This window comes from Amblyraja radiata, chromosome 2 (assembly GCF_010909765.2).
Source record: "Amblyraja radiata isolate CabotCenter1 chromosome 2, sAmbRad1.1.pri, whole genome shotgun sequence".
In the NCBI taxonomy this organism is placed as follows: Eukaryota; Metazoa; Chordata; class Chondrichthyes; order Rajiformes; family Rajidae; genus Amblyraja; species Amblyraja radiata.
In genome coordinates this window covers 64,027,900-64,091,586 of record NC_045957.1, presented here as the reverse complement: position 1 = coordinate 64,091,586, position 63,687 = coordinate 64,027,900, and the positions used below count along the sequence as shown (strand labels likewise).

The window sequence follows — 63,687 nt, the reverse complement described above, 5'->3', positions numbered from 1 at the left end:
CTCAGTGCTTGGGATGTTGGCCTGTGGGAGGATGCTTATCCTTGCATGTATTAGTAGGCTTTTGTGGAGATGAAGTTGGAAATATTTGATGCCTGCTGTAGGTAGCCCAGAGTAAGAAGCACAAAGGGTCCAAGGATCACTGCTGCCCTGTAGTCCAAATTATTTTTGCCAAGTCTGGGGGTTTTAATCTTAACAGTCCTAACCTCAATTCCAAAGGTTATTCTGGCAGACTGATGGCATTGTGAATCTCGTCATCTATGCCTGCCTTTATTAAGAGATACTTCCTGAGATACAACAAGCGCACTACATTTTTGAGGCATTTGTCATGAGTTTTTACTGTTGGAAGGCAATGTAGTGCAGTAGTGGGCAGGGACAGGTTGGCAGCGAATGGGTGGACAAATTAAGGCCCATCCTCTCATATGCTGGTTGATAAGTTGATGCTCAGACACAGCTTGCCAGCATCAGTGTGGTGGCGGAGGCAGATCCAATAGTGACACTTAAGAACTTTTTAAATTGGCACATGGTTACACAGGGAATGGAGGGGCATGCATCACATGTAGGTAGAACAGGACATTAGTTTACGTGCTGTATGACTCTATAACTACATGAACCAGGTATGCTACTGTGCAACAAACCATACCCAAACAAATAACAGGTCAGCTTTACCCACCTGCACAATTGCAATGTAAAGTAAAATCTAAAGATAAACCATGCTCGCCTTACTCAATATACAAATCCAGATTACCACAGTCGAAGCTTGTAGTTTATGTTCCTTTAGAAGAGTCACATTGCGATGATAAGCTAGTACCCGAAGCAGTAACTGGAACTAACCAAATCAAAAGTGTGGGCGCATCAATGCACAATTCAAACTCAGTCGGTCTATATTATTCCTGTACACCTAGATGTACAGAAGAGAAAAGTAAATAAATTGGGTTGAATGGCACTGCAGAATACTGGCTGCCTAAAAATAGTGAGTGTCAATAGCTTGTACATCCTTACTTCTAACATTCTAAAAGTTGCAAACTAAGGAGATGCAGGCAAACATTTAAATTGTCAGAAGAAAGAAAATGCAGAAAAAAAATTCTGATGGTTTCAGATAATTATTCTGCTTTTATTTCATTTAAATCTGATCTTTGTTACTCACCAATCCCTTCACGCAGTTTTGTCTTTAACTGTTACATTGTCACCGCTACTCTATACAAACTTTATCTTCTCACTACCCCTCCCCTCCCTTTTTACTTTGTCTCAAAACTTTTATTTCTATTACCAGTTTTGAGGAAATAGTAATCAAATAACTGCAGATATTGGAAATATAAACATAAAGACTGCAAATATTCAGCAGAATATGTTGAATGATTCCAGCATTTTCTGTTTTTATCAAATGCTAATTTTTATTCATCACATATGCTGCCTAACTTGCTGAGAGTTTCCTGCATTTACTGTTTCTATTTTTGATTTTCAGGATCTGCAGTTTGTGTTTTCCTTTGTTACCTAAACCTATGGTTTGATTTTAATTTAGCTTTAATAAAATCTGATGCATTTTGACATGTTAATCAGATAGGAACATGTGAAAGGTCATGATAGTGCCTGCTACCATTTCAGTTATGTTCTCTTTTGGCCACAAGAGGGCAATATATAATCTGAAGAAGGTCTGAAGAAGGGTCTCGACGCAAAACGTGACCCATTCCTTCTCTCCAGAGTTGCTGCCTGTCCCGCTGAGTTACTCCAGCATTTTGTGTCTTTCTGGGGCAATATATAACGTCAAAACACCAGAAATGTAATCTATACTGCTCTATGATCGTTGCTTTTGTCCGCAGATGGATGGACAAGGCTAGCGACAAAGAGGAGACAAAAGGTTGTAGGTTGATGAGAGAAGTGACACCAGCAGAAGGGACTGGGGGGGGGGGGGGGGTCATATCATTGGGTTGAAGGCTACTCAACTGGAATAAGAAACGCTGTTCTGGTCCTCCAGTTTACTTGTGGCCTCACTGGCAATTGAGGTGGCCCAGGACATAAAGTTCAGTATGGGAAGGAATGTTAAAAAGTTTAACATCCAAGAGATCCAGCAGGCGTAGGTGGACAGAGCGCAAGTGTTCAGCGAAACAGTTGCCTAGTCTATGTTTGGTCGTACAGATTAAAGGAGGCCACATGGGGAGCACCAGATGCAATAGATGAGATTAGAGAAGAGATGAGACTGTTTTACCTGGAAGAGCTGCTGGGGTCACTGGATGGATGTGAGTAAGGAGGCATAGGGACACGTATTACACCTCCTTCAGTTGTAGGGAAAGTACCTGGGGAGTGGGTAATTTGGGACGGAAGAGGTGAGTGAACCAATGTCTTGCGGTGGAAGTGGTCTCTACGGAAAACGGAAAGGGGGTGGGGTTGGGAAAATGTAACTGGTGGTGGAATCACATTGAAGCTGGCGGAAATGTTGGAGAATGACGTGTTGGATGTGAAGGTTTGTGGGGTTAAAGGCGAGGACCAGGAGAACACTCTCCTTGTGATTTTTGTATTTTGCTGAATAAGAAGATACTAATTGGCTTTAAGAGTACTAAAGTTACCATCAAGTAAACCAAGTAACAAAGAAGGGTCTCGACCCAAAGTGTCACCCATTCCTTCTCTCCAGAGATGCTGCCTGTCCCACTGAGTTACCCCAGCATTTTGTGTCTCGCTTCAACAAATAGTTAAAGACACCTTCCTTCATGGAGATCAATGAAATGTGGTCTTCTGGTTCTGTAAACACATCCAGGCCTCTACTGTCCGGGACACATCCAGGCCTCTGCTGTCCGGGACACATCCAGGCCTCTGCTGTCCGGGACACATCCAGGCCTCCGCTGTCCGAGACACATCCAGGCCTCAGCTGTCCGGGACACATCCAGGCCTCCGCTGTCCGGGACACATCCAGGCCTCTGCTGTCCGGGACACATCCAGGCCTCTGCTGTCCGGGACACATCCAGGCCTCAGCTGTCCGGGACACATCCAGGCCACTGCTGTCTGGGACACATCCAGGCCTCTGCTGTCCAGGACACATCCAGGCCTCTGCTGTCCGAGACACATCCAGGCCTCTGCTGTCCGGGACACATCCAGGCCACTGCTGACCGGGACACATCCAGGCCTCTGCTGTCCGGGACACATCCAGGCCTCTGCTGTCCGGGACACATCCAGGCCTCCGCTGTCCGGGACACATCCAGGCCTCAGCTGTCCGGGACACATCCAGGCCTCCGCTGTCCGGGACACATCCAGGCCTCCGCTGTCCGGGACACATCCAGGCCTCTGCTGTCCGGGACACATCCAGGCCTCCGCTGTGCGAGACACATCCAGGCCTCTGCTGTCCGGGACACATCCAGGCCTCTGCTGTCCGGGACACATCCAGGCCTCTGCTGTCCGGGACACATCCAGGCCTCCGCTGTCCGGGACACATCCAGGCCGTGATGTGACATTTCCCTGTGAGACATTTGCATAGCAGCACGTCTTTGGAAAATGTTTGAAGGTTGGTGCAATCTTAGTAGCAGCAAATCTTACTGCTGATGATAACTATTTGTGCTTGAACCTTGTGCTGAGTCCAAAGTGTTAGCTGCCAAATCACATTCAAAAACGTTTTTCGTTAAAGGACGTTAATGGTTTTTTTGCCGTCGGTTCCACAATAGGTAATAGGATATCAAGTTTTTCTTATTGAATAATGTTTTGCTAATGTGTTGTCATGTCATGTATTCTGATAAGAAGTAGTTATTTCTACTGTTTGACGGTTATTATAATATTTTATTGTTTTTTAATCTGAAGCTCTGTGTAGAAAGCAAAGTTCCTGGCTTGGAATTCATCCTCATAATCTTTATTGTGATACTGCTAATATTCTTGGACATTCTTTTAAATTAAGGTTGTCGAATTTTGGAAAACCACCAAGCCCTTTGCAAGTCGTGGAAATGGAAAGCTGTCTAAATGAGATTGACTTTGTCATTCTGGAGGAAGGTGTCATTGCTCAGGATGTCATTGCCCAGAAGATCAATGAGAAAAAACCCACAGTAAGTGTCAACATAACGATGTGATGCCAGCAGTAAACTCATAACAAACATAATCAAAATGTAAATATTTTAAAGATAACTGTCTTCTGATAATATTAATCGACACTATATGTGAAAATGAATCATTAAATGTTTGAAGTTATAATAATCATGAAGGAATGATGATAACATGAAGGTAAATGAACATCTAGTTGGTCAAAGTAATCCCTCATTAATTCAATATCATTAATATCATATCAAATATTTCTGTGATTTGCTTCTATTGTGATTCATTTATCAAGACATCAATATATGTGCAAAATAGAAAATATGTCTTCTTTGGTTGTTTTGACATTATGGATATGGTCATAATGGGAACATCCCTGAAATGGAAGTCAACAGTTTCATGATCTTTCACATAGAAACATAGAAAATAGGTGCAGGAGTAGGCCATTCGGCCCTACGAGCCAGCACCGCCATTCAATATGATCATGGCTGATCATCCAACTCAGTATCCTGTACCTGCCTTCTCTCCATACCCCCTGATCCCTTTAGCCACAAGGGCCACATCTAACTCCCTCTTAAATATAGCCAATGAACTGGCCTCAACTACATTCTGTGGCAGAGAATTCCACAGATTCACCACTCCCTGTGTGAAAAATGTTTTCCTCATCTCAGTCCTAAAAGATTTCCCCCTTATCCCTAAACTGTGACCCCTTGTTCTGGAACATTTTCCTGATCACAATTTCAATCTAACTGGCAAAGGCTTCCCACAGAATACAATACAATTCAATTTATTGTCATTTGGACCCCTTGAGGTCCAAACGAAATGTCGTTTCTGCAGCCATACATTACAAACAAATAGACCCAAGACACAACATAATTTACATAAACATCCATCACATTGCTGTGATGGAAGGCCATAAAAACTTATCTCTCCACTGCACTCTCCCCCCCCGATGTCAGAGTCAAAGTCAAAGCCCCCGGCGGGCGATGGCGAATTGTCCCGCGGCCATTAAAGCCACGCCGGGTGATGCAAGGCCACGCACCGGTTCTTGATGTTAGAGCCCCCGGCGCGCGCTCGCAAAGTCCCGCAGCCATTCCAAGCCGCGCGGGGCGGTGATGTAAGGCCCCGCTCCAGGAGCTCTTCAACCCCGCAACTCGGGCGGGAGAAGTCGCCGTTGCGGGAGCCCTGAAAAGCGGTCTCCCTCCAGGGACCCGCGGGCTCCCGGTGCCGCCATCCGCCAAACCCGCAGTTGCAGCCTCCGAATCTCCGGGGGTCGGGTCGCAGCAGCGTCCACCACCGCTCCACCCGCTCTGGACTCGGCCAGCTCCGTGACGGTGAGGTGAGTAGTCGGCACCACAGCTCCCGGTCTTCCTGTTGGAGGCCGCTCCTCGTTGCAGCCCCAACGACAACGGAGACCCGACAAAGAAAAGGTCGGGTCTCCCGTGCAGGGAGAGATTTAAAAGTTACCCCCTCCCCCCCACACCATCCCCACCCCCCCACACACATACCCCAACAAAAAATAACAAAAACTACATAAAAACATAGACATAAAATAATAAAAACGCAGACGGACTGCAGAGGCCGCTGCTGACGAGAGTCGCGCCGCCCACAGAAACAGTCTGGCTCTATAGTAGTCATAATCCTATGAAACGTGAAGGCGCTGATACAATTCTGATAGACAATTGCATATCAAACCTGCCCTCTACAAATTATTTATGTTTAAGAAGGAACTGCAGATGCTGGATAATCGAAGCTAGACAAAAATGCTGGAGAAACTCAGCGGGTGAGGCAGCATCTATGGAGCGATGGAAATAGGCAATGTTTCGGGTCAAAACCCTTCTTCAGACACTACAAATTAGTAGTGTGTGGGCAGTGCAGTTTTCTTTAAAAGCTTTCAAAAGTTGTACCTGCCCCACCGTCATCTTTCCAAGGGTGGGGCCTTGATGTACAGTGCTGGGGCTTGTTTGTGCATAATAAAGTTAGAAATAGGCATAATTTAAAATAAAAAATGATTGGAGTGGAGAATGGGTAGAGGGAGACAAAACAAAAAAGCCCAAAAAGTTGAGGGCTGAATGAAGAATTTAGGGTCCTCTGCCAAAGACAGATGAAGAAAAGTCATCAAGAAGAACACCTCATAATCCTAACCATTCAGGTACAAACTGCAACATTGGTTAAAAATGTAAGGACTAGTCTTTCATGGAAACAAAGTAGTCTATCAGTCTGAAGAAGGATCTCGACCCGAAAACTCACCCATTCCTTCTCTCCAGAGATACTGCCTGTCCCGCTGAGTTACTCCAGCATCTTGTGTCTATCTTTAGTACATTAATGTGTTGATCATAACATCATTTATCATGTAGGAGTAAGTCTACAATAATTAAAAAATCATTGCTCCAGTCTGTGTTCAACTGTGGATCGAGAATGGACACACCTAAAAACATTGGTCACAGTATTTTTACATGCTTCAGGGTAGTTTCTATCGCTGTTCTTGTACATGCAGTTATCCAGGAAAAAAAGATGCGAATCTTCCATTTCAGAATGACTGGCATCCTATAAATGACATTAAATGGTTAACTTTCCATCATCATTTATGTTACCTTTGCAATGTTAAACAGGCAGTCTCTATTGTCAGGGTTCATTGCCAACACAAAAATCTGCATAAGAGATTACAACAGGCTCCATTGATCTTGCTGCCCAATCTCTTTCCAGTAACAATTCAGGTTATTCATCTCAGTTGTTACAACTCTATTACAAATGTTTATGCTATCAGTTTTTCATAACGGAACCCTTGAAATTGTCAGATATTACAGTTTGTGAGGTTACCACTATGTTGACTCTAAAGTGTTTCCGAAAATACCAATAACATTATACAAATGATACTGCGTGATCATCGGTAATTTGACATATTTTGTTTTCAAACTAATACTTCCCTTTCCCTGTAAGCATTCAGCATTTATATAGGCTAGCCATTGTATCCAATGGTAAGATTTTCTTACATACAAATTTTATATATTCACATTGGCTTGTGTTTGATACATAACTCTAGTTATTAGTTTTCAAAGTAAAGACCAATAAACGTTCAGTTTAGTCTAGAGATACAGTGTTGAAACAGACCCTTTGGACCACAGAGTCCATGCTGACCCGCAATCACTCATACACTAGTTTTATCCTTAACACCAGGGACAATTTTTACAGAAGCCAATAAATCTATAAACTCGCACATCTTTGGGATGTGGTAGGAAACCGGAACACCTGGAGAAAACCACTGGTCATAGGGAGAATGTACAAACTACATACAGACAGCTGTATCTGGTGCTGTAAGGCAGCAACTCAACAACTCAATGCTCACTTTACTGGACACCGTTAGCAGTGCTATTATCTTAAGTCAATGCACTCTGCTTCCCAGCTCCCCTTGCCTGTAATTATAAAGATAAATGTCTTGGATAATCAAAAGTATTTGCATTTCGGAACCATATTGTAGTTTAAGTGTTTACCCACATTCTTTTATGGGCATTGTATTGTTCCACACTCCGTACCCTTGCTGCCATGAAATGGGAAATAAACTGGACCGACTATGCTACCATCTCCGCAGCATGTTTTATAGTACCTGTGATTAGCACTTCTTTTGGATGCCATTTCAGTGTATTAAATTGCCAGAGTATCCTCCTGTGAAATATACTTATTCTCAGCTAACTTCTATTCAATCCCAGCACTCCGTCTGAAGAAGGATCTTGATCTGTAATGTCACCCATTCCTTCTCCCCAGAGATGTTGGCTGATCCACTGAGTTACTGCAGCTTTTTATTTCTATCTTCGGTTTAAACCAGCATCTGCAGTTCCTTCCTACTCTCCAACTTCCATTTAGGCTAGTTTGTGAATGAATGAATACGTTTATTGTCATTGCACAATACTGTGCAACAAAATTCCATTACATCTCCTCCGGTTAAAAAAAATACAAACACGACTAGTGGGTGTAATTTATAGACCTCCAAATAGCTGTGACGCTGTTAGTCAGAACATAAATCTGCAAATAGTTGACGCATGTAAAAAGGGAACTGCTGTAATCATGGGGGACTTCAATTTTCATATTAATTGGGCAAACCAAACTGGGCAGGGTAGACTAGAGGAAGAGTTTATAGAATGTATTAGAGACGGGTTCCTAGAACAGTATGTCACAGAACCGACAAGGGGGGAGGCAATCTTGGATCTGGTCCTGTGTAATGAAGCAGGATTAATTAAAAATGTCATAGTTAGGGACTCGTTGGGAACAAGTGACCACAATATGGTCGAATTCCATATTCAAATAGAAGGGGAGCAGGTTGAAACTCAGGCTAGGGTGCTTAGTCTAAATAAGGGGGATTATGAAGGTATGAGGACTGAGCTGATCAAAGTTGACTGGGATAGCAGACTCAAGAATAAGACGGTACATGAGCAGTGGTGTACGTTTAAGGATCTGCTGTATAACCTTCAAGAAAAATTTATTCCTATGAAGAAAAAAGGGGTAAGGGTAAGAACAGTCAGCCATGGCTCAGTAAAACTATAAAGGATAGTATTCGGCTGAAGGCAAGGGCATATAAGGTAGCCAGAGATAGTGGGAGGGTAGAGGATTGGGAAGCATTTAAAGGTCAGCAAAAAATAACTAAGAGATTAATTAAGACGGGGAAAATAGACTATGAAAGGAATTTAGCGAACAACATAAAAACTAATAGTAAGAGTTTTTATAGCTATATAAAAAGAAAAAGGGTGGCTAAGGTGAACGTTGGTCCATTGGAGGGTGAGACTGGAGAGTTGTTGGTGGGGAACATGGAAATGGCAAAGGCATTAAACGAGTATTTTGTATCAGTCTTCACCATAGAAGACACAAAAAATATTCCAACGCTGGATAAACAGGGGGCGGTAGGAATGGAGGAGCTAAATACTATTAAGATCACCAAGGAGGTGGTATTAGGGAAATTAATGAGACTGAGGGAGGATAAATCCCCAGGGCCTGATGGATTACATCCAAGGGTCTTGAGGGAGATAGCGGTGGGGATTGTGGATGCATTGGTGATAATTTTCCAAAACTCCCTGGAGGCAGGAACGGTCCCAGTGGATTGGAAAATAGCCAATGTAACACCTATATTTAAAAAAGGAAGTAAACAGAAGGCGGGTAACTATAGACCGGTTAGTCTAACATCGGTGGTGGGTAAAATGTTAGAGACAATTATTAAAGAAACACTAACGGGGCACTTGGATAAACATGACTTCATCGGACAGAACCAGCATGGTTTTGTGAAGGGGAAATCCTGTTTAACGAATCTGCTCGAATTCTTTGAGGAAGTAACAACCCGGGTGGATAAAGGGGAACCGGTGGATGTGGTATACTTGGACTTCCAAAAGGCTTTTGACAAGGTGCCACATAAGAGACTAATGCTAAAAATAAAAAATTATGGGATTGGGGGTAATATATTAGCATGGGTAGAGGATTGGCTAACAAATAGGAAGCAGAGAGTGGGGATAAATGGTTCATACTCGGGATGGCAACCGGTAACTAGCGGGGTTCCGCAAGGGTCGGTGCTGGGACCCCAGTTGTTCACAATTTATATAGATGATTTGGAGGAGGGAACCAAGTGTAATATATCAAAATTTGCGGACGATACAAAAATGGGAGGAAAAGTAGGGGATGAGGAGGATAGGAAGAGTCTGCAAAAGGATATAGATAAGCTAGGTGAGTGGGCAACAACTTGGCAGATGAAATTTAATACTAATAAATGTGAAGTCATTCACTTTGGGGAAAAAAATGATAGGGCAAGTTATTTTCTAAATGAGGAGGAGCTGCGTTGTAATGCAACGCAAAGGGATCTAGGGGTATTAGTACATGAATCACTAAAAGTCAGTATGCAGGTGCAGCAAGCAATCAGGAAGGCCAATGGAGTTTTGGCCTTTATTGCTAGGGGGATTGAGTATAAAAACACGGAGGTCTTGCTGCAGCTGTACACAGTATTAGTGAGACCACATTTGGAATACTGTGCACAGTTCTGGGGTCCATACTTAAGAAAGGATGTACTAGCCCTGGAGGCAGTGCAGCGAAGGTTTACAAGATTAATTCCTGCAATGAGGGGATTGACATATGAGGAAAGGTTAAGTAAGCTGGAACTCTACTCTTTGGAGTTTAGAAGAATGAGAGGCGATCTCATTGAAACATATAAGATCGTGAGGGGCCTTGATCGGGTGGATGCACCGAGGATGTTCCCAATGATCGGGGAAACTAGAACTAGGGGACATAGTTGCAGAATAAGGGGGGGCTCTTTTGGAACTGAGATGAGGAAGAACTTCTTCACCCAGAGGGTGGTTAATTTATGGAATTCACTGCCCCAGGGAGCAGCGGAAGCAGAAACGTTAAATATATTTAAGTCTAAAATAGATGTTTTTTTAGCTGCCAAGGGGATAAGGGGCTACGGGGAGAGGGCAGGGATATGGACCTAGGTATGGTTAGTATAGTAAGACCTGAGTGATCTCCTGGACAAGTGTCGATCGCCTGGATTGGGGTCGGAGAGGAATTTCCCGGATTTTTTTCCCGAATTGGACCTGGGTATTTATCCGGTTTTTTGCCTCCCCCAGGAGATCATGCGGTTCTTGGGGTGGAGAGGGGTGATAGCGGTATAAAGGGGAGGGTAGTGTCTTGTGTTCTGTGTCTTGTGTCTACTGTTTGTGGGTAAGTGTGTCTGTTTAGTGTTCAGCCATGAGCGAATGGCGGTGCGGGCTCGACGGACCTGGTGGTCTACTCTCGCACCTACTTTCTATGTTTCTATGTTTCTATGACAACCATTAACACATATGTACACTTATTAGTAAAAAATAAATAGGTATTTTAAAAGAATTTAAAAGAATTTAAAAGAATTTGGCGGCATTTCTTGGAATTACATTTTGCTTCCCCAGTGTTCTCTGTTGGAATTTAGCTCTTTTATCGCACATGGGTAGAAACTATTTTTTAGTCTACCGGTGCGAGCCTTCAGAGTCCTGAATCGCCTCCCAGAGGGTAGCAGAGTAAAAAGGTGGTTGGCAGGGTGGGATGTGTCCTGCTTGATATTTGTGGCCCGGCGCAAGCATCGGGCCCTATATATGTCATCCAAGGAGGGCAGTTGGGCGTTTGTAATGTTCTGCGCAATTTTTATAATTCCCTGCAACGCCCTCCTCTCAGCCACAGTACAGCTAGCAAACCACACCAGGATTCCATAGGAGAGGATACACTCCACGGCGCATCAGTAGAAGGACAACAGCAGCGGCTGTGAGACGTTTGCTCTCCGCAGAGACCTCAGGAAATACAGCCGCTGATGTGACTTCTTCACGAGAGTGACGGTGTTCATTTGCCATTTGAGGTCCTGGGAGATGTTTATTCCCAGGAACTTAAAGCCAGTGACTCTCTCCACCATGTCTCCTTTGATGTATAAGGGAGCAGGTTCCTCTCTCCTCTTCCTCCTGAAGTCAACGACCAGCTCTTTTGTCTTTGATGGATTGAGTACCAGGTTGTTTTTTGTACACCAGACAGTCAGTTTTTGGACTTCATCCCTGTAGGCAGACTCGTCGTTGTTGTTTATCAGTACTCACAGTGAGTGGCGGGTTGTCAGTGCTGGGTGCGGCTGCAGGTGCAGGCTCTGCCTTGTGCCTTGATTGCAATCAAGCAAAGTATTCTCCCCCCCCCCCCCCCCCCCCCCCCCCCCCCCGCCCAGCCATATAAAACAATATACAAGCAATAGTTCTAATATTTATAATGTCAGCTTCATGCAGTTGGGCAGTAGTTGAGCAATATTTTGTTGGTGTTGGCATAAATAGGGGTCTTGAGCACCATCCTTTTTGTTCAGCCATTGATCCAACCATCAACATTAATTTTTCCATGCCCAAGTATATTGCGCTCCACATTGCTTTCAGTATTTATTTTGCTGTGGTGGTGTATTGCATTTAAAGTCCCAAATGCTCAGTTCTGTCTGCAGGAAATGTTGATACATAAAGCAGGTAATGATAAGGTGCATTCTTTGTATAGATTTCCGATAAGCATGGCTCCGTTTCATCTTCAAAAAAAAATTCATCATCTGAGCCATCAAAGAAACATCGGGAATATTTCTAGCAAAAACATGATGATGCTGAATAGCACAACATTCGAATGTTTTGCTCAGTGCTTAATTTATTACATTTAACAAAGAGCAATTATTGTAGGAAATCGAGAAAGTAGAATATTGTAGAAATGTGGATGGTCACCATGACATTTGTTTCAGGATGACACAGATGCCTTCTACGTTGCTGACCTTGGTGAAATTATAAACCAACACCTGCAGTGGCAGAAGGCGCTGCCTCGAGTCAAGCCTTTCTATGCTGTGAAATGCAATGACAACAAACCGGTGGTTTGGACTCTTGCTCAGTTAGGGACCGGCTTTGACTGTGCCAGTAAGGTAGGATATGGAATAACAGCATGTCTCGTAGCTCCCAAAATTAATATCTGTGAGCTCTATCTCTTTCTTTTTTTTAATAAGTGTTAATATATGTGACAATGGAAATAATGGAAATGATTTAGCATTTAGCAGTTTGCTGTTGGTGTACAAAGGAAATGGACAAAGTCACCCACTGGCCTGGCTTGGAAATATATCTCCATTCTGTCATCATCATTGGGTCCAAATCCTGGAACTGCCCGACACAGGTAGACAGGATGGTGAAAAAGGTGTATGGCACACTTGCCATAATCAGCCGTGGCATTGATTAGAAGAATTGGGATGTAAGGTTACAATTGTAAGAAAAAAAATGATCAGATTACACTTAAGAGTATCATGCACAGTTCTGATTGCCGTCATGTAGGAAAGACATGGTTAAGCTAGAGAGGATGCAGAACAGATTCACAAGGAACTGGAGAGCTGCAGTTATAAGCAGCCAAAGACTGTCGTGACGTGGCTATCCCCTGGTAGCAGGCCTGGATCACCCACCGTGGAACCGGGGAAACCCACCTGGAGAGGGATGCTGCCGAGCCCGGCGCCCGCTTGCCCGCAAGGACGGGTGAGCAGAGTGAAGGGAGTCATCATCAGTGGATGCAAGAACAAAGGGTCAGTAAGAGGAAGCGGGTTCTTACCTTCTGTGCCCTCAAGGTTGGCTGAGGGAGGCACCCCCGGGTCACAAACCATCTTGTCTCACTGACCTCCAGTTATGCTTTTCTTTGGATGTAAGCATTCTTTTCACGTTCATTTTATTATTCTGAACATCTATGTTGGATTATCCTTCCATCACTTTACCTCAAGAGTAAAGGGATACAGTCTGTTCAACTTTTTCTGATGGATAGTCCATTCCATTTCTGGTATCATCCACAGAAATCTTACTTTGCCTGTTCTGATGAAGAACAACGACCTGACACATTCCTTCTCATTCCAGAAATGCTGGCTTATGTGCTGACGGTTTCCAAATTCCAGTCCCAGTTCCTCCATATCCTTGTTATGATGTGGTGACCTGCGCATTGATACAAATACATCTATTGATGCTCCTGAATACATCATCAGTGATGTAACCTGGGGTCATTGGGTGTTTCGGGTCTTTCAACATCAGACACCCTCACCCACGCGACCCAGCCGTGGTTGATCAGACCACGACTTGTGTTCAAGTGGCATTCGCTCCTCCCCATTGATCTTCTCTCTTGATCCAGAGCCATCTCGAGGCCTTCTTCACTGCCTCTGTGGTATTCTTGATGGCTCTTCTCTCCATTCCGTTGATGCCCAGTGCACTCAAAACTTTGTAGAGCGAATGCCCTGCAAAATCTCTGCAGCCACCCTCGATGGGCATGCACCTTGCCTTCCAGCCCTGCTTATGGTAGCAATGTTACAACAATTTGAGATTTTAAAAATCAAGTCTGCATAAAAAGTAGTTTAATTTGGCACCTAATTCACTTTCATATCTTCAGTATTAAAAAAGTTATGGCCATTTTCATACTCGGAAATTAGCATCTTGTTCCCTATTGCTTTTCCATTGATTTAACACAAAAGCTGTGTTCGAGGACAGTCAAAAGCCCATAACTTTCTTAAAGATTAAGAGAACTGAAAGAAATTTTCAGTTATTATAGATTGAAGCATTCTGAAACAAATATGAAACAATCTTACTTGGATGACCTGAAATTAAAGCATATAATTAGTTAGTTACCCAATTGTAGCTAATTACATAATTCAATTACTAGATCTAAACATCTATCCATTTCTTAAGAAAAGATCAGCATTTTTAAATGGCCTCAGTGTCCAAATAACATACACAGAAGAATTCACAATATAACATGATTTTAAAATGAATCATTGTCATGGATTTATAGGCCAAATGGAATGAATTTTGTGTTTAATACCTGTAAATTAATGGCCATTTAAATCATCTTGCGAGTGGGTTTTTCTGGAACGGGATCGTTTGCAACATTGCGGTTGCGGTGAATTTAAATCTCATATCGGCAGGAAAAATACTGCCGGTAGTATGGGGGAAAAAATCACCGTTTCGCAACATAAAAAGTGAATTAAAGGCATCTTAAGGAGCACTTTTATACATAAAATAAACGGCTTTCTTTTACCTGTCCCGTACATGAAATTCGTCCCCGTTGTCGGCGTTGACGACTTTAGAAGCTGATTTTTTCATTCCTCCAGCGCTGAACTTGTCGGGCGATTTAAAAAAACAAATTCACAGAACGCCCGTCGGAACAATTATTCAGCAAAAGCTTGCACTCCAAGAAAATATAATCCAGGACAGGTAGGTGAAAACCGCATTTTAACCCCGCCCCCCCCCCCCTCAAAGGCGCCAAAATCGCGCAAACGGCCAGTGGCAGAACTGCAGCGCCGTTGAAGGTATGTTTTGTAACATACCTACTTATGGCAGTCTATGACCAGCTCTTCATACTTGGCCATCTTCCTCTCGTGGGCCTCCTCCAGATGGTCCTCCCATGGCACTGTCAGTTCCAACAAGACAATGTTTTTGGTGGCCTCTGAGACCAGGAGGATATCTGGCCTCAGGGTGGTCATGGCAATGTGCTGTGGGAACTTCAGCTGTTTCACCAGGTCTACAGAAAGCTGCCAGTCCTGCGCAGTCGCCAGGATTCCTGACGGATTCCTGGCTGCCGTGGTTCTTGGCCACTGCGCTCTGGCCTTCACGAAGGTGGTGGTGGGCCGTGCTCGTCTGCAGCTGCTGATTCCCGTGCTGATGGCTTCTGCAATGGGTTTAAGAACCTGGTCGTGACGCCAGGCGTACCGGCCCTTAGGTCGTGACAGTTTATAATGAGCTGGGGCTGAGGCTTTGCATTAGGTGGGATTCAGAGATTGTGTGCACCACTGTCTATTTTTAACACTATAATGCCTGATTGATGGTTTCCCCAGGATCTGTCACACTGTGCTTCCTGACTATACTGCATGTGGAGAATGAACGTGAAAAAATAAAGTAAACGTGGTCTCACAGCAAACTCTCTTTTCTATTGCAACCAGAATGAGATTGCATTGGTGCAAGATCTTGGGGTCCTCCCAGAGAGAATTATTTATGCAAACACCTGCAAGGAGATATCTCATGTTAAATTTGCTGCCGCCCATGGGATCCAGATGATGACATTCGATAATAAGGATGAAATTTCCAAAGTTGCACGGATCCATCCCACAGCTAAGTAAATGAAAATTATCTCTTAACTTTCTTAAATCAGTTGTTGGATTGAAAATGACAATTTCAGAGTAATTGTTTGCAGTCTGCATTTGCTTTCAATATTGTCTGAACCTGTCTGTCTGGAGTGGGTTAAATTCAAAATCTTCATTGATTTTCATTGAATCTTCATTGAATTTCATATCCTCCAAGGTTTGACCTTCAAGCTTGACACTCCAGACTATTTCTCGGTTCTTCAACTCTATTTCCTGCATATCTTCCCCTCTCAATACGGCAGCATTGATGGTAGAACTCTTTCGAGATCCATTATGTCAAATTCCTTTTCTACACCACTTTGCCTTGCTGCCTTGCTCTGCATACATTCTTTGAACTCTTTAATTCCTGCCATTTTTCTGATTATTTCTCCAAACACCGCCATTTTCACGTGGCAATATTTGTTTTATTAATGATCCAATGTTACTTAATACTGTCGTATCTGAGAATTTCATACTGTATTCTCCACACAGTTTTTTCAGAAGGATGTGGCTCATGCAGTTGCATCTTGGCATTTCCCAAATTTACATTATTGCCTTAAGAACATGGACAGTATGATTTTTTTAATCAAAAAAGCACAATGGATAAATCTCGATTACAAATTTATTCCATGTGGCACCATTAAGTGAAATGCACTAATTGTAAATTGGAGTATTCTAATGGATTAGGAAGAGTAGAAGATACTCTGCTTCTTTTATATGACATGCTAGTTATGTATTTAAAATCTGAATGTTGTTAGTTATCTTTCATTTCCTTGCATAAATATTTTTTTATCATGTCATTTGGCAATAAATTCTATGGAATTACTATCATTCAATTAAGAGGATAGATGCAAAATGCTGGAGTAACTGGGTCAGGCAGCATCTCTGGAGAAAAGGAATAGGTGATGTTTCGGGTCGAGACCCTTCTTGAGTTACTCTAGCATTTTGTGTGTATCTTTGGTGTAAACCAGCATCTGCAGTTCCTTCCTACACATTCAATTAAAAGGCTTTTCTTTCCTGTCGGGTGCCTTTACGTATGTATCTGCGTACTTCTCCAGTGGTCCATCAGGAAAATGCGAATTTCCACTTTTAGGCATTTAAAGACTGCATGGATGAACTACAGCAATTGTTCATCCCAGTTTGGCAAAAAAAAATAATCAGGGAAGGTAGTGGGATAGTATCAAAACAAAAGATGAAGCATACAAATTAGCCAGAGAAAGCAGCCTACCAGAGGGCTGGGAGAAATTCAGAGTCCAGCAGAGGAGGACAAATGGCTTAATTAGGAAAGGGAAAATAGATTACGAAAGAAAACTGGCAGGGAACATAAAAACTGACTGCAAACGTTTTAATAGATATGTGAAGAGAAAAAGATTAGTTAAAACAAATGTAGTTCCCTTGCAGTCAGAAACAAGTGAATTGATCATGGGGAACAAGGACATGGCAGACCAATTGAATAACTACTTTGGTTCTGTCTTCACTAAGGAAGACATAAATAATCTGCCGGTAATAGCAGGGGACCGGGGGTCAAATGAGATGGAGGAACTGAGTAAAATCCAGGTTAGCCGGGAAGTGGTGTTAGGTAAATTGAATGGATTAAAGGCCGATAAATCCCCAAGGCCAGATAGGCTGCATCCCAGAGTACTTAAGGAAGTAGCCCCAGAAATAGTGGATGCATTAGTGATAATCTTTCAAAAATCTTTAGATTCTGGAGTAGTTCCTGAGGATTGGAGGGTAGCTAATGTAACACCACTTTTTAAAAAGGGAAGGAGAGAGAAAACGTGGAATTAAAGACCAGTTAGTCTAACATCGGTAGTGGGGAAACTGCTAGTCAGTTATTAAAGATGGGATAGCAGCACATTTGGAAAGTGGTGAAATCGTTGGACAAAGTCAGCATGGATTTATGAAAGGTAAATCATGACTGACGAATCTTATAGAATTTTTCGAGGATGTAACGAGTAGAGTGGATAAGGGAGAACCAGTGGATGTGTTATATCTGGACTTTCAGAAGGCTTTCGACAAGGTCCCACATAAGAGATTAGTATACAAACTTAAAGCACACGGTATTGGCGGTTCAGTATTGATGTGGATAGAGAACTGGCTGGCAGACAGGAAGCAAAGAGTAGGAGTAAACTGGTCCTTTTCACAATGGCAGGCAGTGACTAGTGGGGTACCGCAAGGCTCAGTGCTGGGACCCCAGCTATTTACAATATATATTAATGATTTGGACGAGGGAATTGAATGCAACATCTCCAAGTTTGTGGATGACACGAAGCTGGGGGGCAGTGTTAGCTGTGAGGAGGATGCTAGGAGGCTGCAAGGTGACTTGGATAGGCTGGGTGAGTGGGCAAATGCATGGCAGATGCAGTATAATGTGGATAAATGTGAGGTTATCCACTTTGGTGGCAAAAACAGGAAAGTAGATTATTATCTGAATGGTGGCCGATTAGGAAAAGGGGAGATGCAACGAGACCTGGGTGTCATGGTACACCAGTCATTGAAAGTAGGCATGCAGGTGCAGCAGGCAGTGAAGAAAGCCAATGGTATGTTAGCATTCAAAACAAAAGGATTTGAGTATAGGAGCTGGGAGGTTCTACTGCAGTTGTACAGGGTCTTGGTGAGACCACACCTGGAGTACTGCGTACAGTTTTGGTCTCCTAATCTGAGGAAAGACATTCTTGCCATAGAGGGAGTACAGAGAAGGTTCACCAGACTGATACCTGGGATGTCAGGACTTTCATATGAAGAAAGACTGGATAGACTCGGTTTGTACTCGCTAGAATTTAGAAGATTGAGGGGGGGTCTTATAGAAACGTACAAAATTCTTAAGGTGTTTTCAGGCTAGATGCAGGAAGATTGTTCCCGATGTTGGGGAAGTCCAGAACAAGGGGTCACAGTTTACGGATAAGGGGGAAATCTTTTAGGACCGAGATGAGAAAAACATTTTTTCACACAGAGAGTGGTGAATCTCTGGAATTCTCTGCCACAGAAGATAGTTGAGGCCAGTTCATTGGCTATGTTTAAGAGGGAGTTAGATGTGGCCCTTGTGGCTAAAGGGATCAGGGGTTATGTAGAGAAGGCAGGTACAGGATACTGAGTTGGATGATCAGCCATGATCATATTGAATGGCAGTGCAGGCTCGAAGGGCCGAATGGCCTACTCCTGCACCTATTTTCTATGTTTCTATGTTTCCACAGATTTCCCGTCCATCAGAGTGGGGAAATTGAACATGAGTAGAGTGAGACCATTCAAATAAAGGGAAAACATTGGCTGCTGGGAGCTAACTTTACCTGAGGAGGACAATTGTAATATAGCATTTGCTGATGATACACTGGGTGGCAGCGTTTGCTATGAGGAAGATATAGAAAGGTTTCAGGAGAATATAGACAATAAATGAAGGGGCAAGAAAAATGTAGATGGAATAAAATATGCAAAAATGTAAAGTTTTCCATTTTGATAGAAAAAAAGAAAGGCAGAGTATTTTTAAATGACATGAGAATGAACGCCATTGATGTTCAGAGAGATCTGGGTATTGTAAACAAATCAACAGGTAGAGCAAGCAACTTAGAAAGTATAAAAGATGATCATTTATATCGGGTCCTGATTGTGATCACACCTGAAATTTGCTGTGCGGGTCTGCTACCCAGGGATGATGTAATCGGGGTGGGAGCAGTGCTGTCAAGGTTCACAAGATTGATTCCTGGAATAGCTGGTTTCTCAGACGAGGCAAGATGAAGCTGTCTGGGCCTTTTCTCTATTGAGTTTACATGAATGAGCGGTGATCGCATTTAAACATATAAAACTGCTATTGTTCTCGCCAGTTGACGTGGAGACATCAACTTCCATCAAAGATCCTCGGTAGAAGTCCTCCTTTCCACCAGCTGGCTTGTCTAGAAACTGGGAGTCATGACACAATGATGATTGGTTAGGATTGCGATGAGGAGAAAATTCCGCATTCGGAAAGTAGTAAAACTTTTGTAATCGTCGCCCTAAAGGGCTGGCCAAGCTCTGTTGCTACATTGAACACAGGAGTCTTTTTTTTTAATACTAAGGGAATCAAGGGATACGAGGCTGATGCAAGCAAATGGTGCTAAGGTAAAAGATCACCTAGGGCCTTAATCAATGGTGGAGCAGACATGAGAGATCCTGCGTAGACAAATGTGCTGGAGAAACTCAGCAGGTGAGGCAGCATCTCTGGAGCGAAGGAAATAGGCAACGTTTCGGGCTGAAACCCTTCTTCAGACTGATGTAGGGTGGGGGGGGGGGCGGGGAGAAGAAAGGAGAAAGGAGGAGGAGGAGCCAGAGAGCTGAGGGAGAGCTGAGAAGGGGAGGAGACAGCAAGGGCTACCGGAAATTGGAGAAGTCAATGTTCATACCACTAGGGTGCAAACTGCCCAAGCGGGATATGAGGTGCTGCTCACTCTGGCCATGGAGGAGGCCCAGGACAGAAAGGTCAGATTCGGAATGGGAGGGGGAGTTGAAGTGCTGAGTCACAGGGAGATCAGGTTGGTTAATGCGGACCGAGCGGAGGTGTTCGGCGCTTGGTCTCACCGATGTAGATCAGCTGACATCTAGAGCTGCGGATGCAATAGGTGAGGTTGGAGGAGATGCAGGTGAACCTCTGTTGCACCTGGAACGACTGCCTGGGTCCTTGAATGGAGTCGAGGGGGGAGGTAAAGCGACAAGTGTAGCATCTCTTGCGTTTGCAAGGGAAAGTGCCCGGGGAGGGGGTGGTGCGGGAGGGAAGGGAAGAATTGACTAGGGAGTTACGGAGGGAGCGGTCTTTGCGGAAGGCAGACAGGGGGGGGAGATGGGAAGATGTGGCGAGTGGTGGGGTCACGTTGGAGGTGGCAAAAATGACGGAGGATTATTTGTTGTATGTGACGGCTAGTGGGGTGGAAGGTGAGGACTAGGGGGACTCTGCCCTTGTTACGAGAGAGGGGATGGGGAGAGCGAGCAGTGTTATGGGGTATTGAAGAGACCCTGGTGATAGCCTCATCTATAGTAGGGGAGGGGAACCCCCGTTCCATGAAGAATGAGGACATTTCCAATGATCCTGGTTTTATTTCCTATGTTTTTGTCATATGTATAATAGGACAATGAAATTCTTGCTTCTGTGTGCTGAAGCAAAGCAAGAATGTCATTGTCCTATCAGGGACATATGACAATAAACTCACTTGAACTTGAACTTGTTTCATTTTATTTGAGATGGCCAAATTTAACCATTTTATGTTGTACATGGTATTTTGTTAAATGACTTTCAATCTTTTTCTTCCTAGCATTCTTAACTCATTTTTAATATTATTGTATTATTTTATGTTTGTGAATATCAACCCAGCATGGTAGATGGCCGATGAGCCTGGAGGAAGCCACATCTTTGTGGCTGCTGCAGGCATTCGGTCGGTGGACTTTTCCATTGGAGTAGCCCAGGTGCTGGGAGAGGGTTTCTCAGAGGAAGAAACCTTGGAGCAACTTTGGAGCAAGCAGGTAGAAACGGCCCGGTCCTTTGTGCAGGCAACTGGTGATTTCAGAACTGTGGAAGATAGATCTGTCCATAGTTATTTCCAGAAAGATAATTGTAGGATAAGTCAGAAATAAAATATGTCACTTTTTTCTCTTCGTGAAAATTGATATTTGGCTCTGGCACAAACCGAAGGGGTCAACTCTCTTACTTTGCAATATTGACACCTCTCTAACTAATGTTGCTGCCCTCACAGGATGGTTCTTCGCATTGTCACAAATGATGCTTTGTCGTGTATTCCCCTGAGTGTGAAGTTTGGGGCAACTTTAAATGAATGCAGACAGCTGATGGAATGTGCTAAAACCTTGAGTGTTGACATCATTGGTGTCAGGTATAAAGCATTTGCCTTCTGAATACCAGTTTGTAACTGTTATAAATTTGATTTATTTACTAATATATCATGGTCTATTAGTAAAAAGAGTACTTTTGGCTGAACCATGTTTATTTAAGGGTGAAACCCGAATCAATGTGCCTAGTTGCATCATCATTCTCTGCTTTAGAAATATAATGAGTAATGTTTTGTTCCTTCCTACACATTTTGTCTGCTCCCCTGCAAAATATCCTCAACATATGCCTACTTTGAAGAAGTTCTCCTCCTCTCTCCGATGAGAGTTCTGCAATACCCTCTCTCGTTGCTCACCCACTGTGATTCCTCCCGTTCTCCAGCTCCATATCTCTAGTTTCCCTCTCCCCTGACTCTCAGTCTGAAGAAGGGTCTCGATCCGAAACGCCACCCACATCTTCTCTCCAGAGATGCTGCCTGCCCCGCTACCCAGCATTTTGTGTCTACAGTGTTTCAACGGCATAAGGTCATATGTGATAAGAGTAGAATTAGACCAATCGGCCCATCAAGAGTAATCTGCTATTCAATCATTGCTGATCTATCTCTCCCTCCTAACCCCATTCATCTGCCTTCTCCCCATAACCTCTGACACCTGTACTAATCAAGAATCTATCTTAAAAATATCCTCAGCCTTCCGTGGCAAAGAATTCCACAAATTCACCACCCTCTGACTAAATACATTTCTCTTCATCTCCTTCCTAAAAGAACATCCTTTAATTCTGAGGATATGATCTCTAGTGCTGGACTCACCCACTATTGGAAACATCCTCTCCGTATCCACTCTATCCAAGCCTTTCACTATTCTGTATGTTTTGAATGTGTCCTCTTTGGACTTTGTAACAAAGTGCTGAGCTGGCAGGTGAAAGAACTGGATAAATGTCTTTCAGAGGCATATTTATACTTTTATATTTCTTCTTTAAACAGTTTCCATGTTGGGAGTGGCTGTATGAATCCGCAGGTATTTGCTCAAGCCATAGCAGATTCACGTCGAGTCTTTGAAATTGGGGTTTGTTTACTTTTTGTTTTTGTTAAAATATTGACCATTCATATTTATTATAACAATTGTTACATTGTTACGTTGCTCTAATCTGCATGGTTGATATTTGCTGCCTATTTCTCTTATTCCACATATATTTCTCTTATTCCACGTTGGGCAATTTGTGCCCAGGCTTATTCTGGGGAAAGAAATAGTTCTTTCAATAATGTTTCAACTAAAATATGTAGGCTGGTTGTAATGTGATTAATGCTACATGCCGACATACTAAACCCTAAATCTTAAGATTTCATTTGATGGCTTCAGTGAACTAAAGAAGCTTTTATATTAATGCATGACCGAGCAAAAAAAAAGCTAAGATTTCCATGCAAGGAACTTGCTGATAATGAGGCAACAGTTCTGTTAGATTGAATATTATGTATACACTGAACCTTTTTTCCCCCCTGTCCATAGACGAGCCTTGGATTTAACATGAATCTGCTTGATATTGGTGGTGGTTTCCCAGGCATGGACAATGACAAAATAACATTTGAGAAGGTACATGTCATGTATTAAAATCTCAGTTGAGGATCAATTAACATTCATAATGGTGTGCCCACACTGTGCATCTTATCTATAAAATATAGGGATGGGAGTTCTGGGAAATCTGAAAAGGAACAGGTAGGTTTTTGATTATTTTGCTGGGTTTCCGTGATTGTAGTGTTAAATAATATATATTTAAGTGTGGAGTCATGCATTTTGGTAGTAGGCATAAAGGCGTAGACTATTTTCTAAATGGGGAGAGAATCCAGAAATTGGAGGTGTAAAAGGGCTTGGGAGTGCTGGTGCAGGATCATCAAAAAGTTAATCTGCAAGTTGAATCGGTAGTAAAGAAAGTGAACTCAATGCTAGCATTTATTTCAAGAAGGCTTGTATACGAATACAGGGATGTAATGCTGAGGCTCTAAAAGGTGCTGGTCAGGCTGCATTTGGAATATTGTGAGCAATTTTGGGCACCATATCTGAGGAAGGATGTGCTGGCTCTGGAGAGGGTCAAGAGGAAGTTTACAAGAATGATCCCAGGAATGAGTAGGTTACCCTATGATGAGCGTTTGTCGGCACTGGGCCTGTACCCGCTGGAGTTTAGAAGAATGAGGTGGGACCTCATTGAAACACAGAATAGTTACAAATTTGGATAGAGTGGATGTGGAGAGGATGTTTCCATCAGTGGGAGAGTCTAGAACTAGAGGTCATAGCCTCAGAATTAAAGGTTATTCTTTTAGGAAGAAGATGACGAGAAATTTCTTTAGTCAGAGGGTGGTGAATCGGTGGAATTCTTTGCCACAGCAGGGTGTGGAGGCCAAGTCAGTGGATATTTTTAAGGCAGAGATAGATTCTGAATTAGTACAGGTGCCAGAGGTTATGGGGAGAAGGGGGTTAGGAGGGAGAGATAGATCAGCCATGAGAGGCCCGGGGAGCCGTTGGTGCGAGGAGGAGTTACCTGGAGCTGTGAGTATAAAAACAGCGCGGGGCTTGCTTCTAGAGAGGCCCGGGGAGCCATTGGTGCGAGGAGGAGTTAGCTGGAGCTGTGAGTATAAAAACAGCGCGGGGCTTGCTTCTACAGAGGTCCGGGGAGCCGTTGGTGCGAGGAGGAGTTACCTGGAGCTGTGAGTATAAAAACAGCGCGGGGCTTGTTTCTACAGAGGCCCGGGGAGCCGTTGGTGCGAGGAGGAGTTACCTGGAGCTGTGAGTATAAAAACAGCGCGGGGCTTGCTTCTACAGAGGCCCGGGGAGCCGTTGGTGCGAGGAGGAGTTACCTGGAGCTGTGAGTTACCCAAATCTGCAACGTTCCATCTCACTTCCAGAGAAGGTGTCTGGTGGAAGCCTCTGATTGGTCGAACGGACTAGAGGAAGCAGCTGATTGGCTTGTATCCCGGGTAAGGCTTTTTTGTATTCGGATAAGGGGGAGAATGAGGGCCAGGGCAGTTTACTGTTCTGGATGTCAGATGTGGGAGGTCATGGAGTCTGAGCGCCAGGTGCGTCGAGATGGGGCTCCTAAGGGACCATGTTAGGAATCTGGAGCAGCAACTCGATGACCTCTGTCTGCTCAGGGAGAGCGAGGAGGTCATAGAAAGGAGTTACAGGGAGGTGGTCACTCCAAGACCACGGGAGACAGAAAACTGGGTCACAGTTAGGAAGGGCAATGGGCAGAGGCAGGGACGAGTGAGTACTCCAATGTTGGTACACCTTGCAAATAAGTACTCCTGTTTGAGTACGGATGGGGGTGACAGCCTGCCCGGGGGTAGCGAGAGCGGACGGGCCTCCAGCACAGAGACCGGCCCTGTTACTCCTGAAGGTAGGGACAAAAATAAGAGGGCAATAGTAATTGGGGATTCTATTGTTAGGAGGTCGGATAGGCGATTCTGTGGACGCAGTCGGGAGACCAGGATGGTGGTCTGCCTCCCTGGTGCCAGGGTCTCGGATGTGTCTCAACGAGTCCAAGATATCCTGAAATCAGAGGGAGAGGAGCCTGAGGTCGTGGTACATATAGGTACCAATGACATAGGTAAAAAAAGGGAAGAGGTCCTGAAGGGAGGATTTAGGGAGTTGGGAGGAGAGTTAAGGAAAAGGACCAAAAAGGTAACAATCTCAGGATTACTGCCTGTGCCACGCGACAGTGAGAGTAGGAATGGAGCGAGGTGGAGGATAAATGCGTGGCTGAAAGACTGGTGCAGAGGGCAGGGATTCAAGTTTCTGGATCATTGGGACTTCTTTTGGGGAAGGTGGGACCTGTACAGAAAGGATGGGTTGCACTTGAACCCGAGGGGGACCAATATCCTGGCGGGGAAATTCGCAAAGGCTACTGGGGAGACTTTAAACTAGAACGGTTGGGGTGAGGGACTCAAATAGAGAAAGCTAGTAGACAGAATGGGAGGCAGGAAGCAGAAAAGGGAAGCACTCGGGCACAAGAGGAGAAAGAAAAAAAAGGAAATAAACAGAGAATAAGAGGCGGGGGGTTTCATAAATGTGCATATTTTAATGCTAGGTGCATTGTAAGAAAGGTGGATGAGCTTAGAGTCTGGATAGACACATGGAAGTATGATGTTGTGGCGATCGGTGAAACATGGTTGCAGAAGGGCTGTGATTGGAAACTAAATATTCCAGGATTTCGTTGCTTCAGGTGTGATAGAATTGGAGGGGCAAGAGGTGGAGGTGTTGCATTACTAGTCAGGGAAGATATTACAGCAGTGCTTTGGCAGGATAGATTGGAGGGCTCATCTAGGGAGGCTATTTGGGTGGAACTGAGAAGTGGGAAAGGGGTAGCAACACTTATAGGGGTGTATTATAGACCACCAAATGGGGATCGGGAATTGGAAGAGCAAATATGTAAGGAGATAGCAGATATTAGTAGTGAGCACAAAGTAGTGATTGTGGGAGATTTCAACTTTCCACACATAGACTGGGAAACACATTCGGTAATGGGCTGGATGGTTTGGAGTTTGTAAAATGTGCGCAGGATAGTTTTTTGCAGCAATACATAGAGGTACCTACTAGAGGAGGGGCAGTGTTGGACCTCCTGTTAGGAAATGAGACGGGACAGGTGGCGGAGGTATGCGTTGGGGAGCACTTCGGGTCCAGTGATCACAATACCATTAGTTTCAATATAATTATGGAGAGGGTCAGAACTGGACCTAGGGTTGAGATTTTTGATTGGAGAAAGGCTAACTTTGATGAGATGCGAAATGATTTAAAAGGAGTGAACTGGGACATTTTGTTTTATGGGAAGGATGTAGAAGAGAAATGGAGGACATTTAAAGGGGAAATTTTAAGAGTTCAGAATCTTTATGTTCCTGTTCAGTTGAAAGGAAACAGTAAAAAGTGGAAAGAGCCCTGGTTTTCAAGGGAAATTGGACATCTTGTTCGGAAAAAGAGGGAGATCTACAATAATTATAGGCAGCATGAAGTAAATGACGTGCTTGAGGAGTATAAGGAATGTAAAAAGAATCTTAAGAAAGAAATTAGAAAAGCTAAAAGAAGACATGAGGTTGCTTTGGCAAGTAAGGTGAAAGTAAATCCAAAGGGTTTCTACAGCTATATTAAAAGCAAAAGGATAACGAGGGATAAAATTGGTCCATTGGAGAGACGGAATGGACAGCTATCTGCAGAGCCAAAAGAGATGGGGGAGATATTGAACAATTTATTTTCTTCGGTATTCACCAAGGAGAAGGATATTGAATTATGTGAGGTAAGGGAAACTAGTAGAGTAGCTATGGATACTATGAGTTTCAAAGTAAAAGAAGTACTGACACTTTTGAAAAATATAAAAGTGGATAAGTCTCCAGGTCCTGACAGGATATTCCCTAGGACATTGAGGGAAGTTAGTGTAGAAATAGCCGGGGCTATGACAGAAATATTTCAAATGTCATTAGAAACGGGAACAGTCCCCGAGGATTGGCGTACTGCGCATGTTGTTCCATTGTTTAAAAAGGGTTCTAAGAGTAAACCTAGCAATTATAGGCCTGTTAGTTTGACTTCAGTGGTGGGCAAATTAATGGAAAAGATACTTAGAGATAATATATATAAGCATCTGGATAAACAGGGTCTGATTAGGAACAGTCAGCATGGATTTGTGCCTGGAAGGTCATGTTTGACTAATCTTCTGGAATTTTTTGAAGAGGTTACTAGGGAAATTGACGAGGGTAAAGCAGTGGATGTTGTCCATATGGACTTTAGTAAGGCCTTTGACAAGGTTCCTCATGGAAGGTTGGTTAAGAAGGTTCAACTGTTGGGTATAAATGCAGGAGTAGCAAGATGGATTCAACAGTGGCTGAATGGGAGAAGCCAGAGGGTAATGGTGGATGGTTGTTTGTCGGGTTGGAGGCAGGTGACTAGTGGGGTGCCTCAGGGATCGGTGTTGGGTCCTTTGTTGTTTGTCATGTACATCAATGATCTGGATGAAGGTGTGGTAAATTGGATTAGTAAGTATGCAGATGATACCAAGATAGGGGGTGTTGTGGATAATGAAGAGGATTTCCAAAGTCTACAGAGTGATTTGGGCCATTTGGAAGAATGGGCTGAAAGATGGCAGATGGAGTTTAATGCTGATAAATGTGAGGTGCTACACCTTGGCAGGACAAATCAAAATAGGACGTACATGGTAAATGGTAGGGAATTGAAGAATACAGTTGAACAGAGGGATCTGGGAATAACCGTGCATAGTTCCTTGAAGGTGGAATCTCATATAGATAGGGTGGTAAAGAAAGCTTTTGGTATGCTAGCCTTTATAAATCAGAGCATTGAGTATAGAAGCTGGGATGTAGTGTTAAAATTGTACAAGGCATTGGTGAGACCAAATCTGGAGTATGGTGTACAATTTTGGTCACCCAATTATAGGAAGGATGTCAACAAAATAGAGAGAGTACAGAGGAGATTTACTAGAATGTTGCCTGGGTTTCAACAACTAAGTTACAGAGAAAGGTTGAATAAGTTAGGTCTTTATTCTCTGGAGCGCAGAAGGTTAAGGGGGGACATGATAGAGGTCTTTAAAATGATGAGAGGGATAGACAGAGTTGATGTGGATCAGCTTTTCCCTTTGAGAAAATGGAAGATTCAAACAAGAGGACATGACTTCAGAATTAAGGGACAGAAGTTTAGGGGTAACATGAGGGGGAACTTCTTTTCTCAGAGAGTGGCAGCGGTGTGGAATGAGCTTCCAGTGGAAGTGGTGGAGGCAGGTTCGTTGGTATCATTTAAAAATAAATTGGATAGGCATATGGATGAGAAGGGAATGGAGGGTTATGGTATGAGTGCAGGCAGGTGGGACTAAGGGAAAAAAGTTGTTCGGCACGGACTTGTAGGGCCGAGATGGCCTGTTTCCGTGCTGTAATTGTTATATGGTTATGGTTATATGATTGAATGGCGGAGTATACTTGATGGGCTGAATGGCCTAATTTGCCCTTAAAACCACTTTCTGCAATATTCTTAAGGATTAGTTGGATTGTCTCCAATTTTCTGTTATAGGGGCCAGCTTTTATTGTTGTTTATTATCAATTCTATATACAGATACTAATGTGCATCAATAGGTTAATATTTTATATAATGCTTGAAAGGGATGAACATTAAATAAAACCCAACCTATACGGCCTTTCCACATTATGGTGAATATTATCTGCAGCCTCTCAAGTTCAGTTGCATCCTGTTCCAGTGCTCCAGTTGTGGTCTACCACTGTTTATGATGTTCATTAGTTATAGGAGCAGAATTAGGCCAATTGGACCATCAAGTCTACTCTGTCATTCGGTCATGGCTGGTTTATCTTTCCCCCTCAAACCCATTCTTCTGCCTTTGGCCCATAACCCCCTGGAATCCGTACTAATCATAACCTTGTACCATAAATTTGTACCATAACCACCAAGTTCTTATATTCTGTACCCAGGCTAATGAAAGAGAGTACTTGTGTCCCTTTTTCACTACCTTATCCATCTGTAATGATCTCAATGTAAAGCACCGCTGGCCCCGTTTTCTCCACGCCGATGATGAAGTTGTACAAGGCGGGGGCTGTTGTAGGGCGGACGGGCCGAGCGGCCTGTAGCCGAGGGAGGGGGAGGCCAAGGCTGCAGCCTAGTCCTTGCCCCGGGTCCTGCTCCTCTCCCTCCCCGCGGGCCGAGAGCAGCAGCGCCGGCACCCCCAGCACCAGTCTCGCCTTTACCCGTGGACAGGCGTCGTTCAGCATGAAGATGCTGGTTTACACCGAAGGTAGACTCAACGTGCTGTAGCAACTCAGCGGGACAGGCAGCATCTTTGGAGAAAAGGAATAGGTGACGTTTCGGGTCAAGACCCTTCTCCAGAGAGGTTACCCGACCCGCTGAGTTACTGCAGCATTTTGTGTGTATCCCTGTCGATGACTGGTGTTCGGCCTTCGCCGGCACCGAGGGGGTTAACTGACAGCCACGGATAAGGCGAGAGATGCAGCTGATGGTCCCCAGCCCGTCGGGGACCGGATTCCTCGGGAGTTGGAGCAGATTTGAGCTGGAGTTAGCGATGGCTGTAAGCCACTGCTCTGGACCGGTGTCCCATCACCCCGGACATCTCCGCCCGCCCCCGGACAGGGATGGGACACTCGGGAGGGGACGGGTACGGTAGTGAGATCACCCGTTCGCACTTGTTCTACATTATCTAACTCCAGTAGCAATTCAACAGCGCTTGCAGCGCCAAAGACCCGGGTTCGATCCTGACTACGGATGAAACGCAGGTCTGTGTACATGCAGCAGCTCAGCTGTTTATCGCGAATGACCTATGACCTGGGCATGCGCAGTCGGAATACCGAACTCACTTATTAGTTGCTTTGTGCCTGCATTATTTAAAGGAGCAGAACCGTTAGATGGAAATTTCTTTGGAGAACACAAGTGGCGGCGCTGCCCAAGCAGCTGCGGCTCGCCTGCAGTCCGTCTGTCTTTTTCATTTGTTTTCTTTTGTCTTGTTGGATGTATGTTTTAGTTTATTTTTAGTTGTCTATGTGTGGGGGGCGGGGGAAACTTATTTTAGTCTCTTCCTTCCGGGGGAATGCAACATATTCTCTGTCGTATCTCCGTCTGCGTGAGGCCTAATCGCGGAGCTGGCGGCCTCCAACTGGGACCAACCTTGGGGTTCCGGAGGCAGAGCCAGGACTCACCATCGCGAGGCCGGCCGACTTCGGGCCTGTGTTGGCGCTGCGGCGGTGGCCCAACTTCGGAGCCTCAGAGGCTTTGGCCGCTGGCCCAGTGGACGTCAACATCAGGAGCTTGCAGGTCCCCGGTTTGTGACCGATTCTCCGGAGCTCCCACAACAACAGCTTCGTCCGCTGGACAGGAGGGTGGCAGCTTCGTCCGCCCCGGGCCGCGTAGTTTGAACCGGCCCGTTCGCGGAGCTCGGATTCGGCTGCGGGATTTCTGTACAAAATCATTTAGAACTATATAAAATGCTGGCCATCTTCAATTTAATGTCTAATTAATTTCCTTGTTGCAGATTACAGCAGTAATCAATCCTGCACTGGACCATCACTTCCCTGCAGCAAGTGGAGTCAAGATAATTGCTGAACCAGGCCGTTATTACGCAACATCATCATTCACACTGGCTGTGAATATCATTGGTAGAAAAATTATTCATAGAGCTTCAACTGACTCCGATGGTAAATTCTGCCACCATTGAATTATTCAATAAGCCAATGCTGTCACTTTATATTATCTGATAGGTGTAGATTGTCGGTTTGACAGTTTGTCGGTTTGTCAAGGAGGACTCTCTCTAACATCTACAGGTGCACAGTAGAGAGCATGCTGACCGGTTGCATTGTGGCTTGGTTCGGCAACTTGAGCGCCCTGGAGAGGAAGAGACTACAAAAAGTAGTAAACACTGCCCAGTCCATCATCGGCTCTGACCTTCCTTCCATCGAGGGGATTTATCGCAGTCGCTGCCTCAAAAAGGCTGGCAGTATCATCAAAGACCCACACCATCCTGGCCACACACTCATCTCCCTGCTACCTTCAGGTAGAAGGTACAGGAGCCTGAAGACTGCAACGACCAGGTTCAGGAATAGCTACTTCCCCACAGCCATCAGGCTATTAAACCTGGCTCGGACAAAACTCTGAACATTAATAACCCATTATCTGTTATTTGCACTTTATCAGTTTATTTATTCATGTGTTTTGTAGTCAATGCCTATTATGTTCTGTTATGCTGAAGCAAAGCAAGAATGTCATTGTCCTATCAGGGACACATGACAATAAACTCTCTTGAACTTGAATTTATTCCAATGATTAACACCCCTAAAAGGAGCCATGACAGGGAAATCTTTGTGTTTTGCGCAAGCAAAAAGAAAGAATTATCATTTAAAGCCTGGAGATTTTTGTTTACTACTTCATCTATGTTAAACTACTGTAGGTGATCTCAGCCCAGCTTCTTGAGTAAAACATGGTTCTCTCATCACTGTCCAGACTCTAATGCCACTTGAGGATTTTTGGTGCAGGCATGAAAACTGCATGATATGGGCCACAGGCCTCACCAAACAATAGTGGACTGATGAATATTGTTCTTCTACTGGCCTTCCATGCAGTCTTCTTGTCTGACAGCCCATACTGGAAATTGTACACTTGTAACCACGAACACAGTGTCACTTGTTTTCCTTGACATACAAGCTTCCCTCTAGGAGCACAAACATAAATTGTAATAATTTATGTTTACAATTCAAACTCATAAAAAGCCCGCAACTGGTTCTGTTGCACACTTTAGACTTTAGAGGTACAGCGTGGAGACACGCCCATCGGGTCCACGCTGACCAGCGATAACCCCCTATACACTAACACTATCCTACACACTCTAAATCTTACAATTTCTACTGAAGACAATTAACCTACAAACCTGTGTCTTTGGAGCGTAAGAGGAAATGAGCATCTGGAGGAAACCCACGCAGTCACAGGGACATCATTGAACTCTGTACAGACAGCACCCATAGTCAGGATAAAACCCAGGTCTATGGCATTGTAAGCAGCAACTCTACCGCTGTATGGTATAGGATAGTCAATTTTTTTTTAAATGCCAAACAAATCCTCTTGACTCTTTATTTTTATCTCTCAGCATTGCAGTGACACATTTTGAAATTCAGTGCATGGATCTTATACACTTTTAATTTTATTTTCTAGATAAACAAAGGACTGTAAAAACCATAATGTACTATTTAAACGAAGGTCTGCATGGGTCTTTTAATTACAGAGAATTGCCATATTATCTATCAAAACCAATACTATTTAAGGTATGGATTTATATATGTGAAAATATATAATAATGTTGCTGTTAAGCATTTTTGTAGGCACGCTTCATCCATTCCTGCTGATTACCATCTTATCATTAGCAAAGTGAAGGAACATACTGTTAAATGCTAGAGGAATTCAGCAAGTCAGGCAGCAGCTGTGCAGTGAATGGATTCTCAGACTTCCTGACCCAAAACATTGTCTATCCATTCCATCTACCGCTGCTGTCTAATCTGTTGAGTTACTTCAGCAGATTGAATTTTGCTCAAGATTCCAGTATCTGCAGTCTCTTGTGTCTCCATACTGTTGCTGTATTCAAGCAGTAATTATCCTCCAATGATGTGTGCGATAAAGGCCAGTTTGGATTTCCCTCAGACTATTTGGCTCCAGATTTACCACAACAGAGTTGTCCAAAGCTTAGTTCCAGAGGTAATGGGGCTTTTTCACGGGGCGAGTTGACGCAAGATGTCACCAGAGTGAAGTGGTCGTGGTCCAGCACGAGTCTCGCACGATATAACGGGGGGTAGATAAAGAGTTCCCACGGTACTCGGCATTTCTGTTATTTGTGCGAGTGACTTGTCCGTCTCCCGAGCTTTCACGTTAAATCTTGAATGAACATCGTGAACTACACGTGACACAAATGATGTAACTTTTTTTTTCACACACTATAAATATCCTCCCTTGGTTGAATTGGCTCATTTGGAGACATGTTTTACTGTGTATGTGGGAGACACAGATGGACTGAGCACAGTACCTCGGTCTTACTGTGTGTGGGAGAGGGGGAGAAAGAGACGTACACTCACAGAGGCAGAGTCTCTCAGCCTGTGTAAGAGGGAGGGAGGGAGAGAGAGAGAGAGGCACACACAAGGTGGATGTGAAATCTCACCTGCCTGTTTCAGTGACAGACACCCGCCGCCAGTAAATGAAGACACCCCCATCTGTCTTCCCCTCCTCTCCCTCGACTATAATCTTTAAAAGGGACTTTAAAAGGGACTTTACTGAAAGGTTACGCATTTATCGACCACAGGCAGCATATCAGAAGGGTCTCGATAACTCTGGAGAAAAAGAATAGGTGGCGATTCGAATCGGAACCCTTCTTCAGACATCCTAATCGGAATTGAGTCTGAAGATGTGTCTCGTCCCGAAACATCAGCTATTTTTCTCCAGAGATGCTGCTTGACTCGCTGAGTTACTCCAGCGTTTTGTGTCTGTCTTCGGTTTAAACCAGCATGTGCAGTTCACTCCTTACACGGGTCTCTGGAGAACATTGATTGGTAGCGTTCCGGACCCTGCTTCGGAAAGGCATCGATCGCTAGTCGGCGAGGACTCCGAGCTGTATCTCTCAAAGAAGTACGTGAAAATTTTCTCACGGACCATAAAAATGCGTAACCTTTCAGTAAAGTCCCTTTTAAAGTCCCTTTTAAAGATTATAGTTATTTTCTTGAATCTCATTAACATAACTCATGAATAAGTTGATGTCCATATGCGGATGCAAATCTTTATTTTTATTTATTTTTTAAATTCAATCCCACAGAAGACAATTTTTACTCACCTTCTGTCCCCTCTGTCCAGCTTCCGGGTTCACCGTTCGCAGGAGTTCCCACGGTACCCGCAAGAGTTATTACGGATATCGCACTGGCCACTACGTTCATATAATGTTGCAATGTTCAACCACAAGTGTACAAGTCACTCTTGGAGAAATTTAAACTTTCTTGAATTTTCTCCCGAGTGACCAAGATACACGATTACCTGCCGTTAGCGCCATGGTAATCCACGGTGGTCCATGAATGCCGTACTGTTATCGCACGAGGTTCCCACGATGTTAAACTCTGGTTAACTCTTGCGTCAAGTCGCCCCATGAAAAGGCTGCTTAAGTGTCCACCAAAACTTTCGCCTGAAATGCATAAGCAGTTCTCCAGAGATGTATGGTCTTTTTTTGACTGGGTAGCATGCAAACAAAAACCTTTCACTGTAACTTGGTACACATGGCAATAACAATAAACTAAACCAGAATGGTAGAAGTGGTTGTCTGGATAGGGACTGAACTATCTCCATTGACTGCATTTATCTTTTGAAAGCTATTGAATAACAAACTATTTTAACTAAGGAATAAGAGCTGAAACACGTTAATAGTAAGAAAGGAAAAAAGTGGTAGCATTAGGTGGTTTGCTAATTGCCCAAGGACACAATGTTTAGTGAAGCAAATTTAATAAAATTTACCTAATATTTATCTCCTACAGAAACTCTGCCCTGACCAACAACTGTTTAACACAAAGGTTTGGGGACCCACCTGTGATGCATGGGATTGCCTCACTGATCAATGGAAGCTGCCTGAACTGCAGATTGGAGAATGGCTGCTCATCCAAAACAGAGGAGCTTACTCTGTCACTTTCTCCACCACATTCAATGGCTTTCAAAGAACCACAACACACCATGTAATCTCCAAGGAAGCCTGGTAAGGGCGCACGCACGCACACGCGCACGCACGCACCCACCCACCCACGCACGCACGCACGCACGCGCGCACGCACACGCGCACGCACACACGCACACACACGCGCACACACACGCACACACACGCACACACACACACACACACACTGTGGACAGAATGGATTATTGGGCTGGCAGCTCACTCACGGCTGGTGGGCTGGCAATGCCATTTCAAGCAGGGTGCAAGGCCACCAAATTCAAATGCCTTTTCATGCCATTTTAAGCCGGGTGCAACACCACCAAATTCAAGTGCAGTTTCATGCCATTTCAAGCAGGGTGCAAGGCCACCAAATTCAAGTGCAGTTTCATGCCACACCAAGCAGTATGCTAGGCCACCAAATTCAAGTGCAGTTTCATGCCACTTCAAGCTAGGTGCAAGGCCACCAAATTCAAGTGCCGTTTCATACCACTTCAAGCAGGGTGCAAGGTCACCAAATTCAAGTGCAGTTTCATACCATTTCAAGCAGGGTGCAAGGCCACCAAATTCAGGTGTAGTTTCATACCACTTCAAGCAGGGTGCACAGCACCAAATTTAAATGCCGTTTCATTCCATTTCAAGCAGGGTGCAAGGCCACCAAATTCAAGTGCAGTTTCATGCCACTTCCAGCAGGGTGCAAGGCCAGCAAATTCAAATGCAGTTTCATGCCACTTCAAGCAGGGTGCAAGGCCAGCAAATTCAAATGCAGTTTCATACCACCTCAAGCAGGGTGCAAGGCCCCCAAATTCAGGTGCAATTTCATACCACTCCAAGCAGGATGCAAGGCCACCAAATTCAAGTGCAGTTTCATACCACTACAAGCTGCGTGCCAAGCCACCAAATTCAAGTGCCGTTTCATACCACTTCAAGCAGGGTGCAAGGCCACTAAATTCAAGTGCAGTTTCCTGCCACTTCAAGCAGGGTGCAAGGCCACCAAATACAAGTGCAGTTTCCTGCCACTTCAAACCACCAACCATCACTTTTGCATTTTCAAATCACCAACCATCACTTTTGCATTTTCAAACCACCAACCACTTTTGCATTTTCAAATTACATTTTCAAACCACATTAAGGGCACTCACAGGTCAGTAAAACCACTCAGTTTAGTAGACATGTGTTCAGTGTTATTCACAGCTCAGACTGAGAGGTGTGACCTCTCGCTTCCCCAGCTTGCAGAGACTGAGGCAGTCCACACTTCCGGGTTTTATAGTCCCTCCCCCTTCCACCAGAAGGGGCGTGGCTTTCATGGCATGATTGACAGGAGAGAGAATCTCAACATTTAAAAAACATTAATAAGTCTTTTATTTTTCACCGATTGTCCTGCGCAGTGGAGGAGGACTCCGAGTAAGATGGCCACAAATCACAGCCGTAAGTGGTAGCGTTTTTTTCTAAAATCACTATGCAGTGCAAACAGGAAGTGATCAAGATTTGAGTTTTAATTATATAGATATATCTATACACATCTATATCTAGACACGTGTGTGTGTGTGTGTGTGTGTATATATTATTTGAATATGGATGAGGGTTACTATTTAACCTTATCTTCCCGTCAAAGGAAAATTCTGCAGAAGATAAAGAAGGGAAACCAATCTCCAGCTGAAGAACAAGTCCAAGTAGAGTGGAACTTTAATTGTTAAAAGCCGGGTATCCTTTTTCATCAAATTTTACCAATATTTAAATGGTGAACTATTCTGAATTTTACAGCACAATATTAATTTGCTCTGTCATATGCCCATTAAGGTATAGATTATAAGGTATTAATGTTTAGATCCCCATTAACTGATTTATGTAATTTCCCCACTTACAACTCCTCGCTTTTTGTGTTGATTTATTGCACAGGTGAGGAAAAATATTTGTTCTTCTAAATAATATAGTATTCTACCACCTTGTGGCCATTTTTCAAGTTCAGTTTATCATCGAAAGTCAAATCAGCTTAAGTGTAGTAGTATATAATGATCACTAAATGGTAAAAATAATTGTATTCGAAGGGATTTAATCACTATTTGCTCTGTAACTGAAGTTTTGTAGTTATCATTTATGTTTTTGAATTAAATCAAACTGAATTGAATTGAATTGAATTGAATTGAATTTTGTAGTTATCATTTATGTTTTTGAATTAAATCAAACAATATCAATGCAAAATAAATATGTGCTGAAAGATGAAGGTAATAATGTTATTGACATTTCTTCCATTTGGCTATTCCATGCTATGTAACTGAATATATTGGTTGGATAAAATAATCATGTTTAAGATTTATAGTTATTTTCAGAGAACTGTGTCCGTGTACTGCTCAAACCTAACACCACCCAGGGACTTGCCAGACACTGTGAATGTCCTGCCAGGTTTGACTTCCCAAAATGCGCATGTATCAGCATTAAACTCCATTAGCCAATCCTCAGAATGGTGGACAAACTGCGCATTACAAACGCTAACCTGCCCTCCTTGGATGACATATACAAGGCCCGATGCTTGCGCAGGGCCATAAATATCAAGAAGGACACATCCCACCCTGCCAACCACCTTTTTACTCTGCTACCCTCTGGGAGGCGATTCAGGTCTCTGCAGGCTCGTAGACTAAAAAATAGTTTCTACCCATGTGCGATAAAAGAGCTTAACTCCAATAGTGAACACTGGGAAGCAAGAAGTAACTTCGAGGAATACCGCTAAATTCTTTTAAACTCTTTTAAAAATGTATTATTATTTTACTATTAACTGTACATATGTGTATTGGTTGTCGTGTTGTATTTCTTTTAACGGAGGAGAAGCAAATGGAATTTCGTTGCTCAGTTTTGTGCAATGACAATAAACATATTCAATTCAGAGCACTTGCCCAGTTGATCAAAAGCCCATAGTAATTTTTGACCATAAAGTCAGAAGATTACATATTACTTCATACACAGCTGAGCATCAGTTTCTTAGAGGCTTCTTCAGATATCAGGTTAAAACCCAACCCAACCATGGTAAATCCAAATGTAATCCGAGCTCAAGATCTGATAATACCTTTTGATATCAGACTAGATGTTTAGCTTGTGATGGGTTCAGGTTATGTAGCCAGGCCTTCTGAGTTTCATTATCTTTAATGGTTAAAATATTGTAACAGAAGTGTCATCCAGGAATATGGACCAAACTCCTGCTTGGGGTATCGTCTCGTTTTAGCACACCAAAAATATCCCCAGCAAAAATATTTGTTATATTAGTCAAAATGCACACAGATTCATCTCGCTGTTACAAACTGGTTGGAGGAACTCAACAAGCATTTCTTTTGCTGATGAAGTTGGAATTTGGCAGTCCTGACAGCACATTCAACTCGTAATTCCAGGAAAATTTTAAATAGCAATATTTTAGCATAATTGTCTCATAAGAAGCAAACCAAAGTGTTTATTTAACTGACTTATTAATCAACAAATATCTTAGATACCAAATCTAATAAAATGAATTAATTTACATTTATCTGCAGACATATATGTTAAAAAATAGCTGAAGTGTTATGATGGCACCAACAGTAAAAGCTGCCTTCACAATCAGAATTAAGAGGTAAACTACAGTTTCACCCTTGATAATCAAAAGTGTACCTCCACAAACCTAGGAAAGGTCGAGAACATCGTTCAAAATTATAGCTTTTATTGTCATAGTTAACAAATTAATATTTGAGATGTCAAAGTTAGTGCTTTAATAAAATTAACAGATTTTAGAGTATAACAGGCATTATTCATAATAGCAAATGAATCTTTACTTGTAAATTCTACTAAATATTTCATAGAAATCCACATTAGTAAATACACTTTATTTTAATAAAATTAAGTCTAAAAATAGAATTGAGTTTCGTTTTAGCTGAATCTTAACATGGAATATTCAGATGACTAACCTTTAATATTTTCAACTAAAGATTATATTGGTCCAAGCTTAGATTTCTCGGAAATCTGTGAGAAAGCCAATGCTCTGAATTTTTGAACGTGGAGCAAAGCACATGGAATTTCATGCCACACAATTCTAATTTCTTGTCATAAATCAACATAGTTTTCCATTCAAGATGCTTTTCCTGATTATATTTTTTATATAGAATTAGCAATGGCAATGCCATTTTTGCTAATAGGGACATTTTGATCACTCCTTGCTGACAATTCTACAACACTCATCCACAATTCCTAATCTTTTCACATCAAACTCAACATTACTCTTCTACAATTTCCTGAAGGATGAAAATATTATGAACAGTATATAATGTGCATCTCAATTATAATTGCTAGAATTTAGAAGATTGAGGGGGGATCTTATAGAAACGTACAAAATTCTTAGGGGGTTGGACAGGCTAGGTGCAGGAAGATTGTTTCCGATGTTGGGGAAGTCCAGAACAAGGGGTCACAATTTAAGGATAAGAGGGAAGTCTTTTAGGCCCGAGATGAGAAAATCTTTTTTCACACAAAGAGTGGTGAATCTGTGGAATTCTGCCACAGAAGGTAGTTGAGACCAGTTCATTGGCTATATTTAAGAGGGAGTTAGATGTGGCCCTTGTGGCTAAAGGGATCAGTGGGTATGCAGAGAAGGCAGGTACAGGATACTGAGTTGGATGATCAGCCATGATCATATTGAATGGCGGTGCAGGCTCGAAGGGCCGAATGACCTACTCCTGCACCTATTTTCTATGTTTCTATAATTCAGGACTACTGTAATCCTTTCATCTACCCCTTGAATATTAATCATATCCAAGTTATCCAAAGAATGCTTCAACTATATTGAATGTCCCTAAATTATTAAATGTGGTGAAGCTCCTTTTAAATGTTTTTCAAGTCTGCGTCTTTGGATCACTCGTATTCCTTTTGATTCCACTCAGGATGGCAAATACTTGCAGAACTATGCAGAGAAGCGCAGGAGCCATACCAGGTTGATCATCGGTTATAACTTTGATTGCTGTTTCTCTGACTTCAAGGCAAATATTTGATAATGCAAATAGCCGGTGAGCTATGTAGAAGTTGTCCTCTTCTTGCAGGGGCAGCATGTTTGGATTATCAACAGGAACAATTCCATCATCAGGGACATTATTAATCTGTAAAGAGGACACATTATCTGAAATCAACTTGCTTTATTTCACCCAAACTCTTACACGGAACAGGATGGAGAAAATCAAAATAATGTACTGATCCTTGCACAATGTCAGTTAGCATGAATTGTAGTCCTTGACAAAGCATTTCTTACAGTCAAAAGTGGTTAGTTAATGAAAAGTGACCCTAAACAAACATAATAAAATATGGCCTTTGCATTTTCTGCAGTATTTCAGCATTCAGATGATGCCAGAAAAGGGCACAAAGTGCAGGAATAACTCAGCAGACCATGCAGCATCTCTGGGCAATGGATTGGTGACATTTCGGGTCGAGACCTTTCTTCAGACTGATTATAGTGGGTGGATAAAAATGCGGGGAAAGGCAGGACAAAGCATAGCAGGTAATAAGTGGACATAGGCGAAGGGAGGTTTTGATAGGCAGGTGGTTGAAACAAAAGCTAGAGATAAGAGCAGAAGCTGTGAGACAGGTTTGAAGAGTTGCAGATTGTGAAGTCAATGAGAGGAAACTAGGAGAAGGGGAGAAATAGGGGGGAGTCCAGGTGGGACACAAGGGGGGGGGGGGGGGGGTAGATAGAGGTTACCTAATATTGGACAATTTCAATCTTCGTACCATTGGGTTGTAAGCCACCCAAGCAAAATATGAGGTGCTATTCTCCATTTTGCATGTTGTCTCACTGCAGTGAGGGAAACAGCCCAGGCCAGAATGGCCAGTGTAGGAAAGGGAAGTGGAGTTGATATGGTTATAGATTATGCAGATAGGGTGCAAGTGCTCAGCGAAACAGTCACCGAATCTACACTTGGTCTCGCCGATGTATAGGAGACCACATCGGGATCACTGGATACAGTAGATGAGGTTAGAGGAGGTGCACATGAATATCTATCTCACCTGGAATGGCAAGGAAGGAGATACAAGGCCAGGTGTTGCCTTTTCTGCAGTTGCAGGGAAAAGTACACGGGGAGGCGGTGGTGTGAGTGGGAAGGGAGGAGTTGCAGGGGAGCGGTCTCTGCAGAAGTTAAAAAAAAAATGGTGGTGATGGGAAGATGAGAAGTGGTTGGAACACTTTGCAGGTGACAAAAATGTTGGACGCGGTGACTGGTGGGGTGAAAGAGAGGACCAGGGGAACTCTATCCTTGTTCTGTAAGGGATCCATCTGTGACAGAAGGGGGAAAAACAACGTTCACAAAAGAGTACATCTCAGATGTCCTAGAATGTAAAGTTTCATCTTGGGTGCCTGATGATGCCTGCTAGATATTTCAAACAACATTGTTCTAATTTGTTTCTCCTAGTCATATAGTTGAATAGTTGCTACAGGGCGGGGTGAACAATACTTCGTGAAAATAACATGTTCACAACTGAGAAGAAATGGTACGTCTAATCCATTTAGCATCATTTATATGATACCCAAATTTGTACTAGGGAGGCATTTGAAGGGGACAGTACACGATAAGATAAAAGCACTGGAAAAGAAAAGACATGCGCACCATCATTTATGACTTACCAAATAATGCTAAGTTGGAAGAATTTGAGTTTCACAGCAAATACCCAAGACTGCAAGACTTTCTTCAGACATTCCTAAACAAATGAGAAAGTATGGTTGCTTTAAGCTGTAATAGAGCTGTAACTTTAATTAATTTACCTTGCAATGTTAAAGAATATTTTAAGAAAATGCTAAACAAAAGGTTGTGATTAATCTATTCTAAATAATTTGGCTGCCATGTAGCCTGATAGATCTAAACATTGAAAATAAATTAAATAATGATCATCAGCATGAAGTATCTAGCCAAAGATTCACTGGTTCTGACAGAGCTCATTGTTTAAAATGGTGACAAAAGTCAAATACTACAGATATTTAAAAACTGAAGTTAAACAAAGTGCTAATCCTAGAGTCATGCACCATGGAAACAGGCCCTTCGACCCAACTAGCCCACACCAGCCAACATGTCCCTGCTACATTTGACCAACGTGCCTGTGTTTGGTCCATTTCCCTCCAAACCTGTCCTCTCCATGTACCTATCTAACTGCTTCTTAAACATTGGGATAGTCCCATCTTCAACTACCTCCTCTGGCAGCGCATTCCATACATCCACCGCCCTTTGTGGGAAAAGTTACCCCTTTTGATTCCTATTAAATCTTTTCCTCTTCATCTTGAACCCATGTCCTCTGGTCCTTGATTCACCTACTCTGGGCAAGAGACTGTACATCTACCCGATCTATTCCTCTCATGATTTTATACACTTAGAGAATCGGGTGGCATTTATGATGTTGTTTGGAAACAAGGATAACCTCTCAGCTAATTTTAGATTCTATTGAATGAACAGCTGAAACATTATCTGTTCTTTGCTCTACATTGCTGCCTGATGTCATGTGTATCTTCATCAATTTCAATTGTAGTGAATGGATAAGAATCTTAATTATTGCATTAAAATTATATTAAAATTTTTGCAGAGTTCTCCCTCTGCAGCCTGAACAGAAAGAACTGGATATTTCAGTTTTTTTCACTGGAGATTCAGCTAATTTCTAGGCAGATAATGCCTGCAGGCATCACAGGAAATTATGTTGGACAAAGCACTTATTCTGAAAATGAATTTATTCTCAATTAATATTTCAAAACCCTTCCAAGCATGAAACTTTATTTCCTCTTACCAGCTAGAACACTGACAAGGTAGAATGCTGCTGTTAATATCTCTGGTGTTGTGATATCTTTTTTCAAAGAGCCCTGCTCATTTGGGCAGCTGTAGCCTAATATCTGCAGCAGTTCCTTGACCCTCTGTGCTTGCGTTGAATCCAGTTCCTGTAGTCCAAGCAGATTTGGCTGTTCTGCTGAAGAAAGCTCATCAAGCTGTAAAACATACACAAAACAAAAATCACGTTCCAAGCTAAATTGTTTGAGATGTACATTTGATAACTTATTTAAATGCAAGGACAGGCCCCTGTCAGTTGTGTTCTAGTGCAATCTGTTCCAAGACTTGCAAACACAATGGACAAGATTAAGTCAATACAACACAGGAAGAGAAATGAAGGGCAAGGTGTGAATATGTAAAGTTTAAGCTTAACTCCAAGCATTAGACAAGATCATTCCTTAAGGCAATCTTTGTTTATGTTGTTAAAATGAAATGTACAGAATATTATAGTGCCATAAGCTGGTTCCAAGCAGACCAATGACATTTTATTGTTCAAGGTGTTTGATCAATAATAGTGCCTGCTGTAGATCAGCATCTACCAATCGTGTTCAGATAGGGCCTTCACAAACTAGTCCAGCATTCAGTAACTGTTGAGGAACAGTCAGCTGGAGCGGTCCTTGAGCTTGTTCATCACCGCTCAAATTACGAGCACTGAATAATTTGGTCTGAAAACATATGCAATAAAAATCAATATTTGCCTTGGTGGAAGTTCATTTGTACTATCTTTCCTGAAGATAGTACCTTTGTTGACACTCAATACAAGATGTTGAATAATATCTAGTGAGTAAGTTTCTCAATATTCAATCATTCAGATTGCCACGGTGTAATATTTGGAGGTAGTGGTGAAATTCAAAGACAAGAATCATGTTTGCTGCAAGTGACGAATATACTCTAGATTATATATTCAGTTCCAGACATGAAATTGGGTAGGCATTTTATCCCATTTAACCACTTGACAACTGTGCAGTTCTCAGTTTATCTAGCACGATACCAAATAAGAGAGCGAGAGAGAGAGAGAGAGAGAGAGAGAGAGAGAGAGAGAGAGAGAGAGAGAAATCATTTATATTTCTTAAAACAAAACAGCAGATGGGTTTGGGTTGGGGACACAATGGATGAGTCACTTCATTGGTGTCAATGAGAAGCATTTGGCGAGATTATTATTGTCCTGTCCATTTAGAGGCACATTCTCCACTACCAAACCTCAGCATTACATAAAATGACAACTTCATACAAAAGAACACTTTTGAGCAAAATTTACTTACAGCATTTTCAAGAAAAGAAATCACTTCTTCGTGATACAAGAATTCACAGTAAAGTCTGAAGAGTTGCTGACACTTTTCCTCTGCAAGTTCATGGAATGGCTGAAACTGTTGATTCGCCTCTTCAATTGCTGTAATGCATTGAAAATATAATTGCTGGTGATTTAATTATGTGTCAGCGTGTAGCAACAACATGCACTTCATTCACAAATGCTGTGGAATACAGTGCACACTATAATTTAAGAGGACAGCAGCTCTATAAAGAACTATAAAATTCTACATCATGTCTCTGACCTCCATGCCAGCACATTGAAATGTGGAGGTCAGAGATAAGGTGCTGATCAGATGCTGGGATGAAAGACTGCCCACTCCTCCGCTGGACTCTGCCCTGAGAACAGTAACAGAGCACTGAAGTAACTGTCCAGATACAGGCAGATGTCAAAAGAACATTGGACTTTTCAGGGATGGGGCCTCAGGATGCCTCACAAGGTTCAAAGCCTAGATGCCTGCTCTCCCTCAGCATGAAGACTTTCAGAGATGGAAGGGGCACCTTGCTAAATCGAGTCTTGCGCCACCATTCGGTCAGGTTATGGCTCAGGATAAAATAAAGCACACTGGAAAGATGGGATGGTTTCAAATAGTTTAGATGGGTAAAACTTGTAAACATCCCAATTATGAGGGGCATAATATTGGAAAAACACATTAGAAAAGTCACAAGGACATGATGACTTGTATCCAAGGATTTTACAGGAAGCGACTTCGGAGAATGTAGAACCATTGGTTAGAGTTTTTCCAAAAGCGAGTTTCCTGAAGGTACCAACAGATTGAAAAAGAGAAATGTGATGTCATTTTTTCAAGAAGGGAGGAAAACAAAAAGTAAGACACTACTGCCAATTAACAATATGTTATTGGGAAGAATCTGATCTATAATTAATGAAGAAAGTAGCTAATCATTCAAAAAAGTTTAATGCAATCAAACCCCAACAAACATGGTTTTTGAAAAATAAATCAAGTCTGACAAAAATGACTAGAATGTTGAGGGGATACAATGAGAAAAGTTGATTAACAGGAACCTGTAGAGGTGTATTGGGACTTCCAGAAGACATTTTATAAAACGCTGAATAAAAGGCACAAGTGTAGTAGGTATGTTACAAAACTTACCTTCAGCGGCGCTGTAATTCTGCCACTGGCCGTGTGCGCGATTTTGGCGCGTTTGAGGGGGGGGGGGGGCGGGGTTAAAACAGGGTTTTTTCCCGACCTGGTCCTGAATTATATTTGCTGGAGTGCAAGATTTTGCTAAAGAATCGTTCCTACGGCCGTTCTGTGTGTTTTTTTTTTTAAATTCACCCGACAAGTTAATCGCTGGAATGATTTTAAAAGCAGCTTCTGAAGCCGTCATTGCCGACAACTGGGATGGATTTTATGCAGGACCAGGTAAAAGAAAGTAGTTTATTTTTATGTATAAAAGTGTTGCTTAAGATGTATTTAATTCACATTTTACATTACGAAACGGTGATTTTTCCCCGAAGAACCGGCAGTGTATTTGCTGCAGATATGGGGGTATAAATTCACCGCATCTGAACGTTCTAAATGGTCCCGTTCCAGTAAAACCAACTCGCAAGCTGATTTAAATGGCCATTCATTTACAGGTATTAAACATTAAATTCCTTCCATTTGGCCTATAAACCCATGACAATGAGATTTAAAAGTTTTTATATTCTGAATTATTGTGTGAATGTTATTTGGACACTTTAGGCTATTTAAAAATGTTAATCTATTCTTAAGAAATGGATAGATGTTTAGATTTAGTAATTGAATTTTGTAATTAGCTACAATTAGGTAACTAACTAATTATATGCTTTAATTTCAAGTCATCTAAGTAAGATTGTTTCATATTTGTTTCAGAATGCTTCAATCTATAATAACTGAAAATTTCTTTCAGTTCTCTTAAATTTTAAGAAAGTTATCGGCCTTTAAATGTTCTCGATCACAGCTTTTGTGTCAAGTCAATGAAAAAGCAATAGGGAACAATATGCCAATTTCCGAGTATGAAAATGGCCATAACGTTTTTAATACTGAAGATATGAAAGTGAATTAGGTGTCAAATTAAACTTATTATTATGCTTTATCTGATGGGATAAATTAAAGACTTGATTTTTAAAATCTCAACATTTTGTAACATTGCTAACAAGTGAAGAGCTCATAATTTGGGCGGAGGGGCGAGGGTAAATATGTTGCTATTGATATCATGTAGAAAGAGTCACAATATATGTATTTTCTCAGACTAGAAAGATTTGTTAGTGTTCCCCCAAAGGTCACTCTTTGCCCTCAAATAATCTGCAAACTATTTTGTGATGATTTGGCCGAGTGAAAGGCATCCACACGTGCGCATGACATAAGAATAGGTGTGAGGGCATGTTGGAAAAGGATATTTGAACTCTGCACCAAGACATAAGTTGAGCGGGCAAAGATTTGGCAGGAGAATTTAATATGGGCAACTGTGATGTCATGCACAGATAGGAGGAATCAAAATGGGCAGAGATTGAAAATGAATGAAATCTAGAGGTATTGTGCATGAAGCAGCCAAAGCTTGCAAGGAATCAGGTGATCAAATCATTAAGGTAAAAAACTAACTGTTGGAGGAACTCAGCGGGTCAGGCAGCATCTGTGAATGGACTGGGTTTTTGGTCTGTCAGAAGAAGGATCCTAAGACAAAAGCTTGTCAGTTCTTCAATCTGAAGAAGGGTCCTAACCCAAAACAGCACAAAAAGACGACCTGACAAAAAGACATGGAAAATACAAGCAGCTGATAAGGCCCAAGTAATGAGATCGCATGAAGTATAGATTGACAAACGGGGAGATTAGATTGGAAGCTAGCAATGCAAGGCTTGATTATACAAAGGAGGATGAATTTAACTTGAGGCATACATTATTAAAATGTGATGTGTCATTTAGGGAAACCAGGAATTGGCAAGTCTGAAAATAGAGGGATAGGGTAAAAATAACAAATAGGAAGCAACAAAAGACACCCAATGAGAAAGGACACTTGAGATTGTGCATAGTTCAATACCAACAGCAGAAACATAAAATTGAATTAGAACATGATGCGAGCCAGACAATGAGAGCACAGATACAGACAATGAATACAATTCATAAAAAGAACAAGAGTAAAGTTTGTCCAAAAATGACAAAACACCAGCACCATTATGGACAATCATGAGAGGCAAGGCACCGATGTATCATAGTTTATCATGGCTTCAGGAACAAAATATTTACTGATATCTTAAAGTCAAGAAGAATTTGCTAAATGTTGCCGCTGACAGAAAGGTCTGTGCTACAATTCATGGTTTAAAGACTTTTACACTTTAGAGATAGACCAAGGAAACGGGTTCTTCGGCCCTACTGGGTCCACGTCAACCAGCGATCCCTGCACACAAATGCTATCCTCCACACTAGGGACAATTTACAATTTTACCAAAGCCATTTAACCTACAAACCTGTATGTCTTTAGAGTGTGGGAGAAATCCGGAGCACCTGGAGAAGACCCATGTGGTCACAGGGAGAACATACAAAACTCTGTGCAGACAGGATCACACCCAGGTCTGTGGCACTGTAAGCTCTACCACTGCACCACCCATTTATCTTAAACCATAGATGCTCAATTACCTGGTTTTAAAATTATGAGTGAAGTTTCACTTGGGACATCCATCTCAAGTGCAAACAGCTGGCATTTATGGGCTCCATCAACACAGCTTAAAGGAGAACATACATTACTGGCACAACCTCCTTTATTTTCCCCTAGAAGGGCTTTATCAAAACCTCCACATTTCTCTGAAAGCAGGCAGAGCTCTAGAATGAAAACAAAATGTGAAAACAATGATAACGGTTACAGAAAACGACAACACTAGATAAAGTTTACAACAACCAATTTTAAATAATAGCACAAGTTTATAATAATATATAACAATACAACCTAACTGGCAACAGCTAAGATATTGTGTTTGTACGATGATGTTCAGATTGCTTTTTTAGTTCTGTGCTTAAATAAAGGCAAATTTTGTTTGGTCACCATGTTATAGGAAAGCTTGCAAGGGTTCAGAGTAGATTTACCAGGATGTTGCCGGGACTGAGCTATAGGAGAGGTTGAGCAGTATAGGGCTTTATTCCTAGGAGTGCACGAGGATGAGGGGTGATCTTACAGAAGGGGTACCTAATCATGAGAGGAATATATTGGGTTTTGCCCAGAATAAGGTAATCAAGAACCAGAGGACATGTGTTTAAGGTGAGGGGAGAAAAGATTTAATAGCAACCTGAGAGGTAACCTTTTCACACAAATGGTAGTGGGTGTATGGAACAAGCTCACGGGGGAGGTAGTTGAGGTAGGTACTATTGCGATATTTAAGAAACATTTTGACAGTTACATGGACACAATAGATGTAGAGGGATATGGGCCTAATGCAGGCAGGTGGGACTAGTGTAGATTGGGTGTTGGTCAATGTGGGCAAGTTGGGCTGAAGGACCCGTTTCCACACTGTATGACTGACTCTATGACAGACAGATAAATACAATTCCAACTGGCTTTCAATTCATCATAAATATTATTGTTGTACATTCCAACATCTAATAACCTGTTGATTTAAGGGAATAAATTTTGATTGCATAATCTCTCTTGTCCTTGTGAACTTTCTATATAACTATAGAATTTTTGCTTCATGCACGACAACGGCAGAGGGCCAGGCAGTCCCTGTATCTGCTCATTTAAGGATTCCTATTGTTGTCTACATTAGTTATTTATTCATTTCAGTCAGATTTTCTCCAGTGGCCTCTGTGGGAGAGAATTCCAAATGATCCACAACAGGAGCAAAGAAATTCATAAGAATAAAGAAATCTCATATTTTTCAGAATCGGTCTAAGATTTAGTAATTACTTTAAAATAATTTAACTGTCTTTAGCAGCTTATGATTGAGAATTCAATACTCGACTACTCTTTGTCTAATTACATGGTTGACCAGTTCCCCGTTATTATTTCACTTGAGCAAGGGTAACACCTTTAAAATCATGAATTGAAAAGCACAATTAACTGTTTGCCAACTAAAACACCAGTTGAAATAGTCTTCTTAAACCAAAAAAACAGTGCAGATGCTGTAATTCTGAAGTGAAGAGACACAACTCTGTTGGGTGATGAAACAGGATTAACATTTCTGGAATGTGACATTATCAGAGCAACTAAAGTGAGACAACAAGTTGCAGAGAAGCAAGAGGAATAAAACTATAGTAATGTCACATGATCAACTGCATCACCCTCTCTGAGGTGGCACTAATTCAGATTCTCCACATTGAACCTTTCACAGACATTCTCTTTTTTTCTCATCGCTTCCTCACCACTATAAATCGAAACATGTTTGTGTTCTCACTTTTTCTGTTTTGTTGAATGGGTCATTGACCTATAATTTTTATTTTGCATTCTCCATATAACAAGAGGAGTCGAGTATAGGAGCAAAGAGGTCCTTTTGCAGTTGTACAGGGCCCTGGTGAGACGACACCTGGAGTATTGTGTGCAGTTTTGGTCCTCTAATTTGAGGAAGGACATTCTTGCTATTGAGGGAGAGCAGCTCAGATTTACAAGGTTAATTCTCGGGATGGTGGGACTGTCATATGCTGAGAGAATGGAGCGGCTGGGCTTGTACACTCTGGAGTTTAGAAGGATGAGAGGGTATCTTATTGAAACATATAAGATTGTTTAGGGTTTGGACACGCTAGAGGCAGGAAACATGTTCCCGATGTTGGGGGAGTCCAGAACCAGGGGCCACAGTTTAAGACTAAGGGGTAAGCCATTTAGAACGGAGACGAGGAAACACTTTTTCTCACCGTCTGTGGAATTCTCTGCCTCAGAGGACGGTGGAGGCCGGTTCTCTGGATACTTTCAAGAGAGAGCTAGATAGGGCTCTTAAAGATAGCGGAGTCAGGGGATATGGGGAGAAGGCAGGAACGGGATACTGATTGGGGATGATCAGCCATGATCATATTGAATGGCGGTGCTGGCTCGAAGGGCCGAATGGCCTACTCCTGCACCTATTGTCTATAAGTGGTGCCTGAGTGGCTGAATATCTCTGGCATTTTCTGTCCTTTATTATATTTGTAAACTAAAATCTTAATGGCCACTACATACCAAAGTGCCCGTTCTGGTTTATCAAAAGCTCTGACTTCAGAATGGAGAACAATGATGTACCTTCTCAGGCCCCACAGCCCCCAACAATCCTGTCTCCGAGGCTGATGTCAGAAGATCTTTATGGGGGTGAACCTTGGTCTGCACACTTGTATTTTTCATTATGTGCGACATGTTGTATTTGTTTATGACTTGATTGTACTTGTGTACAATACGACTTGACTAGATAATCATGGCAGCATAGCGGTTGAGCTACTACGCTTACAGCGCCAACGACCCGGGTTTGATCCCAACTACAGGTGCTCGTCTATACGGAGTTTGTACAATCTCCCCGTGACCTGCGTGGGTTTTCTTCAAAATCTTCAGTTTCCTTCAAAGATGTACAGGTTTGTAGATTAATTGGTTGGTATGAATGTAAAATCGTCCCGACTGTGTGTAGGGTAATGTTAACGTGCGGGGATCGCTGGTTAGTGCAGATGTAGGGTAGAATCAGTTGTGTGGAAGGTAACGGTAAATAGTGGCAGAACTACCATTAGGTACTGACATGAGCGAGATAAGAGGACCTGAGGTCGTTGATGTGTGTTCCATTTTTTACTATAAAAACAATGCAATTAAGTGGATGCTGAAAGAACCTATGTGGGTGTGGATTGAGGGATAAAACTAAGTAGATGCAATAAAGAGTCGCCAAGCTTAAGGGACACATAGGCAGACCGGAAAGAGGAGAATGGACAGAAAACATAGTTTACCTGTGGAGCTCCATTGACTCTGTCGTTAAGTGTAAAATTCTGTACTGAATAAAGTCTTGATCTTTTAACAAAACTACTGCTCAATTTATCTTGTTCAAGATTCATATAGTCTTAAACTCTCCTAGAAAATGATAAGCAGCATGCAAATGAGAGATGCATGAACATTTGTGTTTTATGGAAATATGAATGTGTATGAATATTCCTTCCACAAAGTTGCCAAACAACCTTTTTCTGTACAGGTCCAGTCACGATGTTAGTCAAAAGTCTTTCAAAAATATGAGACTAATCCTTTTGAAAAAAGCAGCATCAGAAATGAAGATGAGCTTGCTGCTGGAATGGCAGAGGAACATTGCAAGCCAAGGGTGGTGCTGATGAACTGCAAAGAGTACAGCATAGGAAAATAGCTCAGAATATAATTCAGTAAATAATGCCCCTGTCCCACTTAGGAGACCTGAATGGAAACCTCTGGAGACTTTGCGCCCCACCCAAGGTTTCCGTGCGGTTCCCGGAGGTTTTTGTCAGTCTCCCTACCTGCTTCCACTATCTGCAACCTCCGTCAACCACCTGCAACCTCCGGGAACCGCACGGAAATCTTGGGTGAGGCACAAAGTCTCCAGAGGTTTCCGTTCAGGTTTCCTAAGTGGGACAGGGGCATTAGTCTTCTATTTGGATAATTCCTTGGGATAGAAGATGACTTACTTCCACTCTGGTTTTGTAGGTTCTCAGGTGGCTAATGAGACCAGTCTGGGAACCACAGACTCTCCCACAGACGTCTGAGCAGTCAGTGGGTCGATACTTTACATGGTAGTGCACTCCTTTTGCCCTTTTACGCTGGGCTTATGTTCCTAGTGCAGAGCCTCAAGATCCCGAATACAATCTAAAAAAATGTCCCTCTCTAGTTTAGTTTAGAGATACAGCGCGAAAACAGGCCCTTCAACCCACCGGGTCCGCGCTGACCAGCTATCCCCAGACATTAACACTATCCTACACCCACTAGGGACAATTTTTACATTTACCAAACCAATTAACCTCCAAACCTGTACGTCTTTGGAGTGTGGAAGGAAACCGAAGATCTCGGAGAAAACCCTCGCAGGTCACCAGGAGAACGTACAAACTCCGTACAGACAGCACCCGTACAGACAGACAGTACAGACAGCACCCGTAGTCAGGATCGAACCCAGGTCTCCGGCGCTGCATTCACTGTAAGGCAGCAACTGTACCGCTGCGCCACCATGATCGTCCTTAGGTTGTCATGGGCCAAAGGTTGATGGCAGACTGTGGCTACATTGCAAACAAAGTGGCCTGATTAATATAGCAATTTAACTCGGGTCTCAGTGCTTGGGATGTTGGCCTGTGGGAGGATGCTTATCCTTGCATGTATTAGTAGGCTTTTATGGAGATGAAGTTGGAAATATTTGATGCCTGCTGTAGGTAGCCCAGAGTAAGAAGCACAAAGGGTCCAAGGATCACTGCTGCCCTGTAGTCCAAATTATTTTTGCCAGGTCTGGGGGTTTTAATTTTAACAGTCCTAACCTCAATTCCAAAGGTTATTCTGGCAGACTGATGGCATTGTGAATCTCGTCATCTATGCCTGCCTTTATTAAGAGATACTTCCTGAGATACAACAAGCGCACTACATTTTTGAGGCATTTGTCATGAGTTTTTACTGTTGGAAGGCAATGTAGTGCAGTAATGGGCAGGGACAGGTTGGCAGCGAATGGGTGGACAAATTAAGGCCCATCCTCTCATATGCTTGTTGATAAGTTGATGCTCAGACACAGCTTGCCAGCATCAGTGTGGTGGCGGAGGCAGATCCAATAGTGACACTTAAGAACTTTTTTTAATTGGCACATGGTTACACAGGGAATGGAGGGGCATGCATCACATGTAGGTAGAACAGGACATTAGTTTCCGTGCTGTATGACTCTATAACTACATGAACCAGGTATGCTACTGTGCAACAAACCAAACCCAAACAAATAACAGGTCAGCTTTACCCACCTGCACATTTGCAATGTAAAGTAAAATCTAAAGATAAACCATGCTCGCCTTACTAAATATACAAATCCAGATTACCACAGTGGAAGCTTGTAGTTCATGTTCCTTTAGAAGAGTCACACTGCGATGATAAGCTAGTACCCGAAGCAGTAACTGGAACTAACTGTAGATGACATGTGCATGTGCCTTTAACATAGTGACCTCACCACTACTAACCACTCCCTATATCAGAAGTATAAATGTAACCTCCCCACCCATTGATCTCTCTCTAGCTCCTGTGACAGACCACGTACAGGTAGTGCAGTATTGTTTGTGTATTACCAATAAATGTAGTAAAGACAACAGTGCGTTATTGAAGACTTTACATGGTGTCAGAAGTGGGATCTGGGGATCCTTGTTCATCAGTTACTGAAAGTAAGTATGCGGGTACAGCAGGCAGTGAAGAAATCCATTTAGATAATAATCTGCCTTCCTGTTTTTGCTACCAAAGTGGATAACCTCACATTTATCCACATTAAACTGCATCTGCCCACTCACTCGCCACCTGCCATCCCTGGCTCGCCTGCCCGTCCACCCGAGGCTGCCCCTACGTCCCCTCCTCTGCCTCCGCCGGCTCTTTCTCCTCCGGGTTCCTCGGTTCCGTCCACCGCTCCGGCTCTGCTCTTCCTGCAGAGGGAGGAGATGGCGAGCTGCGTACCCGGTCCGGCCGACTGGTTAAGCCGCCTGTCCGTTATGGTGAATTTGCTTAGCTGTATGCTCCTCTGTTTGTTTAACTGTTTGCCTACCTGCTCGTAGCGCATGAGACGTGGTCGCCCCGTCACTACTGTATTGCTTGTTTCCAAGGGGAAGGATGTAGATGACATTTGCATGTGCCTTTAACATAGTGACCTCACCACTACTAACCACTCCCTATATCAGAAGTATAAATGTAACCTCCCCACCCATTGATCTCTCTCTAGCTCCTGTGACAGACCACGTACAGCTAGTGCAGTATTGTTTGTGTATTACCAATAAATGTAGTAAAGACAACAGTGCGTTATTGAAGCACTTTACACTAACCAAATCAAAAGTGTGGGCGCATCAATGCACAATTCAAACTCAGTCGGTCTATATTATTCCTGTACACCTAGATGTACAGAAGAGAAAAGTAAATAAATTGGGTTGAATGGCACTGCAGAATACTGGCTGCCTAAAAATAGTGAGTGTCAACAGCTTGTACATCCTTACTTCTAACATTCTAAAAGTTGCAAACTAAGGAGATGCAGGCAAACATTTAAATCGTCAGAAGAAAGAAAATGCAGAAAAAAAATTCTGATGGTTTCAGATAATTATTCTGCTTTTATTTCATTTAAATCTGATCTTTGTTACTCACCAATCCCTTCACGCAGTTTTGTCTTTAACTGTTACATTGTCACCGCTACTCTATACAAACTTTATCTTCTCACTACCCCTCCCCTCCCTTTTTACTTTGTCTCAAAACTTTTATTTCTGTTACCAGTTTTGAGGAAATAGTAATCAAATAACTGCAGATATTGGAAATATAAACATAAAGACTGCAAATATTCAGCAGAATATGTTGAATGATTCCAGCATTTTCTGTTTTTATCAAATGCTAATTTTTATTCATCACATATGCTGCCTAACTTGCTGAGAGTTTCCTGCATTTACTGTTTCTATTTTTGATTTTCAGGATCTGCAGTTTGTGTTTTCCTTTGTTACCTAAACCTATGGTTTGATTTTAATTTAGCTTTAATAAAATGCAACATATTCTCTGTCGTATCTCCGTCTGCGTGAGTCCTAATCGCGGAGCTGGCGGCCTCCAACTGGGACCGACCTTGGGGTTCCGGAGGCAGAGCCAGGACTCACCATCGCGAGGCCGGCCGACTTCGGGCCTGTGTTGGCGCTGCGGCGGTGGCCCAACTTCGGAGCCTCAGAGGCTTTGGCCGCTGGCCCAGTGGACGTCAACATCAGGAGCTTGCAGGTCCCCGGTTTGTGACCGATTCTCCGGAGCTCCCACAACAACAGCTTCGTCCGCTGGACAGGAGGGTGGCAGCTTCGTCCGCCCCGGGCCGCGGAGTTTGAACCGGCCCGTTCGCGGAGCTCGGATTCGGCCGCGGGATTTCTGTACAAAATCATTTAGAACTATATAAAATGCTGGCCATCTTCAATTTAATGTCTAATTAATTTCCTTGTTGCAGATTACAGCAGTAATCAATCCTGCACTGGACCATCACTTCCCTGCAGCAAGTGGAGTCAAGATAATTGCTGAACCAGGCCGTTATTACGCAACATCATCATTCACACTGGCTGTGAATATCATTGGTAGAAAGATTATTCATAGAGCTTCAACTGACTCCGATGGTAAATTCTGCCACCATTGAATTATTCAATAGGCCAATGCTGTCACTTTATATTATCTGATAGGTGTAGATTGTCGGTTTGACAGTTTGTCGGTTTGTCAAGGAGGACTCTCTCTAACTTCTACAGGTGCACAGTAGAGAGCATGCTGACCGGTTGCATTGTGGCTTGGTTCGGCAACTTGAGCGCCCTGGAGAGGAAGAGACTACAAAAAGTAGTAAACACTGCCCAGTCCATCATCGGCTCTGACCTTCCTTCCATCGAGGGAATTTATCGCAGTCGCTGCCTCAAAAAGGCTGGCAGTATCATCAAAGACCCACACCATCCTGGCCACACACTCATCTCCCTGCTACCTTCAGGTAGAAGGTACAGGAGCCTGAAGGCTGCAACGACCAGGTTCAGGAATAGCTACTTCCCCACAGCCATCAGGCTATTAAACCTGGCTCGGACAAAACTCTGAACATTAATAACCCATTATCTGTTATTTGCACTTTATCAGTTTATTTATTCATGTGTTTTGTAGTCAATGCCTATTATGTTCTGTTATGCTGAAGCAAAGCAAGAATGTCAATGTCCTATCAGGGACACATGACAATAAACTCTCTTGAACTTGAATTTATTCCAATGATTAACACCCCTAAAAGGAGCCATGACAGGGAAATCTTTGTGTTTTGCGCAAGCAAAAAGAAAGAATTATCATTTAAAGCCTGGAGATTTTTGTTTACTACTTCATCTATGTTAAACTACTGTAGGTGATCTCAGCCCAGCTTCTTGAGTAAAACAGGGTTCTCTCATCACTGTCCAGACTCTAATGCCACTTGAGGAATTTTGGTGCAGGCATGAAAACTGCATGATATGGGCCACAGGCCTCACCAAACAATAGTGGACTGATGAATATTGTTCTTCTACTGGCCTTCCATGCAGTCTTCTTGGCTGACAGCCCATACTGGAAATTGTACACTTGTAACCACAAACACAGCGTCACTTGTTTTCCTTGACATACAAGCTTCCCTCTAGGAGCACAAACATAAATTGTAATACTTTATGTTTACAATTCAAACTCATAAAAAGCCCGCAACTGGTTCTGTTGCACACTTTAGACTTTAGAGGTACAGCGTGGAGACACGCCCATCGGGTCCACGCTGACCAGCGATAACCCCCCATACACTAACACTATCCTACACACTCTAAATCTTACAATTTCTACTGAAGACAATTAACCTACAAACCTGTGTCTTTGGAGCGTAGGAGGAAATGAGCATCTGGAGGAAACCCACACAGTCACAGGGACATCATTGAACTCTGTACAGACAGCACCCATAGTCAGGATCAAACCCAGGTCTATGGCATTGTAAGCAGCAACTCTACCGCTGTATGGTATAGGATAGTCAATTTAAAAAAAAATGCCAAACAAATCCTCTTGACTCTTTATTTTTATCTCTCAGCATTGCAGTGACACATTTTGAAATTCAGTGCATGGATCTTATACACTTTTAATTTTATTTTCTAGATAAACAGAGGACTGTAAAAACCATAATGTACTATTTAAACGAAGGTCTGCATGGGTCTTTTGATTACTGTGAATTGCCATATTATCTATCAAAACCAATACTATTTAAGGTATGGATTTATATATGTGAAAATATATAATAATGTTGCTGTTAAGCATTTTTGTAGGCACGCTTCATCCATTCCTGCTGATTACCATCTTATCATTAGCAAAGTGAAGGAACATACTGTTAAGTGCTAGAGGAAGTCAGCAAGTCAGGCAGCAGCTGTGCAGTGAATGGATTCTCAGACTTCCTGACCCAAAACATTGTCTATCCATTCCATCTACCGCTGCTGTCTAATCTGTTGAGTTACTCCAGCAGATTGAATTTTGCTCAAGATTCCAGTATCTGCAGTCTCTTGTGTCTCCATACTGTTGCTGTATACAAGCAGTAATTATCCTCCAATGATGTGTGCGATAAAGGCCAGTTTGGATTTCCCTCAGACTATTTGGCTCCAGATTTACCACAACAGAGTTGTCCAAAGCTTAGTTCCAGAGGTAAGTGTCCACCAAAACTTTCGCCTGAAATGCATAAGCAGTTCTCCAGAGATGTATGGTCTTTTTTTGACTGGGTAGCATGCAAACAAAAACCTTTCACTGTAACTTGGTACACATGGCAATAACAATAAACTAAACCAGAATGGTAGAAGTGGTTGTCTGGATAGGGACTGAACTATCTCCATTGACTGCATTTATCTTTTGAAAGCTATTGAATAACAAACTATTTTAACTAAGGAATAAGAGCTGAAACACGTTAATAGTAAGAAAGGAAAAAAGTGGTAGCATTAGGTGTTTGCTAATTGCCCAAGGACACAATGTTTAGTGAAGCAAAGTTAATAAAATTTACCTAATATTTATCTCCTACAGAAACTCTGCCCTGACCAACAACTGTTTAACACAAAGGTTTGGGGACCTACCTGTGATGCATGGGATTGCATCACTGATCAATGGAAGCTGCCTGAACTGCAGATTGGAGAATGGCTGCTCATCCAAAACAGAGGAGCTTACTCTGTCACTATCTCGACCACATTCAATGGCTTTCAAAGAACCACAACACACCATGTAATCTCCAAGGAAGCCTGGTAAGGGTGCGCACACACACACACACACACACACACACACACACACACACACACACACACACACACACACACACACACACACACACACACACACACACACACACACACACACACACACACACACACACACACACACACACACACACACACACACACACACACACACACACACACACACACACACACACACTATCTACTGGACTAAGTGGGACCCATCTGGTCCCATGCTCACACGGGAGGGTTGGTCTCCCAACGCAATATTCCACCTCTCCACCAATTCCAATATTGGTAGCCAGTAGGAGGGCTTTCTGGAGCTGTTATGGGCTGAAGGGACTGGTTTGCAGAGGGCTAGTATGGACATTGTGGACAGAATGGATTATTGGGCTGGCAGCTCACTCGCGGCTGGTGGGCTGGCAGTTGACTCATGGCCATTCCTTGAAATTCCATTTCAAGCAGGGTGCAAGGCCACCAAATACAGTTTCATGCCATTTCAAGCAGGGTGCACGGCACCAAATTCAAATGCAATTTCATGCCATTTCAAACAGGGTGCAAGGCCACCAAATTCAAATGCCTTTTCATGCCATTTCAAGCCGGGTGCAACACCACCAAATTCAAGTGCAGTTTCATGCCATTTCAAGCAGGGTGCAAGGCCACCAAATTCAAGTGCCGTTTCATACCACTTCAAGCAGGGTGCAAGGCCACCAAATTCAAGTGCAGTTTCAGTCCATTTCAAGCAGGGTGCAAGGCCACCAAATTCAGGTGTAGTTTCATACCACTTCAAGCAGGGTGCACAGCACCAAATTTAAATGCCGTTTCATTCCATTTCAAGCAGGGTGCAAGGCTAGCAAATTCAAATGCAGTTTCATGCCACTTCAAGCAGGGTGCAAGGCCAACAAATTCAAATGCAGTTTCATACCACCTCAACCATATAACCATATAACCATATAACAATTACAGCACGGAAACAGGCCATCTCGACCCTTCTAGTCCGTGCCGAACACGTATTCTCCCCTAGTCCCATATACCTGCGCTCAGACCATAACCCTCCATTCCTTTCCCGTCCATATAACTATCCAATTTATTTTTAAATGATAAAAATGAACCTGCCTCCACCACCTTCCCTGGAAGCTCATTCCACACAGCCACCACTCTCTGAGTAAAGAAGTTCCCCCTCATGTTACCCCTAAACTTCTGTCCCTTAATTCTCAAGTCATGTCCCCTTGTTTGAATCTTCCCTACTCTCAGTGGGAAAAGCCTATACACGTCAACTCTGTCTATCCCTCTCATCATTTTAAAGACCTCTATCAAGTCCCCCCTTAACCTTCTGCGCTCCAAAGAATAAAGCCCTAACTTGTTCAACCTTTCTCTGTAACTTAGTTGCTGAAACCCAGGCAACATTCTAGTAAATCTCCTCTGTACTCTCTCTATTTTGTTGACATCCTTCCTATAATTAGGCGACCAAAATTGTACCCCATACTCCAGAATTGGCCTCACCAATGCCTTGTACAATTTTAACATTACATTCCAACTTCTATACTCAATGCTCTGATTTATAAAGGCCAGCACACCAACAGCTTTCTTTTCCACCCTATCTACATGAGATTCCACTTTCAGGGAACTGTGCACAGTTATTCCCAGATCCCTCTATTCACCTGCATTCTTCAATTCCCTACCATTTACCATGTACGTCCTATTTTGATTTGTCCTGCCAAGATGTAGCACCTCACACTTATCAACATTAAACTCCATCTGCCATCTTTCAGCCCACTCTTCCAACTGGCATAAATCTCTCTGTAGACTTTGAAAATCTACTTCATTATCCACAACCCCACCTATCTTAGTATCATCTGCATACTTACTAATCCAATTCACCACACCATCATCCAGATCATTGAGGTACATGACAAACAACAGTGGACCCAACACAGATCCCTGTGGCACCCCACTAGTCACTGGCCTCCAACCTGACAAACAACCATCCACCATTACTCTCTGGCATCTCCCATTCAGCCACTGTTTAATCCATCTTGCTACTCCACCATTAATACCCAACCATTGAACCTTCTTAACCAACCTTCCATGAGGAACCTTGTCAAAGGCCTTACTGAAGTCCATATATACAACATCCACTGCTTTACCCTCATCAATTTCCCGAGTAACCTCTTCAAAAAGTTCAAGAAGATTAGTCAAACATGACCTTCCAGGCACAAATCCATGTTGACTGTTCCTAATCAGACCCTGTTTATCCAGATGCTTATATATATTATCTCTAAGTATCCTTTCCATTAATTTGCCCACCACTGACGTCAAACTAACAGGTCTATAATTGCTAGGTTTACTCTTAGACCCCTTTTTAAACAATGGAACAACATGCGCAGTACGCCAATCCTCCGGCACTATTCCCGTTTCTAATGACATTTGAAATATTTCTGTCATAGCCCCTGCTATTTCTACACTAACTTCCCTCAATGTCCTAGGGAATAGCCTGCCCGGACCTGGAGACATCCACTTTTATATTTCTCAAAAGTGTCAGTACTTCCTCTTCTTTGAATCTCATAGTTTCCATAGCTACTCTACTTGTTTCCCTTACCTCACATAATTCAATATCCTTCTCCTTGGTGAATACCGAAGAAAAGAAATTGTTCAATATCTCCCCCATCTCTTTTGGCTCTGCAGATAGCTGTCCACTCTGACTCTCTAATGGACCAATTTTATCCCTCGTTATCCTTTTGCTATTAATATAGCTGTAGAAACCCTTTGGGTTTACTTTCACCTTACTTGCCAAAGCAACCTCATATCTTCTTTTAGCTTTTCTAATTTATTTCTTAAGTTTCTTTTTACATTCCTTATACTCCTCAAGCACCTCATTTACTCCATGCTGCCTATAATTATTGTAGATCTCCCTCTTTTTCCGAACCAAGTGTCCAGTTTCCCTTGAAAATCATGGCTCTTTCCGATTTTTACTATTTCCTTTCAACCGAACAGGGACATAAAGATTCTGTACTCTTAAAGTTTCACCTTTAAATGTACTCCATTTCTCTTCCACATCTTTCCCATAAAACAAAATGTCCCAATTTACTCCTTTTAAATCCTTTCGCATCTCCTCAAAGTTAGCCTTTCTCCAATCAAAAATCACAACCCTAGGTCCGGTTCTGACCCTCTCCATAATTATATTGAAACTAATGGTATTGTGATCACTGGTCCCGAACTGTTCCCCAACGCATACCTCTGCCACCTGACCTGTCTCGTTTCCTAACAGGAGGTCCAGCACCGCCCCTTCTCTAGTAGGTACTTCTATGTATTGCTGCAAAAAACTATCCTGCACACATTTTACAAACTCCAACCCATCCAGCCCATTTACAGAATGTGTTTCCCAGTCTATGTGTGGAAAATTGAAATCTCCCACAATCACTACCTTGTGCTTACTACTAATATCTGCAATCTCCTTACATATTTGCTCTTCCATTTCTCGCTCCCCATTTGGCGGTCTATAATACACCCCTATAAGTGTTGCTACCCATTTCTCAGTTCCACCCAAATAGCCTCCTTAGACGAGCCCTCTAATCTATCCTGGCAAAGCACTGCTGTAATATCTTCCCTGATAAGCAATGCAACACCTCCACCTCTTGCCCCTCCAATTCTATCACACCTGAAGCAACGAAATCCTGGAATATTTAGTTTCCAATCACAGCCCTCCTGCAACCATGTTTCACTGATCGCCACAACATCATACTTCCAGGTGTCAATCCAGTCTCTAAGTTCATCCACCTTTCTTACAATGCTCCTAGCATTAAAATATACACATTTAAGAAACCCACCCTCTCTTATTCTCTGTTTATTATCTTTTTCTTCTCTCTCCCCTACATTTTGGGTCAGAGTGCTACCATTCTCTGCCTCCTGCCTCACACACTGACTGCTAGCTTTCCCAATTTGAGTTCCTCCCCCCAACCATACTAGTTTAAAGTCTCCCCAGTAGCCTTTGCAAATCTCCCCGCCAGGATATTGGTCCCCCTCGAGTTCAAGTGCAACCCGTCCTTTCTGTACAGGTCACACCTTCCCCAAAAGAGGTCCCAATGATCTAGAAACTTGAATCCATACCCACTGCACCAGTCCCTCATCCACTCATTTATCCTCCACCTCGCTCCATTCCTACTCTCACTGTCGCGTGGCACAGGCAGTAATCCTGAGATTGTTACCTTTGCAGTCCTTCTCCTTAACTCTCTACCTAACTCCCTAAATTCTTCTTTCAGGACCTCTTCTCTTTTTTTACCTATGTCGTTGGTACCTATATGTACCACAACCTCAGGCTCCTCTCCCTCCCATTTCAGGATTTCTTGGACACGTTCAGACACATCCCTGACCCTGGCACCAGGGAGGCAAACTACCATCCGGGTCTCCTGTCTGCGTCCACTGAATCGCCTATCCGACCCCCTGACTATAGAGTCCCCTATTACAATTGCCCTCCTCTTCTTTTCCTTACCCTTCTGAGCAACAAGACCGGTCTTTATGCCAGAGGCCCGGCCGCTGTCACTGCCCCCAGGTAGGCGGTCTCCCCCACCTTTACTCAAACATGAGTACTTATTTTCAAGGTGTACAGCCACCGGGGTACTCACCAGTCCCTGCCTCTACCCGTTGCCCTTCCTAACTGTGACCCAGTTTTCTGTCTCCCGTCGTCTTGGAGTGACCACCTCCCTGTAACTCCTATCTATGACCTCCTCGCTCTCCCCGAGCAGACAGAGGTCATCAAGTTGCTGTTCCAGGTTCCTAACACGGTCCCTTAGGAGCCCCATCTCGACGCACCTGGCGCAGATGTGGACATCTGGAGGGCACTCAGACTCCATGACCTCCCACATCTGACATCCAGAACAGTAAACTGCCCTGGCCCTCATTCTCCCCCTTAACCGAATACAATAAAGCCTTACCCGGGATACAAGCCAATCAGCTGCTTCCTCTAGTCCGTTTGACCAATCAGAGGCTTCCACCAGACTCCTTCTCTGGAAGTGAGATCTGCGAATGGAACGTTGCAGATTTTGGTCGCTCGTCCCTCTGTCACGGCTCCCGGGCCTCTGTTGAGACAAGCCCCGCGATGGGTTTTTAACTCACCACACGGAGGTCGCTCCTCCCTCTGTCACGGCTCCCGGGCCTCTGTTGAGACAAGCCCCGCGATGGGTTTTTATCTCACCACACGGAGGTCGCTCCTCCGTCTGTCACGGCTCCCGGGCCTCTGTTGAGACAAGCCCCGCGATGGGTTTTTAACTCACCACACGGAGGTCGCTCCTCCCTCTGTCACGGCTCCCGGGCCTCTGTTGAGACAAGCCCCGCGATGGGTTTTTATCTCACCACACGGAGGTCGCTCCTCCCTCTGTCACGGCTCCCGGGCCTCTGTTGAGACAAGCCCCGCGATGGGTTTTTTAACTCACCACACGGAGGTCGCTCCTCCCTCTGTCACGGCTCCCGGGCCTCTCAAGCAGGGTGCAAGGCCCCCAAATTCAGGTGCAGTTTCATACCACCCCAAGCAGGAAGCAAGGCCACCAAATTCAAGTGCAGTTTCATACCACTACAAGCTGGGTGCCAAGCCACCAAATTCAAGTGCCGTTTCATACCACTTCAAGCAGGGCGCAAGGCCACTAAATTCAAGTGCAGTTTCCTGCCACTTCAAGCAGGGTGCAAGGCCACCAAATACAAGTGCAGTTTCCTGCCACTTCAAACCACCAACCATCACTTTTGCATTTTCAAATCACCAACCATCACTTTTGCATTTTCAAACCACCAACCACTTTTGCATTTTCAAATTACATTTTTAGACCACATTAAGGGCACTCACAGGTCAGTAAAACCACTAAGTTTAGTAGACATGGGTTCAGTGTTATTCACAGCTCAGACTGAGAGGTGTGACCTCTCGCTTCCCCAACTTGCAGAGACTGAGGCAGTCCACACTTCCGGGTTTTATAGTCCCTCCCCCCTTCCACCAGAAGGGGCGTGGCTTTCATGGCATGATTGACAGGAGAGAGAATCTCAACATTTAAAAAACATTAATAAGTCTTTTATTTTTCACCGATTGTC

General features: G+C 43.0%; 3 protein-coding genes across 3 annotated transcripts in view; 2 read left to right on the top strand and 1 right to left on the bottom strand.

Moving 5' to 3' along the window:
• Positions 1 to 3,920: 3,920 nt before the first annotated feature.
• LOC116985088 (ornithine decarboxylase-like) lies at positions 3,921 to 30,659 on the top strand. The gene is made up of 7 exons (XM_033039490.1): positions 3,921 to 4,019; positions 12,254 to 12,427; positions 15,461 to 15,633; positions 21,355 to 21,489; positions 22,426 to 22,507; positions 22,949 to 23,032; positions 30,477 to 30,659. Exons 1-7 carry the CDS (start codon positions 3,921 to 3,923, stop codon positions 30,657 to 30,659), a joined length of 930 nt encoding a protein of 309 aa, XP_032895381.1.
• Positions 30,660 to 42,414: 11,755 nt separating this feature from the next.
• LOC116985079 (gasdermin-E-like) lies at positions 42,415 to 49,922 on the bottom strand. Its single transcript, XM_033039479.1, has 4 exons — positions 49,895 to 49,922; positions 47,392 to 47,574; positions 43,729 to 43,856; positions 42,415 to 42,624 (listed from the first exon to the last, which is right to left on the bottom strand). Exons 2-4 carry the CDS (start codon positions 47,432 to 47,434, stop codon positions 42,415 to 42,417), a joined length of 381 nt encoding a protein of 126 aa, XP_032895370.1. The 5' UTR covers positions 47,435 to 47,574; positions 49,895 to 49,922.
• A 2,651-nt stretch (positions 49,923 to 52,573) lies between these two features.
• LOC116985073 (ornithine decarboxylase 1-like) overlaps positions 52,574 to 63,687 on the top strand; it is an 11,786-nt gene continuing 672 nt past the window's right edge. The window contains exons 1-4 of the mRNA XM_033039466.1: positions 52,574 to 52,582; positions 54,834 to 54,996; positions 56,504 to 56,613; positions 57,410 to 57,624. Coding sequence (XP_032895357.1) covers positions 52,574 to 52,582; positions 54,834 to 54,996; positions 56,504 to 56,613; positions 57,410 to 57,624 — 497 coding nt within the window. The remainder of the gene's footprint in view (positions 52,583 to 54,833; positions 54,997 to 56,503; positions 56,614 to 57,409; positions 57,625 to 63,687) is intronic.

Coding starts and splice junctions, on each gene's coding strand:
- LOC116985079 (XM_033039479.1), bottom strand. CDS start 47,434: ATGGATGTCCCAAGTGAAACTTCACTCATAATTTTAAAACCAG. Junction 43,857..47,391: donor ACTCATAATTTTAAAACCAG/GTAATTGAGCAT, acceptor AATGCATTACAG/CAATTGAAGAGGCGAATCAA. Junction 42,625..43,728: donor TTTCTTTTCTTGAAAATGCT/GTAAGTAAATTT, acceptor TATGTTTTACAG/CTTGATGAGCTTTCTTCAGC.
- LOC116985088 (XM_033039490.1), top strand. CDS start 3,921: ATGGAAAGCTGTCTAAATGAGATTGACTTTGTCATTCTGGAGGAAGGT. Junction 4,020..12,253: donor TCAATGAGAAAAAACCCACA/GTAAGTGTCAAC, acceptor CATTTGTTTCAG/GATGACACAGATGCCTTCTA. Junction 21,490..22,425: donor GTTGACATCATTGGTGTCAG/GTATAAAGCATT, acceptor TTCTTTAAACAG/TTTCCATGTTGGGAGTGGCT.